The sequence below is a fragment of the Apus apus genome, chromosome 2 (assembly GCF_020740795.1).
Source record: "Apus apus isolate bApuApu2 chromosome 2, bApuApu2.pri.cur, whole genome shotgun sequence".
Classification (NCBI taxonomy): domain Eukaryota; kingdom Metazoa; phylum Chordata; class Aves; order Apodiformes; family Apodidae; genus Apus; species Apus apus.
In genome coordinates, this window is record NC_067283.1 from 155,503,317 (window position 1) to 155,574,462 (window position 71,146).

General features: G+C 45.7%; 3 protein-coding genes across 3 annotated transcripts in view; 2 read left to right on the forward strand and 1 right to left on the reverse strand.

The window, feature by feature from the left end:
- Positions 1 to 18,671: 18,671 nt before the first annotated feature.
- Positions 18,672 to 22,767, forward strand: PSCA (prostate stem cell antigen). The gene is made up of 3 exons (XM_051612495.1): positions 18,672 to 18,723; positions 20,535 to 20,648; positions 22,559 to 22,767. The coding sequence occupies exons 1-3, from the start codon at positions 18,672 to 18,674 to the stop codon at positions 22,765 to 22,767; spliced, it is 375 nt and encodes a 124-aa protein (XP_051468455.1).
- Positions 22,768 to 45,099: 22,332 nt separating this feature from the next.
- LOC127381767 (ly6/PLAUR domain-containing protein 2-like) lies at positions 45,100 to 51,198 on the forward strand. The gene is made up of 3 exons (XM_051612493.1): positions 45,100 to 45,151; positions 48,277 to 48,396; positions 50,987 to 51,198. Exons 1-3 carry the CDS (start codon positions 45,100 to 45,102, stop codon positions 51,196 to 51,198), a joined length of 384 nt encoding a protein of 127 aa, XP_051468453.1.
- Positions 51,199 to 66,745: 15,547 nt separating this feature from the next.
- Positions 66,746 to 71,146, reverse strand: part of LOC127381765 (ly6/PLAUR domain-containing protein 2-like) — a 7,788-nt gene continuing 3,387 nt past the window's right edge. Inside the window, exons 2-3 of the mRNA XM_051612491.1 lie at positions 68,977 to 69,096; positions 66,746 to 67,361 (exon numbers count right to left, since the gene is read on the reverse strand). Coding sequence (XP_051468451.1) covers positions 67,150 to 67,361; positions 68,977 to 69,096 — 332 coding nt within the window. The 3' untranslated portion in view covers positions 66,746 to 67,149. The remainder of the gene's footprint in view (positions 67,362 to 68,976; positions 69,097 to 71,146) is intronic.

Genomic DNA, 71,146 nt, shown 5'->3' on the forward strand with positions numbered 1-71,146 from the left:
TGTGCCAGGGATGCTGGTCACACTAGGACGTGAGTGGACTGGTCAGAATCCTGAATGTGAAGGAGTGAGCACCACATTGAATAACAAAAATAAAAAGAAGCCCCAGATCCAGGTCCTCATCCCCAGCTCAGGACATTTCCAACCAGTCTTATGTTAGAGTTAGGAAACTGGTCCCACTCCAAAAGCATCAGGCCAAAAGAGCTGTCCTAGAGAACAACATTCCCTGCTGCAACCCTGAGAGTCTTGTATGACCCAATGTCCCCTGCCAAGAGCTCTTTCTGTTCCTTACACTGATGGTGACTGTGCTACAAGCATTCCAGGGAAATCCCAGAAGCCCTGGATTCAGCTTCAAGACTCTCAGTTATACTCTCAGCTTTGCTACCACCAGTGGGGTGACCTTAGGCAATTTTTTTTACTGCTCTGTTCCTCAATTTCCCAATGTGTATAATCAAGAATAATAACATTAGATTTGCTTCTTTTCATTCTGTCCTACAGTGTAATGACCTTATCACTTTCCAGCCCTACAAACACCTGCTTGCTCCACAAGTGCAAGATGCCTTCCCTCTCAAATTACCTCACCAATTAACACCATGAAGATAACTTAGATCAGTTTTGCTCTCAGCTATACTTCTGTTCAAGTCTGCTGCTTTGGTTTCATACCTGATGAGGGGTTCCTGTGCCTGAGATCTCAGCAGTGTTTTCCAGATGCATCTGTCAGTCTTGTAAACAATATTCCTTGCCTTGTCTCCTTACTAAAATGCTTTGAGATAAGTTATTGAGGAATGTTAAATAAACCCAACTATGATCTCATGATCCTGTGCAGATGACCCATACTTAATATGCCCATCAACATATTTTTCAGACGGATCATTTGAGTAGCCAAGGTCACAAAGAATGAGAGAGGGTCCCAGACCACTTTATTAATGATCCCTTTTCATTCTTGATTCCACTCTGCATATCCTGACCCTGCTAAAGGTATTCCAGAATGATTTCTATATATGTGTCCCCACAGGCTTTTTTTTCCCCACTTTTTATTTGTTCTTTCAGTCTTTCTTCAGTGGGTTTGAATGAGTCTTGGCTTGTCCCCACCATGTGTTTGGCTCAGCTTATAGAAGAAAAATTCAAGATTTCCACTTCTGAGTAACATATCAAGTCTGTTTTTATTGTACAAGTTTCAAGTCCGTTAATTTTGTGTATTTGGGAACTTCAGAAGCATTTTATCCCAGGATGATACATATCTGGTAGATTTTGCTCAGCTGTGAAGTAGGCTGACCCCAAGTTTTCCACCTTTTTGCTCTTAGAGGTTTGCAAATATTCCGATTTAAAGATCTTCCTGTTGTCAGGGGGTCTTTTCACTTTTTGAACACTTCTATTGAGTGTCTTCAACTTCAGGAGCATTAGCAGGAGCAGCTCTGTTAAATATTTCTAGGGGAACACTTCCCAACAAGTGAACTGCCTGGATTTACCTTGGAGACTCTCTCAAAGGAGTCACACTTACCCAACCAACAAGAAGAAACAACGTTGGTGGAGCAAGAGGGGTAATTCTGCAATAAGCCCAGCATCCATTCCACACAGCTCAGCTGTGCACTCAAGGAACTGGAAGCTGAATTCCTTCTGGATATTTAAATTGATTTATTATTTTTTGGTACATCAGGAGAAAATGCAATAATTGCTCAGTGTTTGTGTTAATTTGCTTGCTAGCTCTCCTCCCCTCTTGGGCACCAATAGCTTCCTGCCTGACCTCTAGAAATATGTCCTATATGTTGCCCCAGACTGACAATAATTGCAGTGCAAAGTGAGAGAGCACAGGATGCTCAGTACAAAAAAGAAAGGGAGCAGCAGGAAACTGAGTTACATTTCATGCAAAGCTGTTGGCTGCTTTCTTCTGTTGTCACTAGGCCAAAACCAAGTTCTACCATAAGTCAAAAATGTTCTCAGCTATATTATGAACCTCTGACTACTACTAGTTAGCTCTCTGAGCCCACTGCTTGGGATCTGGTGGGAAATTGTTTCTCAGTTTCTGCTCAGCTCTTGCTCCTTTTTTTTCCAGACTCATCAGCACCCCTGCAAACACCAAGGGTGAGAAACAGGTACTGACCCCTGAGGGACACCACTCAACACCTGCCTCCATTTGGACATTGAGCCATTGACCACAACTCTCTGGATGTGGCCTTCCAGCCAATTTCTTATGGCCATGCCCTTGTACTCAGCCTTGGTGAGGCCACACCTCAAGCACTGGGTGCAGTTTTGGGCACTGCAGTATTGGAAGGACATCGAGGTGCTGGAGAGGGTGCAGAGAAGGGCAACTAAGATGAATAGGGGTCTGGAGAACAGGTCCTACAAAGAGAGGCTGAGACATCTGAGGCTGTTCAGGCTGGAGAAGAGGAGGCTGAGGGGAGACCTCATTGCTCTCTACAACTACCTGAGAGGAGGTTATGGTGAGGCAGGTGTTAGTCTCTTCTCCCTAGTGACTGGCAACAGAACAAGAGGAATGAGGGTTAAGTTGTGCTGGGGGAGGTTCAGACTGGATATCAGGAAAAATGTCTTCACTGAAGAAGTGGTGAGGCATTGGAACAGGCTGCCCAGGGAGGTGGTGGAGGCATCACCCCTGGAGGTGGTCAAAAAAAGGATGGACATGGTGTTTCAGGAGATGCTTTAGAGGCTTTGGGTTATAGGGCAGATAGTTGGACTTGATGATCTTGAAGGTCTTTTCCAACCTTGATGATTCTATGTTTTCCCAAGGGAAACCAAACAGGTCTGCCACTTCTTTTCAGGGGGCTGGGCTTACACACACTACTGTGGTGTTTAATAAACCTGAGGTGGTTCTATGGAAAAGGGATCAGAGGAACAAAAATAAAAATGGGGACAAAATATATTGCCAAGAGAAAATATATAAAGCCAGGAGGCAAGATACAGAATCCTGCTAAAGAAAGTAGCCATATTCATTAAAGAAATAAAAGATCTAAGCTAATCCCCATTCTTAATACCTTGCCAAAAATAAAACTGTGAATTTACTTCCTGTTCCCCTTTCTTCTACAGAGAAGAGGGAAAGCAAAGGCTGCACAAGCCTTTATGATAAATTGCACCTAGTTAGAGCAGCCAAGGTATTTACAAGTTGTGGTTAATAGAAATGTTTATCAAAGGCAGTGTAATTACCAGCCAGTTTGGATGCCTGTAAACAGAGTTGTTATAAAAGGATGGGGAAAAAAAAAAAAAAAGAGGAGAAACTAAAAGAGAAACTCACAGGGACACATGTAAAAGTGAGTGGTTTTCAATCCAAACTGGTGCCTCAGCTCTCTTTATACAGCGTGTTATGACAGGACAGTATGACCTGTCATAAGAAATACATAAGAAATACCTGTATTAGTGGGAAGAATTAACAGCAATAAAAGGCCAGGGGGGTGGAGGATGTATTTACCCATTGTTTAAGGGCATGGTTATTGAGTAAGACACTGAGTTGCATGTTCAACCAAGCCAAATAGGACTTATATACACATAAAGTTAAGTACATCCTTAAGTGTTTTGTCAGTTTTAATCCCTAGGTAATTTAAAACCTGCCTTTGAGATGCCATTTCAGAGCAGTGCTGGGGGCTGCTTTATCAGAGATGCCAGCTGCAGGTAAGATGTACCATGGTGGGGTTTCCCCATGAGCCGTAATTGCAGAAGTAGTCAACCATGTTCCTTGGCCAAGCTCCAGGCCAGACAAACACCTCCTTCAACCCTGAATCCCATAATGATTATCACGGGCATGATACACCTCCTGCTGCCTGTCCTGAGCTGCCAGGCAGCATTGCCATGCACTGTTAAGCAGCCCTCCCATTTCACCCCCTGAAGTGGCTGCATTTCAGCACACAGGGAAAGTAATCACTGCTTATTTTGTACCTTGTTAAGTCTGGTGGCAAGGCAGAGGCTGCAGCCAGCACCAGTGTTCCTGAGCACCAGTAATTCTCCTTCTGATAAGCTCATTCATTCAGCCAATGGAGTTCCACTAGACAAATTAACAAGTAATGCCTTTATGTCATGTTCACATGGATTTTTCCTTAAAACTGTGGCCCACCTGTGCAGATTCATTTGATTCAGAGACTATCTGACTCTTTTATTCCCTTCCCACTGGGTGCCTTTTGAAGGCTGACTTGTTTTTTTAAAGCTGCACTATTTTGTGGATGTTGTGCAAATCATTAACTCTTGCCTTTCTTTGCAAATGGGTTCAATACTCACCTCGTCTGAAGCACCCTGGTGTGAAGATTTGCAAAATGCTTTAAAAGCCCTCAAATACAAATGCAGGGCCTTCTTCTTAGGTAAACCACAGAGCAAAGCTGGGCAAAAAAGCCTGGCTACTGCTACTGCAGCCAGGTCCAACACGGAAGCTGAATCCACCCAGTTACTGGATTGTAATCCATGCTTTCATGGTCAAAACCCAGATGTTTTCATATGTTCTAGAGTGTGTCCAAAGAAGGGCAACAAAGGTGGGGAAGGGTCTGGAGTACAAGTTTATGAGGAGCATCTGAAGGAACTGAGGTTGTTTAGCCTGAAGAAAAGGAGGCTGAGGGGAGACCTTCTTGCTCTGTGCAACTGCCTGAAAGGAGGTTGGAGTGAGGTGGGGGTCAGACTCTTTTCCCAAGTAACAAGGGACAGGATAAGAGGAAAAGGCTGCAAGTTGAACAAGCAAAGGTTTAGACTGGATATTAGAAACAGTTTATTTACTGAAAAGTTGTTGGTCCCTGAAACAAGCTGCCCAGGTCAGTGGTGGAGTCACTATTTGTAGAGGTATTTAAAGATATGTAGGTATGATGGTTAGTGACATGGTTTGGTGGACTTGAAAATGCTGGGTTAATGGTTGGACTGGATGATCTCAGAGGTCTTTTCCAAGCAAAACAATTCTTTATGATTCATTTCACTTCAAAAGCAACCTCCCTGTGGCCAGCACTGACTGTTTCTGTGTTTGTAAATTAAACAAAGCCTGGGGATGTTCCCTACACTGGAACACCATCATCTTTTCTGGCCCTGGAAAGGTTTTAGTCCAGGTCAACTAATATCTTCCAGGTTTGAGAAAAAAACAAATGGAGAATTATAAATAAATTACATTTAAAGTTTCTTACAGAAAAACTTGAAGGCAAACAAATCAAAACAAGGCTAAGGAATAATGTTTGGGAAAATGCTATGAATAGTCTAAACTTGCAAGTAGCAATTTTATAAACACAGGAAAAAGAAGAACCTTTTCCTGGTGAAAGTCTGTGGGTTTAAATATGCTAAGAAGCACTAACAGGATTCAGATGGTTTAGGTTAAATAATGTTAAAGCTGCTGGTGTTGAAACTGAAGAAAGAGTGAGTCAATGTGTCTGCAACCCTTAATATGAAGTTGCATTATTTCAAATACACAACTGCATATGCTTCATTTACAACCTTATTTCCAGACAAACTCTATGAAATACTTAATTCAATTTTTATATTCAGTGGATGGTTACATCAGCCTGATTTTGTACTGTTTGTGCTGGCTGTTCAGATGGAAAATTCCTTCTTTCTGCCCTTCTCACCTGTGCCCATTTCTTTTGATCTCCCTTCTCTTGATGTCTCTTTTTTAATTATCTCAAGCTAAAAACCTTACTTAGATAACACTGCACAACTTCCTCAATCCTTCTACATCCCTGTCAGCACCACTTGCCACTACCTTGCTATTTATTCTTTATATTTAAGAGCAGTCTTTTGACTCAACACTCATGCAGCACCGAGCTTAATAAATGCAGCTAAATATCTACCATTGACCAAAAAAATATAAATTATAATCTTTACAGTTAGAATTTAGTGTGGGCCAGGGAATATTTCCAACAGCTTTGATAAAGTCCTCCTACTTTAGAGGGAAAGAGAATCTGTAGCATTTGTACAGTCATTTCTTGCCCATTGTCTCAGTGGCAAAAACTGTATCACAGAATAACAGGATATTAGGAGCTGGAAGGGACCTCCAAAGATCATCAAGTCCAACCCCCCTGCCAGAACAGGACCAAAACCAACCAAAACAAAACTAGGGCAGACCACTCAGAAAGGCATCCAGGCAGGTCTTGAAAGTTTCCAGAGAAGGAGGCTTCACAACCTCTCTGGGCAGCCTGTCCCAGGGCTCTGTCACCCTCCCAGTAAAGAAGTTCTTCTTCATGTTGAGGTGAAATTTCCTGTGCTTGAGTTTGATCTGAATGTCACCTCCTGTTCCTCAAGCCACAAAGTCACAGGTAGCCAAAATTCAGGGGATATCGTGGGAGAAAGCTGCATTTTCTGTTTATTTTTTACTCTTACAATCTTCTAATATTCCCTTGTGCAATCACTGAAGGGACAATGTCAGAGGCAGCACATGAGGCAGATGGATGCTTTGGTCCAACTGGGGACTTGCTGTTCTCCCCTTCTTGAGCAGCAGGAGCCTGTCAACTTCCCTGAGTAGCTCTCTCTGATGCCTAATCAGTCCTGCTGCTAAAAATAGCCATTGCTTATTCATGCTAAAATCATTCCAGTAATTAACAGAAAATTAATTCACCCCAGACTGCTATGCCCCTGGGAGTGTGTGACCTTGCTTTGTGCAGAGAGGAAGAGTTAGTCAAGGTCCAGCCAATGTGAACCATCAAAATGGGAGAAACAGATTGTCTCAAAACTTCGGATTCTGCTTCAGCCATGCCAACTTTGTGGACCACAAGGAAGGAATGACACCTATTACCTTTCCTATGGCCTCTTTATCTATTCCCTGGCCAGCAATTATTTTGTATCATCCTTTATATGTTCTTGAAAACTTTGACGTTTTCTTTAGTGGTTTTATCCTTTTTTTTTTTTTTTTCCCTCCTTGTTCTTTTTTCCCCTGTTTGTTTGGTCTTGTTTCTTGGTTTGTTTGTTTTGCTCACCTCTGGGTGTTCTTCTTATGGTTCCATAAGTTGTAACCTCATCTATGGTAATATGGCTTATCCAGTTGCATTGTTTGTTCATCCTTCTATCCATCCACCTGGCTGCCCATGCATCGGGCTGGCACCTGGCATCCCTGTCCCAGCTCACAGAATCACAGAGTTGCTGGAGTTGGAAGGGACCTCTAGAGATCATCTAGTCCAACTCTCCCACTGCAGTAGGATCACCTGGAGCACTTTACACAGGGCTGCATCCAGGTGGGTTTTGAATATCTCCAGAGATGGAGACTCCACACCCTCCCTGGCAGCCTGTCCCAGGGCTCTGGCACCCTCACTGTAAAGAAGTTTTTCCTCATATTTAAATGGAACTTCCCATGTTCCAACTTGTACCTGTTGCCCCTTGTTCTGACACTGGGAGCTACTGAGAAGAGCCTGTCTCCATCTTCCTTGCACCTACCCCCTTATATACATTATATACATTGATATGGTCTCCCCTCAGCTTTCTCATCTCCATACTAAAGAGTCCCAAGTTTTTCAGCCTTTCCTCACAAGGGAGATGCTCCAATCCCCCAGTCATCTTTGTCACCCTCCTCTGGACTCTCTCCAGTAGTTCCTTGTCTCTCTTGAACTGGGGAGCCCAGAACTGGATGCAGTTCTCCAGCTGTGGCCTCACCAGGGCAGAGTAGAGGGGGAGAAGGAACTCATTTGACCGACTGGCCACACTCTTCCTTATGCAACCCAGGATTCCGTTGGCTTTCTTGGCAGCAAGGACACATTGCTGGCTCATGGATAATTCGCTATCAGGACTCCAAGATTCTTCATCTCTGAACTGCTTCCAACTGATCCACCCCTAACCTATATTGGTGCTTGGGGTTCTTTCTTCCCAGGTGCAGGAATCTACACAAAATCAAAAAAAAGAATCCAATGAGGAGAAAGGTCTCAGAGGTCTAGACATTCTCCATTTTGTGAAAACTGGTCAAACAGAAGAGAAAATGAGCACTCACCAAAACAAGTGCTTTCATCAAAGGAATCTCAGTTCTTCAACCACTCTTAGTTGACCAGTCAGAAAATCCATGACCTAAACATAATGTATTTTGCTCAGCCAAAGAGGAAACAACCATGGGACAGAGCTAAAAGACAAGTAACAATACATAAATGGAGAATTGAGACCTTAGAGGACAGAAGGTACATGTACATGTGCCATGGTTTAACCCCTACCCACAGCTAGGCAGCACACAGCCACTTGCTCACTCTTCCCTGGTGGGATGGAGGAATCAGAAGGGTAAAAGTGACAAAACTCACTGATTGAGATAAAAACAGGTTAAAAAAATAGGTAAAGCAAAAGCTGCACATGAAAGCAAAGCAAAAAAACCAAGCAAACAACAAAGGAGCTGTCGCAAGCCGGTACCGGGGGGCTACCGGCTGTCAGGATACTTTTGCGACTCCCCCTCTCAATGTGGAGGGGTTTGTGAATGAGCCCGAGGGTCACACGCGGCGCTGCCTCTCACGGAGGAACGGCCACCACGGGACCGTATTTCCGGGTGGTAGCTAGAAAGCCCCCCCCAACCCACCACGCTCAGAGATTGCCTCTAAAGCCAAGATTTACTCCACAAACTAATAGGTTTATTAAGGGTTAACACAAACCGAGGGATGATGTTCGGGGACAATACAGGTGTAAATGGCTACCAGGGATATCAATATGTATGTAATGAGCAAGTGTCCTTTAGGGAGGCAATGCAAAGGTGCTTTTAAGGGAGAGGATTAAGGATCAAAGAGAGGAGGGAGGAGGGAAGGAAACCCGACGCCGGTCCTCCTTAAGAGGTCGCGCTGTGTGTGCAAGTATGAGGAAAGGAATATGTGTGTGTGGGTATGTGTGTGTGTGTGTGTGTGTGAGGTGATGTTACCCTCCGGCGGCTTGTCCAGCGTCGGTCGGTGGCCGGAAGGCAGGACGGCAGGTCCGTGGTGTCGGAGGGGCAGCCTCTCGGCAGCGGGTGCAGCTCCCGTCGGTTTCCTCTCCAGCAGCAGCAACACGGGGAGGGGGCTCCGGCCCCGACCCCAGGGCTCGGGACCCCGGCACGCTCGGCGCTGAGGCTCAGGCTGGACCCGGGGCAGGCAGGCAGGCAGGGTCCCAGCACCAGTGTCCGCAGCAGGGGGGTGTCCCAGGCAGGAAGCGTCCAAACGGGCCTCAGGGAGGAGGGAAGGGCCCACCTGCTGCCCTCGCCACCTTTTGTACCCCCTGACCCACCTGTCCAGTCAGTGTCACTGTCCAGAGCCAATGAGCATCCGTGAGCCCCACTTTAAGGCGGTGACTGCCAGGGGCACAGGATGGCTTGTTGTCCATCCTTTCTGTCCCGGGCCACATCTGTTGTTTTGGGTTCAGTTGTCCTTGAGAAGCAAGTCTGTTTTAGTTCGTTAGCTGGGGATAATCAGGAGAGGCCTTCGCTGGCTTAAAAGACATTTTGTTTAGACTTATGTGGGGAAGAAAAGGACAGTTTCCCACAGGAGCTCATTCACTACTTCCCATCAGCAGGAAGGTGTCCAGTCATTACATGTAACTGGTACTTGGGAAGACAAAAAGCCATCACTTCAAACCTTATTCCTCTTCTTCCCCCAACTTTATATGCTGGCTGTGGTGTCATATGGTCTGGAACATCTCCTTGGTCACTTGGCATCAACTGTCCCAGCTGTGTCCCCTCCCAGTTTCTCATGCATCCCCAGCCTACTTTCTGGTGTGATGGTGTGAAAAGCAGAAAAGGCCTTGACTCTGTTTAAGCACCATTCAACAATAACAAAAACATCCCTGTGTTATCAGCACTGTTTTCAGCACAAAACCAAAATATGCCATGAAGAAATTCAGCTCTGTCCCAACCAAAATCAGCACAACTAGGAAACTCAGGAAACTAAACTTCACTAACTTTGCTGTTCCTCAGAGAACTTCCTTCATGAAAACTGCACCTTTTGGCTGTGCCCACACTTCAGAGCCTTAAGTCTGTTTCCTCCTTTTGGGTCCTGTCAGATCTCTGATTTCATCCCAGGCACATTCCCATCTCGATCTTTTGGCATCACAGGTTTTGCTGAAGAGCCTGAGGAGGCAGTTGTTAAGTCACGTGCTCAGTGCAGGGCTGGGGGATCGATGGCAAAAAATCTATGCTTAGGTTCTGTGGCACCTCTGAAAAGGTCACTGCAAAGCAGGCTGGGCAACTTGCAAAGGTCAAGTAGAGAAAAGGATCTCTGGCTCCTGCCTGGGAAAGTGTGAAGGATGATTTCAGTCCAGTGACAAAACCAAAAAAATATAACTGCCGGGAACAACTTTGAGTCACAAGGTATGAACCCTTTTTTCCTTTTATGTGTGCATTTATTGTTGAGAATCTGACAAAATACAAACATCTGTGGAGTAGAGATCTATTTAGGCCTGAGTATCCAAGATCCCATGGTACTAAGTAGAGATACAGCCAAGAAAATGCAGCTGAGTGGGACAATTTGTCTGACCAAATTCAGATGTTAGCTTTAAGATAAGTTGGACATCACCTCAACTTGTCCTGACCAGATCTCCCCTGAGTATAGAGAATGGCCAGGGTGGTATGGTTGGATGCCACACTCCAATTGCATCAGATGCCTACATGAAAGATGGGGAGAAGCCGTTCACTAGAGAATGTAGTGAAAGGACAGAGGGTAATGGGTTTAAACGGAAAGATGATGGGTTTAGATCAGATGTTAGGAAACAACTCTTCACCATGAGGGTAATAAGGTGCTGGAATAGTTTGCCCAGGGAGATTGTGGGTGTCACCCCCCCTGGAGGTGTTCAAGGCCAGGTTGGATGAGGCTTGTGCAGCCTGGTCTGGTGGGAGGTGTCCCTGCTTGTAGCAGAGAGGTTGGAACCTGATGACCTTTAAGGTCCCTTCCAAGCTTCACCATTCTTTGATCCTATAATTCTAAGATCATTCGTGGCTGATGAGAGAACAAACTCAGAGAATCACTGAATCATAGTGTGATACAAGCAGTTAAAAACTGCTAATCTAAAGATACACCAAATAAACTTTGAGAATACAGCAAGGAAAAGGTGAGGTAATGATATTTTTTTCTAATCTGTATTGATTACTTTGGCTACTTAGATACTGTCAGGATAGGAAGACAATGCTTGGAGTTAGAAACAATTTCATTCCCCTGCTGCTACTTGCCAAAAAGCCTCCTGGCCAGTACTTAAAATAGGATATAAAGCCCTCTCTTTAGACTAATCCATACACATCCTACTGAACAAAAAGCCCTCTTTTTTCATAATGACTCCAAGAAACTGTGGCTTGATTTTTCAAATCGATTTTCCAGCTAAACAGTTACAACCAGAGGAAATGACAGATATTAATCAGAATTCCCATTATCTCTCCTGGTTTGTACCAAGCATCTTCTGCTGTCCTAAGCATTAGAGCATTTGATAAAGCAGCCAGGAAAAAAATAAATAAGTCATGAAACAGTTTCTGTAAGAAAAATGCTAATTCATCAAAATCAAATTCCTTCACGACATTGCATCTCCCTGGCCCAATTAGTTTGTAATTAGTTAACACAAAGTGGAACAGCTCTAAGAAGAGGGACAAAGACAAGTACAACCTGCATTCCAATATCTGTGGATAGGGCATCTGCTCAAGCAAAAGGAAACATGACTTAAAAGAACTAATCCTCTATCTCCAGCATCTTAATTGCATGTCTCTAACTAGTGGAGATTGACTATTCTACATTGATCTTGTGTCTTCTACTTGGGTTTGATTGCAAAATCCATCCTTGACTTTGAACAGCTTTATTATTTCTGCAGAACATTTCTTTGTCAACAACATGGTCTTTTCCAATGCCAAACCCACTGTCAACAAATTCACAAGCAAGTCACAAAACAGCCCTGACAAAAATGTTCCTTCAAGAAAATGCTTTCCCTGGATGTCAGACCACAGAGCAGAGCTCCTGTGCCAACATTTCTTCCTTAAGCTGTGTTCAAGTGGGGTAAGCAGTACCAGCCATGAAGTCTGGCCTCAAAATGAGGACAAGAAGAACAAAGGAGAGACCACAGAAGTCCATGCACTGAGTTCATCCACTACCACATGAAGAGCAGCTGTCCCTGCTGATCCTATATGAGGCTTGGTGTGTCCATCTATCAGGTCTACCCTTTTCTACCTGCAGCAGCTGGACTGGAAATCTCAGGTTCTTCCCCACTGATCTTCTGTGGTTTCCTGTAAGGGCCAGAGCAGTTAAATCATTTTCCTGATGGAAGGAAAAGGGCATAAACTAGGAAGCACCTGGGGTGCTTGAGTGTCCTGGTGTGATGGTGCCCTGTTCTGTGATCTCAGAAAAGTCATCTTTTCTGTCTGTATTCAAACTACCTTTTGCTACACCTGTCCAGAGGAAGCTGCAATGCCTGGTATGTGAGGTGGTAAGAAAGTGCTTTGAAGAGGGCAGAGCGAGCACAGAACTGTTCTGTGATCATAGCACAGGCGACTCTTCACCCCAGCTCCAAAGCACAGGCACAGAAACGTGCACTCCTTTTCTCCTGCAAACAACTCGGGGATGTGCAAAGCACTGGCAGCAGAAGCTGGCAGGGATCCCACACCCCGAGCCTTTTTACAACCAAAAGAGCTCAGCAATTAGCAAAATAACAAAAAAAAAAAAAAAAAAGAGAAAAAAAAAAAATCTAATGCATTTTTGAGTCTCTGAAGTTGCTGAGATTTTAAACGCTCTGGGCTGCTCCTGCACACCAAGAGCATCAGCAACGTAACAACAGCACCACCCTATGGGGGTGCCCAGCCCCTGCAACCCTCAGAATCCTGTCCATCCTCAGTTTGCTCTGCAGACAAGAATAAACACCGTGGCGGGATTAATTTGCAGCAATGCATTGATTTCATGGTTGTCAGCAAGACTGTGTGTTATGTGAAGGTGAACTTCTTTTCTGCAGGCTGGTCAGGCTGGCTTCTGAAATCCTGGATGGGAATAACTGGGTGTTTCAGTCTCTGCCTGGACCCTTGTAGAAATACCCAAGGTCAAACAAGATCTTTGCTTATTAAACCTTCACAATGATTGCTGGTTGTACTTGTTTGCACCCACAAATCTCAAAACACTTTTCTTATGGTGTAAGAACCGTGAGCCTTGTTTGACATTAGAGGAAGAAGAGGCACAAAGAAGGGAAACTTCATGCCAAAGATCCCTCAGCAACCCAGAAACAGAGACCCCAAGACCCTGCTGTCTTTGCTCAATATTCTGCTCTTAATGACAGCTCCAGTCTCCGTTTCTGGACTCTGGAAGATGTCTAAGGCAGCTTAGCCTTGCCTCCAGGTTCTCTGAAGCTTACTAGAAAAATAAACATAGAAGTGAATACTGACAGTGTGAGATGGACCACGACATGAAACAATGTTAAACACCTACCAGTGTAGCAAGTGGAGCAGCAGCAATTGTGTTTCTTGCTGCTGGGCCAGCATCCTGCCTGTCCATCCCACGCCATGTGCTCAGGAAGGTGGAAGATATCTGGGAGCTTGGTGAGCAATACTTCAAGCTGAGATAGGGGACATACTGTGGCCTTTTGTCACAAGCAAAGCAAATCCTGCTTGTACGTTTTCATGTACAGGCTGTAGAAGAGGGTGCACAGGACCAGCTACTCTGGCTCCTGCTGGCTGCTGGCTATCCCACCATCCCTGTGGACATCACTATATCTACTAATTTTTAAATCTTATCTCTCCATCTGACTTCATGACTATCCAATCACATGCTTCAGTTAGGACCAATGCTTCTCTCCCTACAGACAGGGCACTCATGTCATCTGCCTCACTGTCATCCAGCCACTCAGTCTCTTTTATTTCCTGCCCCTTCTAATTTGGGACAGCTCAATGCTCCTTAGGCTGCTTGCATTCCCAGGAACATGGAAACATGGAATTGTCAGACTTGGAAGGGACCTCTGGAGATCACCTAGTCCAAATCCCCTGCTAAAGCAGGATCCCTTAAAGCACATTGCTCAGGGCTGCATCCAGGTGGGTTTTGAATATCTCCAGGGATGGAGACTCTACAGCCTCCCTGGGCAGCCTGTCCCAGGGCTCTGGCACCCTCACAGTAAAAAGTTTTTCCTCATATTTAACTGAAACTTACTTTGTTCCAGCTTGTGCCCATTGCCCCTTGTCCTGTCACTGGGAACGACTGAGCAGAGTCTTGCTCCATCCTCTTTGCACCCACCCTTGACATACTTACAGGCATTAAAAATAAGGTCTCCCCTCAGCCTTCTCTTCTCCAGGCCAAAGAGTCTCAGCTCTCTCAACCTTTTCTCATAAAGGAGATGCTCCAATCCCCCAGTCATCTTTGTTGCCCTCCACTGGATACTCTCTAGTAGCTCCCTGCCTCTCTTGAACTGGGGAGCCCAGAACTGGACACAGTCATTCCAGCTGTGGCCTCACCCGGGCAGAATAGAGGGGGAGAATTTGGAGATGTTAGAAATTCTTACTTCGATGCCTAAAGCTGACCACTAAAATTCCTCTATCATGCACCCAACATCCCCAGAACTAGCTTAGATCTGCAGACATCACTGCAGACAGAACCAGCTCATTCACTGCACGCATATTAAACACCTTCCAGGAGTGGAAAAGTCCCTCTGCAGCCCATTGCCACCTCCACACTTCAAAACATCCTGGAAAGGAGCTGCAAGCCACGCTCCTGCTGAGAAAGCAACTGAATGACCTCTCTTCAGGGCCAGGGAGCCTTGGACAGCAGTTCCTCTTGTTCTTGCACTCAAATCTGTCTTGAATTAAGACATCCAAGAAGGTGTTACACTTCTGAGTTCAGAGGCTCGAGACTCTGCAGGTTGCCCTGATGATCCAACTCTTTCAAGAACTACAGTTTATTCAGGAGCTTGGATGAGTGTGTGGAACTTCATCTTACTTTGCTGGGTTCTGGGTTTTGTTTTGTTTTGTTTTGCCCTCCTGCACTTAAAAGATAACCCAGTGAGAAAGGCAGTCTGCAACTCAAGGCTTAATACATTATCTCTGTCATCTTGCAGGCTTCCCTCCAGGCTCTTCAGAGCACTTACCCAAAGGGTTGTCACAGCCCAGGAAATCGGAGCAACTTGCTTTTGCCCTCAGAGATGCTTGGTACTTCTGTCCCTGTTTCTCAGGCAGCACTCAGCTATTGCCCTTCTTTGCCCTCAGATTTCCAGCTCAGGAATACCACTGTTACTCAGTCCCTTAGTGTGAACGGTGACACCATGCTCTGTCCCATGACCCATTACCACTTTCCCAGCCTGACACCAGGCAGGAAACCCAGGACAGAGCAAATAATCAAACCTGCTTTTCCTCCCTCCTCAACAGAAAGCTCCAGATCTGTATCTAACAGGAATCTGCAGTGACAACATAAAATGGTATTAAAAAAACCCAACAAACCCAAGAGAATTGTAGACAACCTTAGACCTACAGGGATCCTGATGGTCTTTCTCAAGCATCTGGGGATTTTATAACATTGAGAAAATAAAAAATACCATGAAAATAATATCCCATGGACAGCTACATGGCAATGGACCTGTAATAATTATAACAGGGCACGTTTGCCATCTTCAGGAGCTGAGCAGGAACTGCACACAAATGTTCCAAAGTGAAACCCCCAACCAAACCAAACCAAAACGAAAACCAAGAGTGAGAAGCAACAATTGATGGAAGGAGATGGGCATTCCTGGGTTCTCACACAGCCTCAGGCTGCAGCCAAGCAGGACTGCAGCATGGCCAGGCTCTTGGCTGCCTGCACCTCTATCACAGCAGCTGGAGTCCTGATCTTTGTTGCCAGTCCTGGTGCTCTTAGGAAAATAATAAAAAGAAGTAACAATACTAGAAGAGTTTGACAAACAACAAGTCAAGCTGCTGAGCACAACCTTTTGCTTATCAGTTGTTTGAAGGAAAGAATACTTAATTCAAGGTCTGGGTGGATTTGATGGCATGATCAGGTTGTGTTTCCCTTGGCCTTATTCTTTAACACAAGGAGATAAACCCTACAGGAATGATCAAAAGGGATTCAAAAAGAAAATTAGCCTTAAATATCTCTGAATAAGGAACACCAGACCATGAAAAAAATATTGCTGCTTTTTTTTAATCCAGCTATTCCGTAAAAGTTGACTGTAAATGAGATGATCAGAAAAAAAGATGGCTAAGCAAAAGTCATTAGACACAGAAAGAAGGTGTTGGGTTGAGGTTTCTTTACTTTTTAAACAGAGGTTCAAGAGGCCAAGGGGAAGCAGTTAATAATAAATAATAAAGTTGTGACTGGAAAAGACCTCTGAGATCATCAAGTCCAGCCATTGACCCAGCACTGCCAACTCCACAACTAAACCATGTCCTCTAGCACCACATCTACATGTCTTTTAAATACCTCCAGGGATGGAGGGTTGTCATGGTTTGGGTCCCACAGGACAACAAAGGAACAGCCCCAAAGCCACTCACTCAACTCCCCACACACACACACACTCTGGAAAGTCTGTAGGTACGAATTAAGGGGCAGGCTAGCATGGGTGATACAGTTTTGGGGTCTATTACAGACCTCCTGATCAGGATGAGGGAGTTGATGAGGCTTTCTACAGGCAGCTGAAAGCAGCCTCACAACTACAAGCTTTAGTCCTCCTGGGGGATTTTAACTGCTATTTGCTGGAATGCCTACCCAGCCACTCACAGTCTAGGAGGTTCTTCCAGTGCATCGATGATAACTTCTTGATACAAATGGTGGACAAACCAACTAGGAGAGGAGCACTGCTGGATCTTGTGCTCCCCAACAAGGAGGGTCTGGTTGAAGTGGTGACGGTCAATGGCAGCCTTGGCTGCAGTGATCACAAGATGGTGGATGCTGTGTGGGAGGAACAGAATACCTAGCAGGACCACAACCCTGGACTTCTGCAGGGCCAACTTCAGCTTCTTCAATCAATTGTTAAGTCCCATGGGACAGGATACTTGATGATAAAGGGGCTCAAGATAGTTGGTCAGCATTCAAGGACCACTTCTCCCAAGCTCAGGATCAGAGTGTCCCAATGGGTAGGAAACCAAGTAAGGGAGCCGGGAGACCCACATGGTTAAACAAGGAGCTGCTGGGCAAACTCAAGTGGAAAAAGAGAATCTATGAACCATGGAAGGAGGGGCTGGCTGCTTGGGAGGAATATAGGACAGTTGTCAGAGGATGTAGGGAGGCAATTAGGAAAGCTAAGGCCTCCTTGGAACTAAATGTTGCCAGGGAGGTCAAAGACAATAGAAAGGGCTTTTTCAAATGCATTGCAGATAGAACTAACACTAGAGGCAATATAGGCTCCTTCCTCCTCAGGAAGAAGGATTCCTTACAGTCCTTCCTTGCTTCCCCAAAGGAGGAGTCCTCCACAAACCTCTCCTTTATGAGTCCTTCCCACGAGGTCCAAAGCTGCTCCAACCTGGGCTGCCCACAGACTCCACCATTTCCCTGGGCAGCCCATTCCAGTGACTGACAACTCATCAGGTGAAGAAATTTTTCCTAATATCCAATCTAAACCCTCCCTGGCACAACATGAGACCATTTCCTCTTGCTCTATCACTTGTTACATGTTACATCCCCACCGAGGACACAGGATTTCCAAAATCATTCCCTGCACCACATTCTCCACTGGTGTAAAACAGGGCAGTGTCATTAATTTCAGCAGACTCAGTCCAGCTGACCTTCTGTCACTCATCCCACAGCCCCTGATCAAGAGCAATGATCCACCAACACACCTTCCTTTCCATTTGAAGTGCCTAGTGTCCTAAAAGCTAAGTTGTGTGAGGGCAAGTCCCTTCGGGGTGTTACTACAAAGCTCTAAACTCCTGAGATTGAAGAAAAACCCTAAAGTGAGAAACCACACCAAACAGAACTTTGCAGAAAAGCCTGCTTTCTTTTATGCCTGCATGTGCTGAGAAGTGGTCAAAGGAAGGGAGGAATGGGACTTTGTGCCTCTAATCAAAGCTAATCTTCACACTTCAGATTGGAATGTGACTGAGATCACCCTCATCTGTGATGAGAAGTGGCATTTTTTGACAAGCTGGAATTGTTTACAGTACATGTTGATATGAGTTTAAGTGTCAGAACTGCACTCAACCTACACCAAACAGAGCCTGGCAGACAGAGAAGAATGCCACAGTGTAGATGTGGCAGATAAAAACAATACCAAAGCCATCACAAAGTGCCTTTGGTTTCAACAAACACAAGAAATCTGAATTGGCCATTGTCCTCTACTAGAGTACAGGGAATACACATGAATAAGGGCAAGTGGTCACCTGGACACCTGGAAGAGGCCAAGGCACTGCAATTTGCCCAAATACCTTGCTACCACGTGCCAGGGGTGTCACAGACACAGTCATATGTGCAAATAAATAGCTGGAGATGTTTATTAAAACAACATTTTGTCCTTGATTTGAGCACAAAAGCTCCACTCAGGTTAGCAGTGGGGGTGGAGAGCCTTGTCCCCAGGGTATAACCTCAGCTTCACTGACTCTGACCAGCCTTATTCTAAAGAATTTGGTTTTTTTCCACTCGTGTGAACACTTTGCTCAAGAGTAGGAGGAAAGGCGGGGTGGTAGTGGTGGAGAGGAACTGCTGGTAACTCCAAGAGTCACAGTTAGATAGGAGAGGCACCTAAGTCAAATACCACCACCACAAACCAGCCCCTCCCTTGATTCAGGAAGCAGCCTTGCTCAGTTGCCTTCACAGGGTAACCTTCCAGGCATGCCCAGTCCTTGTCTCCCCTGGTATATAAACTGCCCCACAAGGAAACAATCCATCTTCAGCACCAAGACAGGCTAACCCAAAATGAAGGTTCTCCTTGTCCTCCTGCTGGGAACCATCCTGTGCTTGGACTCAGGTAAGACAGCATGGAGAGGCCACCCCAGCTCCCCTACACCAGATTTTCAGCTAGGAGGAAAAAAACTTGTGATGGGGTGTGGAAGTGAGGGAAGAAATGCTGTTGCAGTTGTCTTAGGAAAACATTTGCTTTTTGATGGAATGTCTTGGGGGTTGCATGGAAAAAAAAATGCATGGTCCCATTGTGCTGGTGGTGTGATCCTAGTGGTGGGTAGAGCAGCTTCCAGGAAAGATGAATCCTGTACAAAACTGAATTTAACTGGAATCAAAGTTATTCAAGTCAGGTCATATAGTCATGTGTGTGTGTGTGTAGGGATTTTTTTTTAAGAGGCATGGGAGGTTGCTTTTCTTCTTCCCAGGCTACCAAAACTGCAACATTTATGCAAAAGAGTGTTTTATTCCAAATTATTTTCTGATTCTGCATTTCAGAAGTGGCCTCTGATGCTGCACAGATTGTCAGAATGTTAATAGAGCAGAAAAAGGGAGAATGCCATTATAGACTGAAGAGCTGGGATTCAAACACTGTCAGATCTGAGCTGAACTGTTTCTTAATCATCAGGGGATGCTTAAGGAATAGACTAAGGAGGTTCCTGTACAGTCTGGACAACTCACTCTCCTCTGCCAGCTACCATCAGGGTGCTCTGAAATTTTGCTTCCATTGCATGAAAAGTCATAAATGTGAGAGTGGAGTGCAGTACTGCAAACCAACTGGGCTTGGGCTCCTTGCCTCCAAGACTACATCTGTCATTCACACCAGAATAGCTTGGTCAGAGGGACACCAAGCACTTCAAGTCTCTCCTTGCTTCTGCACTGAATAACACTTCTAGAAACTAGATTCTAAGCTCTTTTGTGTCCTAAAAGACTGTTTCAGGCATTTGGCTTAAGGAAAGAGTGACACAAACCTGGTGGTCATGGGGATAAAATACAAATATATGCATGAACTCTCATGCTCTGAAGCTGAGGCTCCAGTGATGCCCTGGGGCATGGGTAGGTAATAGGAACAGATAATTGCACCATGTTCTCACTCCTCTGAGCATTATTTTTCATCAGGGCTACCCACTTGTAAGCTGCAATACTTATTCAGCCTTTGTCTGATAGCATAACAGCACAGCAGATGCTAACTATGCTGACTTTCATCCCCCACAGACTGGCATGTCCATGGGGGGGTGGAAACATGTGGTGACCTGCTCTTCAGAGGAAGGAGAAAGTCTTGTTTGCACTTTGTTTTCTAAAAGAAGTTGATGGAGAGTACATGTCACAAGTTGGTCAAAATGAGGCAAGGAGCTAGAAGAGTCTTTTGGAAATCTCCTGCTCCATCCCTCCCTCACCTATTCTTCTTCTTTTCTTCTGGCAATACCTCAGCTAAGGCTCACAAGCCCACCTGTTGAAACACTAATGTCTGTAAATGTAGATCAATAATACCAGTCTGTCCTTCTGGGCACTTCAACCCTTCATCCCAGCTCAGGAGGTGGGAATATCACAATAAGCCTGTTCCAGACAGGAACTAGATGAAGCTTCCCAAACGCTGAGGAAGAAGCTTTTGGAGAGCACTTCTCTTTGACTGATGAGACCAGCCAAAAGGATCAGCTATCCACCTGATCTCCTTTTGCTCCCTAACTGCACTAATGAGATGTGAAACAGCTTCAACACCTGCAAAACTTGACTCTCACCCCCAGAAAGTGTAATAACCTCACAAAAATTTGAAAATACACTGTTTTCTCCACAGCAGAGGTGTTATCTCTGTTCCCCAGTGTGAGTTCCCTGGAGAGCTTCAGATGGATGTGTCTTATAATGCTTCTTGGTCTCTTGCAGGTTCTTCTTTGCAGTGTTACAGCTGCTCATTACAGGTCAGCAACTCCAAATGTAACACGAAGGACAAGATCGTGAACTGCAAAAATAATGAGACGTGCAAGACAGATGTGATCAGTAAGACAAAGTGGGGGTGGGCAATGTCTTAGATGTGGTGTTGGAGCCAAACATGGTCTCAATCTCAGGTGTCCAAGCCAGCCTCATCTACTCTAGATACAGCAGCAAAGCTCAGTTGGCAGCAGGAAGAGAAAAAATATTTGGGAGGGGAGAAAAGTGATTAAAAAAAAAAAACATTCTAACTACTTTCATGTTGAGTAGAAATGGCAGAAAAATATTTGCCTCTTTGTGATGTGTCTCTTTGTGGTGTCTCTTTGTGATGCCAGCACTGTCTCATGGTAGTGGTGCTGACCATGACTAAGTGCTCTCACTTCACTGACCACAAGAGTGTGGTTACAGAGTCATGTTAGTAGGTGCCTGCTCTGACCCATCAATTCTTCAATGCTTGTCAATAGGTCATGCAGAAATTGAGCAGTATGGTCAGTGCAGTGCCAGGGCCTGGAACAGACCTCAGGAGGCCACAGCTGCTCAACAAGGCACCAGTTGTTGAACATTTGACACTGCAAATACCCAGCAATATCTCTCACCTGTACTAAATTAAGTTTATTGCACTTTCATGACACCACAAGTGATTTGATCACAGGGACAATGGTTAAGTTTACACCTTTGGAAAGTTTGAAACACAGATCAAAATATCAGAGGCTGAGCCTGGTGAAACCTAGTCATGAAGTTGGGAGACCCATTCAGTTACAGAGCTGACTTCAGGTAAATTTCATTAAAAGAATAGCATTTTATCCAGGCCCATCTGCAGCCAGCTCTGAATGCCACCATCTGTGTGTCTCTGGGTAAACTCCTTTAGTGGATTATGATTTAATTCTCCCATTCTAGATCTGGAAAAAAAATGTTTCCCCTGTCCAGATCAGTGGTGACAGCTCAGTTGCTCTTAGACCTGGGGCACAAAACACACCAGCACCAAGTTCAAACTCAGGTTTGTCAGGCAATAAATGTAATACCTCAAGCAGGTCCTGTCCTTCCTGGAAATGTGCAAATCCATGGCTGTGCATTCACATGCAGGAGAGCCAAGACCTTGTCTAACCCACTGGCCCTATACACTAAATTTGGGTGTGTCTAAGATTTCATGTCCAGAATAAATTGTAAAAGATCAGGAGATCTCATGCAGTTTCCTGATAACCAGCACTTACCAAATATTACCTGGCCACAGAAAAATAGGTTGTGACTCTCAGAAACAAATCAAAGAACAGCTCTGTCATCTGTGAGATGGGGATAGCCATAGCAGGAAAGCTGGGGAGGAACCTTTTACAAGGGCTTGTAGTGAGATAACAAGGGGGAATCAATTAAAACTGGAAAAGGGAAGATTTAGATTAGACATTTGGAGGAAATTCTTGAGTGTGAGGGTGGTGAGACACTGGTCCAGGTTACCCAGGGAAGTTATGGAAGCCCCATCCCTGGAAGTGTTCAAGGGCAGGTTGGATGGGGCTCTGAGCAACCTGATCTAGTGGGAGGTGTCCCTGTACATGCAAGGTGGTTGGATCTAGGTGATCTTTAAGGTCCCTTCCAACCCAAATGATTCTACGATTCTATGTTTCTGTAACTTCTCTGGGTGTTGAAAGGCTCTGTGCAACAAAGTCATGTGGGATACAAGCAAAGATAACTCCACATACTTGCTTCTCATCCATTCACTAGTTAAGCAAACGCTTGGGGATTGAAACCCTTCCTTCCCTCCTGACAGACACCCCAAAAAAACAACCTGCTACAGTCAAACATGCGGCTACTTGGAAACATTCTCTTTGGTCTTTTTTTTTGTATTTTTTTGGTCTTTTTTCTTTCTTTTTTTTTTTTTCCTCCCAAGAAGTGAGCTCAGATAAGAACAGGATCCCATTTTTCAGTTCCATGAGGCTTGGCTTGGCGTGCATTGAGTCCTTGTAGTAATGGTCCTGCTTTCCTTTCAGAGGTTGGGTTCCTGAAGCTCATCAGCAAAAGTTGTGACGCGTCATGCTCACCATCCTATCATGACAACAGCGTAAGCTCAAGGAATGTCACCTGCTGCAGAAGTGACAACTGCAATGTCAATGCAGCAGGCAGTGTGAGGTCCAGCTACGGGATGGCAGCAGGGTTAGTTGCCAGCATCCTCTGGTCCTTCTTGAACAACAGACTGTGAGGAGTGAAGAGGACTCCCATGACCACAAAAAGGTTTGAAGCACCCATGACAGTGTTTGTGACCAGGAGCAAGGTGGTGTGTTGGGCATGCAGCATCCTTGGAGCTGATGGCAGATCTTTGCTGTATGACAGCTTCTTCATTGCTGTTAATGTATTGCTGTAGTGCTACCGGCTAAGAAAATGTTTGTGTGCTATCTACATAATATCCAAAATATACTTATTTCTGAATCAAGTGTGAGTTTCTTTCCTGTACATCACTCAGTCATGCATTTCTCTACCCAACAGCAAGTGCAGGTGGGTGTATTGAAGTTCTGGCCAGTGTTCAGTCTAGGTCACTGCTGTGGAATGATGACGTGTGTCAAGAGGTTCCAACGCAGAGCAGAACAGAGGTGGCAACTGTACTTCCAAAGTCTGAGGGACTCTGGCTTATGACAAACCCTAGAGGGTATATCCCCAAGGAAACCCATGAATCATAGGATGGTTTGGGTTTGAAGGGACCCTAAAGACCATCTAGTTCCAAACCCCTGCCATAGCCAGGGGCACCTCCCACTAAAACAGGTTGCTCCAAGCTCCATCCAACCTCGCCTTGAACATTTCCAGAGAGGAGGCAACCACAACTTCTCCAGGCAACCCATGTCAGTGTCCCTCCACTCTACTAGGAAAGAATTTCTTCCTAATACCCAATTTAAATCTACCCTCTTTCTTTGAAGCTGTTGCCCCTCCTCTTATCACTACAGGCCCTTGTAAAAGAGCAGTCACATCTGAAGGGGAACTTGCTTGTGACCTGAAGACCCTGGGACCCTGCACTTTGTTAGCTACCATAAGAGGCAGAAGCAGTGCTCACTTATCCTGCTACCTGTGCACACAACCTTTCATCTGCCTTCCCATAGCTGTGTTATCCTTGGCATTATGGGCAGGACTGCATATCGAGATACCTGGTGGGCAGTAACCATTGCAGTGAAGTGGAAAGGGTGTCTTCGTGTTGTCCTGGTCAACCGATCCAATCCTGGGAATTCCAACCTCCATCCTGGCCATAGTGACATCCCCTGAAGGTTCCCATCTCCCACAGGCAGGTTCTCAAGCTTTCTATTTCAAGTTTCTCTTTATTCTATTCCTCATGCCTCAGCCTGTGACACAGGTCCTGACACAAGGCTGATAACATGTTTTTCTTGAAGGTCCTGTGGGGTTGGCTAGCAGAGCAGGGAGAGGGAAGAAAGTGAACCTCAGAGTTTGTTTCTTCCCCTCTGGGTACCTTGGTCATGGAGGTGATCACACACATATGAAAACACAACCACTTCCACCCCATGAAATCCAGTCAATGAAACATGAGGTGGCAAGCGTAGGGAAAAGATGAAGGAAAACAAGAGCAGAGGAGCTTGGGGAAGGTATAGAGCTGACTTGTCTCCTCCTGTCCTCAGGTGAGGACAGATGAATACAGTGTGGCTGGTGTTTTCTGAAGACTTGCTGACTCATGAGGATATCCACAGATCCCTTTATTCCCTTCCTTATAATAGGAATTTCCCTTCCTCACAGAATGATCCTTCCTCCTTCCTGGTATTCCTTGCTGAAGCCAGAGTGGCTTTCTCCACTCATCACATGTAGAAGACTTAATTGACATCTGATGAAGGAGCAGCTTAGGGCAGCCTCTGGCCCTAATACAACCATGATGCTTTGCCCACCTTTACTGGTGTCATGGTTGTGGTAACCATGTAAGCCTCAAAAATGTGGAAAACCATCTCAAGGCCTCTCTTTTGCTGATACCAACGGGGTGTCTACAGGCAAGACAGACACTATAGTTTTAAGATCTCTCCTATAGTTACAGCCCCTCTATATAGTTATAGATTCTAAATTATATCCTTTTCCTTCTCCAGATAGTTTATTTTATGGATATAAACTTGAGTGTTTCCTTGCACTGGGACATCCTGTGCAGTGTTTGGCCAAGGCAGCAGAGAAAGTACCATGCAAAGCTGCCTGAAAGAAACCCTCAGATAAGACCTCCAAGCTACACACATGGGAATAGATCTAAAAAGCAAGGTAGAAAACATTCTGGAGAAGGTGACTGTGTCACATGTGCCTCCTGCCAATATACAAGGCTGGTATCAGCAGAGTGTACAGGATGGGCCCAGGAGAGTCTCAGGAAGGAGGGACAAGACAGGTTGGATGCATGAAATCAAGGAGCTGTGAAGTCAGGACAACAGTGGGTGGAGGACTAAGAGGGGAGGGAGATTGGCCAAGAGTCCTGTTTTCCTCTCACAGGCTAAGAACTATCTGAGCTGCAAAAGATGTACAGAGCCACAGGCTGCAATAGTGGAGGAGCAGTTACTGGGTGGAGGTGAGTCATCTGGAAGACCCATAGTCATGGGACAAGAGCCAGCATCCAATTTTGGATTAAGTCAATGGGATGTCAGAAGATAATGACATTGTCAGGAGATAATGACACAGTGTCTGCCATTGTGAAAGAGAAAATACATCAGTCCTTGGAATGGAAGGCATTAACAAGGTGCTAATTGTAGGAAGCCAGGAAGGGGTTTTCCCAAAGGAAAATCCAGAATGGGAGTTGAGTAGGGTTACTGGCAGAGGCAGGATAGGGGACATGTGGGGTGATTTATTCTGGCTTTTGCAAGCCTCATGAGTCTGAGTCACAGAAATATGGGCTCAACCAGCTGTACATCTCCCAGCAAGGCTGTTTTCGTCATGGGTGACCAGCTCCATGACCTCTCCAGGCCAGGGGCTTATCTTCTTGCACTGTAAGAACATCCCTGACACACTACTGCCCTGTGCCCACTTTCTGAAACAATTCCCAGGCAGTTAGACATGTCCACATGCAGTGGTCTTTTTCAACAAGAAATTTGGCTGCAATGACCATTTCTGGAGAACAGGAGTTTAGCTGTATGGAAACTGCCAAATCATGTTAGCCAGCATCAGAACCATCTTAGTCCTCAAGGATGTCAGGTGAGAAACAGCCTCTTCCAGCTTCTGGAGAGGTCAAACATATTCAGCCCTGAAAATAAAAGAGGTTACAAAAGTTGTTGGCATGAATGGGAGCTGTTTGCCCATCTTATAGCATATTGGTCACATGTGGCAATGACATCTACTTGTTGGAGCACAGCTCTTTGGAGTTTCTTGCTGGATCTAAAAGGGGACATTCCCATTTTCTGAAGGCTTAGACCTGAAGTCTTGAATCACATCATAGAATCATATAATGGTTTGAGTTCAAAGGAACCTTGAAGATCATATACTCCCAATTCCCCTGCATGGGCAGGGGCATCTCCCACTAGATCAGGTTGCTCAGAGCCTCATCTAACCTGCTCTTGAACACTTCCAGGGATAGGGCTTCCACAGCTTTCCTGAGCAACCTGTGCCAGTGTCTCCCCACCCTCACACTACAGAATTTCCTCCTAATGTCTCACCTAAATCTCCCCTTCTCCCATTTTAATTGATTCCCCCTTGTCCTCTCACTACAAGCCCTTGTAAAAAGCCCCTCACCATCTTTCCTGTAGGCCCTTCAGGTACTGGATGGCCACTATGAGGTCACTCTGGAGCTTTCTCTTCTCCAGGCTGAACAACCCCAACTATCCCAGCCTGCCTTCATAGGAGAGCTGCTCCAGCCCTTGGATCATCTTTGTGGCCTCCTCTGGACTCGCTCTAGGAGCTTCAAGTCTTTCTTAGATTGGGGGCTCCAGAATTGGACACAGTACTCCAGTCCTAGACCCTTACATGCTGAAGGGATTGATTCATCCTCCCAGTTTCTAGGAGTCCACAATCTACCACGGAGTAATTTTCCTCTGGCTATATCTGGAGATACATCCTCTAATTGCATACATCTGGAGTCTTTGTATGCAGTGATGGACATGGGGGGGATTAGATAGTTTAGAAAAGGGGAAACTGTGAGACTTCATGACTGGGATAAACATAGTAAAGAGCAGGGTAGGAAGCCCCTGCAGCCCCAGTGTGGTGCTCACCACTGGAACTCTGTGCTCTGTGATGGGTGCCTGGCACAGCACTTGCAACAGCACGACTCTGCACTCCCCATTCAGGTCACCAAGAGACAGCCTCAGAAACAACCCTCTACATTCTGGGAAGGCTTAGGAGGTGACAAACTGCATCAGTGACTCAGTGGTGGGTCAGAACCTGGGCTTGGCCAGGGCAGGACCGTGAAGAGGACTGATTTCCCAGGTTCTGTGACTGCACCTTGACAGAAAGGCTGGTCATCCCTCCTGCCTTGTAAACACCTGAAAACATAGACAGGACTCGATTCCTCCTGCTCTGTTCTTCACTCTCCATCATCAGCATGTTCATTTGATTCAGATGATCTGGCATCACTCAGCTGTGACAGACCTGGCTGGAGGTCTGTTCATCCTCTGGGTCTTAAGAAAAAGGGCTGAGAGCTCTTCTTCTGGGTGAGGCACAAGCACAACATTTGTTTGAGAAACAAGGTGGTTTGTTGTTGGTTTGGTTTTGTTTTGCCTAAGCAAGTTGTTTCTTGCCATTGCTGACTGAGCAGTTTTATCAGTTCTCCTCTTTCCCAGTTATCAAGAGGCCTAAAATCAAGGACAGTCTCTTTAAACAACTCAATCCATCATGGATGCAAGAGATTTCTATTCCTCCAGGATCAAGTTGCAGTTCATTTATTTAAATAATAAATAGTTGGTCAATAAAATGGATGGTTTCTATTTTTCAAGGACAGCAGCTGCACTTTTCCAAGTACTTCACTGACTGTAAAGATAGAATTCTCCAGCAAGATTACCTCTTAGACACAGGAAAAATAAAGCAACTGGTATGATTTTTATGGTTGAATACTTTCCAGACATGTTCAGAATAAAATAGAAGTGTTGCATACACTATTGCTATGGTGCTGTGTTTGCTTCTGGTAATATTAATTAGTATTAATGATCCCTGTGGGTAGGGACTGGGGTATTCAGTGTTTCCTATGGCCCAGAACAAGCTGCAACCAGTGTCTGTACCTGGTCTGAAAAATGTCACCCAGGTCCCCTGAATTGAGCCCATTTTGTGGCATCTGGTTAAAAATATTTGATCACACTGGAGAAAGTCTCTGGGGCACAGAGGCCAGAGGAGCTGGCATTTAAGGACCAGCTCTTCCTTGCTGTGCTCCACATCTCCTTCGTGGCCTGGGGCAAGTTACACCAGTGTCTCCATACCTCTGCCTTGTACAGATGTTATCAGGTTCAATATATAAAAAAGAGGGTCAGACAGTGACTCTAACAGAGCCAGGGGAGACTCTTAGGCTAAAAATAAGCTGGAATAGAGTCAGCTAGAATAACAGAGCTTGGGAAGGATTACTCAGAACCAACCCCTCCTGCACAGCTACATTCCTTCTCCCAATTATGCACACACTGTTGTGCAATGAGGTTTTTTGTGATCCAAATTGACCAAGAGAGAACCTGCAGTTAGCTCTGTTCTGCCTGCTATTAAGCCACTGAACAGTCACTAAAAGGAACCAAAAAACTCTACCCTTTGATTGCAGAACATCCCTAAAGTAACTGTAATCCTTAAAGCAAAGCAACACTGGAGGTAAAGCTGGCTGGACAAGGCTGGTGAAGCCAAGCTCATCCCATGGCATCTTGACTATTCCCACTACCATCCTGCCACTTCATAATTCTGTGTGGGAGATAGATCCTTCACTAGCTCATTTCTGACCTTACCTTGAGCTTTATTCATGCCTTTCTAAGCTAAATCACAAAACTCCTTACTAACCAGATGCTGCACCCATGACAGCTCTGTTGATGCTCTCAATCTCCAACTCCTGTTGCAGCCCCGACCTCCTCCCTTTAAGACTTCTCTGATTTCTCATACGTAAGCCCATATTATGGGAGCATCACCTTATAAAGCCACCAGCTCATTAAAATACATCTTGCCCACTAAGAGACACCATGACCCAGCCCTGAGCCCTTTCACAGCTCGGCTGGTGGCTCCCCATGCCTGGAGTAGTTTAAGTGACAAACAGTAGATTAGATATTAGGAAGAAATTCTTTAGTATGAGGGTGGTGAGACACTGACCTAGGTTGTCCAGAGAAGCTGTAGATGCTCCAAGAAGGGAAGTGTTGAAGGACAGATTATATGGAGCTTGGAGCCACCTAGTCTAGTGGGACGTGTCCCTGTCCATGGCAGAAGGGTTGGAATTGGATGCTTTTTAAGGTCCCTTCCAACCCAAACATTTCTGTGATTCTATGACTGTCTCCATGCACCTCCCCTGCAGCAGAGGTGACAGGTATGGGGATGAATCAAGAGAAGAAAATTTTTTTTGTCCTTCCCTTCTTATTATTTTCATCAAAAGATTCAATCTGGCCTCAGGGGAATTCATGGAATGACAGCTTCACCCAGGGCAGGTAAGTGAAAGTGGAGTGGTGGACAGGAAGGACACTTGTCTTTATCAGGGGTCAGTACACATGGAGTTATTTGCAGGAACCCACCTCTCTTCTTGGGTGACTTTGTGGTGTCACACACAAGTGCCTTCTGTCCAAATTAGTTGTGTCTTCTGCTTTGGATTTGCACTCAGCTGGTCCTTTAATCTTGTTTTCTCTGACAATAGTAAGGGTAACATCACAGACAAATCAAAGAGAAAATTGTCATCTCTCTCTGTAACATACAATGTTTCAGCAGTGAAGAGAAGAGTGTTCTGCTTAAAATATTGATGTTTGGGGACAGATAAGTTTTTTGACATCTATGTAGTAATTAAAAGGAGAGGAAGGTGTGGCTAACTTCTCAAATAATCAGTTGAGCTGTGTTGATTTGAATATATCTGACCTGTTCTCTTCCTTTTCATGTGAAACGAGCTTTAGAAAAATAAAGGAAATTTAGAATTGCCATTAGAATTTGACCATTCAAGGTTTGAATGGGAACAATTGAAGGAAATCATTTCAGAAAACAGCCTTCTCTGCTCTTCCTCTTGTTTGCTATAGAGGCAGAGCATAGCAATCCTTTGCCATGAGTGTAGTGCTCATGTGCCATCCTCACATTTGGACCATCTCCAGTTGCTTTGTGGTAAATAACAGAGCATTTCTCAACAGTTCTCACACCCAGGTACTATCAAAGACAGCTGTTTCCCCACCCTTCATAATCCTATGCAATTATTTGATCTTTGCTGTTTCTGCAGCAAAGGCTCTGCTGTCAGGTACATTTCAAATGCAGCAGCTCTACCTTGCTTCTCCTCGAGGACCCCCAGGAGGATGGAGAAAAGAAGCCATTGCCTTGGCCAGGGAGATCTATGAATGTGAGATCTTCCATTGTCCATGGGAAGCAAGGAGTCTGAAACCTGTTCCATGCACATCCATGCCAGAAGTGCTACATTAGATACTCCTCAACCTTGAATCTACTCAAGAAGCAATGAGCTGAAGAGCTAATGACACTCATTTCATGCAAAGACAACGAGAGAGGACAATCCTGGCATGAAGCAACACCCAGCATCTCCAGAGAGCAGGGGCACTCCTGAGGTGAATGGGAAATGGACTCAAATTCCCCCTTTGGGAAGTTTGAGGACAATCCTTACTCATCTTGCTAATGAAGAAAGTTGCTGTCCCAAAGGTCAGGGAAGTTGTGAAGGTCCAAATGAAGAGCCTGAGAGGACCTCAAAGAAGCCAACAAAGAAACCTCATTGCTGTCCTTGGCAACTGTGAATACAGAGGCTGCAAGCAGGACAGCTGGAGGTAAGGGTGAGCGTTTGTGGGCACAAGAGATCTGGCATTTGTTTTGTTGCCTGGCACCAGGCATTGGCATTCAAGGCAGAAAAAACAGACATCTTTCTGAGTCTTACTGTCATTCCCTCCCTCTACTCAGAATGGCCTCTGAGGACAACAACAAAAATACTCCTTATCCCTCTTATCTCCTCCTCCTTCCTGATCCACCCAATGCCCACATCCATCACAAGCACCAGGCCAACTGCAACTAAACCTTCTTCCCTCTCCCTGCCCATGCCCTGCTCCTACCTCCCTCACATTTCATCCTTGTTCCAACCACATCATTTCAACAACTGCTTCCATGACCTGGTGTTTGGAGAGCTGCCTCATCTGTTTTTTCCCTTAACATCTATGGGACCTCAGGACACCATGTGACCTTTTGTACAGGCAGCTTAAGTCTCTGGTTCAAAAGTTCTTGGAGACATTCAAATGGACAGAAAGGGTACATGTACTTATGTCTACAGTGTGACAGCTAAAGGTTGAGAGTAAAAAAAGTGTTTCATTCACGTAGATACATATTTATTGAGACCTGAGACTTTATTAGAAAGCACCCAAGTAACTTCTGATGGAAGGTTAATCACAAGGCACTAAAGCTACTCCAGGAAATCTTGCCTAGCTACTATAAAAACCTCTGCAGTTTCATTTTGTCTTCTTAATAAGAAGACATTAAGTCTATGCTAAGAAAAAACGTAAGTTCTTTTAGGGCTTTTATCAGCGACATCTGTATCCATAATTCTTTCTTGTGATGGTGGTGAGACACAGGCCCAGGTTGCCCAGGGAAGCTGTGGCTGCTCCATCCCTGGAAGTGTTCAAGGGCACGTTGGATGGGGCTTGGAGGAACTTGGGCTGGTGGGAGGTGTCCCTGCCCAAAGCAGGGAGGATAAAACTGGATGATCTTTAATGACCCTTCTAACCCAAACCATTCTGTGATCCCGTGATTCTGTGAGAGTCAAGAATTCACTGAAACTTGGACTATCAGAAAAAAATTCAAATGCAGTCATTGTCTGGGCCTAAACATATTGTTACCTTGTGATGCTCTTTTAACATTATTCTGTATGTTCTAAGGCCCATTTAGGATAAATCAAGCCCAACAGAAAGTCACCATGCCACCCATTCTATTACCTGCTAGGACCCTGCCTAACAAGCACTGGAGGTGGGATATACCTACGTGGGCCTCAGCAATGCAGAAATGAGAAAAATGTTTTCTTCAAAATTGCAGAAACCAAAATACAAACAACTTACTACTTTTCTACCCTTCCGGGGACAGGACCAGCACGTTCCAGGCCCAGAAGTTATTGTTATATGTGCAGATCAAGCCAGACCAGTGGACACTTCTGGTCCTTGAAGTTTAGTTATTCTCACTGTCACCAGCACGGGTTGGGCCCAAGGATCTCCCAGACAATTCCTGGCAGTGTCAGAGGAGTTAACACAAGACAGTGACCAACCCCAGGAGGCAGTTTGGGTGCAACTAGTCTGTTTTGGCAGGAAAAAGAGTCATAGACCATTCTTTCCTAGTCATCCTCAGTGCCAGGGACTGGTCCTCAGCATCTTTAATTTTCCAGGTACTCTGTGACAACAGGTTGGAACAACAAGCAGCATCTCTTGCTGTTGAGATATGCAGCCCAAGACAGTAGAGGAGCAGGTCTGTAGAGACTGAAGGGTATGTATAAAAGGTGACATGATGCTATCATTGATCTGTGGGATTTCTGGGGCAGGAGATACAACAGCCACTGATGGAGGATGGTTCATCTGACTCAACAGTTTGTGTAAATCTCTATTGCTACAGGGAAAATCTGTAAAAGGGAATTAGTTTGTCATTAATTAATAGCAGCTGCTAGGTGCTGATTATTCTGATGAAGGGAGTCCCTCTTCCAAATGGATCCAGGGGTTCTCAGATTGAACCTTTCCCTCCCAGCATAGATTTGTTCCAGACCCTTGGTAAAATGCCTTCAGCCAATCACTACCTCAGTCCCAGTCAAGGTCTACATAGTAGTCGTTGCTGTTGCTTGTCAGTTCAAGGTCCTAAGATACAGAACTGCACCTTTGTGTTCTCCTTCCTCAGCAGACATAGTTACTATCTAGGCTGGACCAGTTTGCTTACCTGTAAAAGAAGGTTTCCAAAGTTGTGTGACTCTTGTGATGAGGGAGGCTGGGGGGCAACCACAGATGACATTGTATCCCCTTGTTTTCCAATAACTGTCTTCTGGAGGACTGTCTCATCCCCAGAGAACTTTGTGTAGACAGTGGAAAAGATGCAAAGAGCAGAAATAGAGGACATGGAGTTTGAGATAGCTGTTTATTCCCCAGATGTGAAATAGAAAGGGATTAATGATTAATGAGATTAAATTTAATAAATCCAAATGCCAGAGTCTGCACTTAGGATGGAGTAACTCTGGGCACAAGTATAAACTGGAAGGATGGCTGGAGAGCAGCCCTGCATAAAGGGATCTGGAGATGGTGGTTGACAGCAGGTTCAGCATAAGTCACAGTGTGCTCTGAGAGCCCAGAGGGTAAACCCCATCCTGAGGTGCATCCCACACAGCATAACCAGCCAGTCAAAAGAGGTGATTATTCTACTCTATTCAGTGTTGGTGTGGCCACATCTTGAGTTCTCTGTGCAAGTTCTGGGCCCTACCACCTGAGAAGGATGTGAAGGTCCTTGAATATGTCCAGAGGAAAGCAACAAAGCTGGTGGCAGGGCTGGAAGCGTGTCCTCTGAGGAGAGTTGAAGGACCTTAGGTTTGTGTAGTTAGAGGAAGAGGATTCTGAGGGGTGACCTCATTGGTCTCCGAAGCTTTCTGAGGAAGGGAAGAAGAAAGTGCTGAGCTCTTATATCTGGGATGCAGTGATAGGACAGGACACATGGGAATGATTCAAAGCTGCATCAGGGGAGGCGTAGATTGGACATCAGAAAACATTTCTTTACTGAGAGGGTGATCAAACAGTGGAACAGGCTTTCTAGAGAGGTGGTTGATGCCCCAAACCTGTCACTGTTTAAGACACTTTTGGATAATGCCCTTAACAACATACTTAAGCTTTTGATCAGCCCTGAATTGGTCAGACAGTTGGATTAGATGATCCTTCTACATCCCTTTCAGTGGAAAGAGACACTCCATGCTCTAGTGGCTGAGGTTGTGGGGACGGGTTATGGGTGTTTTTTGGTGGAGTGTGTGATTGTGTTTGTTGGGGGATTTTTTGTGTTGATGGTTGGACTGGGTGAACTCAGAGGTGGTGATCTCAGAGGTCTTTTCCAACTATGACAATTCTGTGATTCTGTGAAATATTCTAGACTAGTCTAGTCTAGTCTAGTCTATTCCATTCCATTCCATCCCATCCTGTCCTATCCCATCCCATCCCATCCCATCCCATCCCATCCCATCCCATCCCATCCCATCCCATCCCATTCCATCTAGAACAGCTGGCTGTTTTCCTGCACATACTTTGCCATGCTTTCCATAAAGAATGTGCAAAGGGTGGAGCAGAAATACAGGAAACAAACTACAACACTGTGTGGATACATCAGGGTAAATTTCCTGCTATCACCACTGGCGTGATTCATCATGGAAAAGGAAAAAAACCAAAACAACAACCAGTGGACAAAAATGACTTTGAAACAATTGCTTCCACATTTCTGGCTTTAGAATTAAGATGTTGATGTAAACAAGCCCAAAGTCCTCAGGCTAAAGTAGAATAAACATCTCCCTCTTTTTGATTGACCAGTGGGATCAGAAGCAAACACCATCCTAAAGACAACCAAGGATGTAGGAAGCAACGTGACTGCGTGGTCAGTTCTTCCTTCATCACCCATTTCTACCACTCCCCAAACCCTTTGACTTACCCAAACACAGGTTGCCAAGGCACTGGCACAGACAAAATAGACCTTGACATATGGAGAAGCTGGTTTCATCAGTGCCCAGAGCTGAGCATTGTTCTTCTCCCTGAATTCTTATTTCTAGCTATGGGAATTATTTGCACACCTAGGATCCCAAATGATGCATCTACCCAACATCTTTTTATGACAGGGCAGTGCCATTAGGCTCACTGAGTAGATGGGTACTGAAGGCTGAGGAGACTAAGGCTTTGCATGAAGGTACTGCTTAGAAGGACATAGAGCCCTTCTGCTCTAGTGTCTGGCCAGAATGCTTCTTGTAGGAGTCCAAACAAGCCTTTGCTTCTGTGTCTCCATGCCAGTTTGCCAGTCACATGCAGTGTAGTGTTGATCTGACCTTGAACAACTCCCAGGCTGAAACTAAACTTGGTAATGGAGAAGTAAAGGACCTGCCTAGTCCAGCTTTTCTCTGATCTAGAGCCAGGTCATGCTGACTGGGCCACCCATCCCTCCACCATGCACAGCAGAAGCAGAGACCACATCTTCTGACAGCACAAAGCAAGACAACATTGAGTGACTTAAAAAGGAGAGAGATACTCCTGGATTGCTGAAGTTATTTCTGTGCCACACCAAATTTATCATCCTGACAATACATTGATCAATAGATCATACTCTGATCAAACCCTATCTTAAAATTTAGATGTTTGTTCTTTTCCCCATCTGTAGAAGACTAATTCATTGCTTGGGCACACATCTCTAATTTCCAGCCTTGATTTGTTTCATGGCCAGATCTCCATTATTTTTCTCAGCTCAGACAGGTCTTCCCTTCCAAGTTAACTGCTGTTGAGTACCATAGTACCATAGTATCAGTCTGGTTGGAAAAGACCTTCAAGATCATAAAGACCAACCACTACCCTATCTCTGCCCCATCAACCACTAAATCCTGTCCCTTGGCACCACATATGTCTTTTTTTAGATGTTTCCAGGGATGGTGGCTCAACCACCTCCTCAGACAGCCTAGATCACCAAGTCCAACTCTGGCCCCAGAACATGACAACCCCAAAGTTCACCCCGTGTCCCTGAGGGTGTTGTCCAAATGTTTCTTGAATATTGTCAGGTCGTGTGCCATTACTGCTTCCCTGGGGAGCCTATTCCAGTGCTCCCCCACCCTCTGGGTGAAGAATCTCTTCTTATGTCCAACCTAAACCTCCCGCTGCACATCTTCTCACCATTCCCTCGGGTCCTATCCTTGGTCACCAGAGAGAAGAGGTCAGTATGTCCATATCTGGGAATCCTCTCTCCTTCTGCTAAGAATCCCAACCCTTTTAGCTTGATGTACTTAGCCCATGAATGGAATTTCAGCACCATTGGACAGAGACAGGGAGAAATACACTTAGTCTTGCAAGTGGGGTCTTGTTGGTGCCTTACACAATGACCTTAACCCTACACTGTCCTCACTGACACAGCCCCCAGTCATGACAGCTTTCTTCATGCTTCACCAGATGTCTGACACACAGTCAGCCTGGGATTAACTGGCACTCTCATGTCTTTCATCTCTCCAGTCATTTCAAGGTGACCTCCTAGTTTACCGTGTAACTTGCTTATGACACTGGATGATCTTATTAGTAGATGACTGGCATCCAAGCCACCTGGTTGTTTATGATATCCTGATTCTTCTCAGCAATGTGGAAGCTTCCCAAATTCGTATCATCAGTAAATTTCATTAAAGCCATCCCATTTAGCATTTTTTAAGGTATTTACAGAAAATATTAAACTAGAGTACTCCCAGGGCAGTTCCTGAGGAACTTCACTGCTGGTGTCCCTCATGCTCATATGTCCCTCCCACACTTAAAAAAACCCTCTCAACCCACCCACTTCTAATCCTTTAAAAAGTCCTCACACAGCTTATATTGACTTAATTTCCATCCATGCCATCTTAATAAACATTCCTGTATTATAATGTTCTATTATTTTGATGAGCTCTGGAAAATTGGACTTTATTAGTATGAGATCAAGACCATTATCTTGGTTTATAAGCCTTTTCATGTTTTTATTTACTATCTCTTTTTTAAATTGTTCTTAATCCTCACAGGCTGTCAAGGTCAGACAAATTACTTTTACCTTTCCTCTCTTTAATTTAGGTGGTGAATTCTAACCATGTGATACTGTCTTGAACTTGATCAATTTATGAAAAATTGAGCTGGAGCTCAACAGCTGGAGCTGTTGTTCTGTATGTCAGTTTTCTAAGAGGTCCTGGCTGGGAAATATCTTGTCCTGCTTTGTCCCAGTTTCAATGCTTTAACTTTTTTTATTCCACCCAGATGTAGTTATTTCTATTTCTGGACACCTGTCTCCATTCTGTCTCTACCCCTCAAATCAAAAACACTTTCTATATTGAGTAACTAAGTGCTTTAGTTTCATATTCAGTTTTCAATTCTCACACCTTCACTGCTTTATTTGTCTCTCAATATAAAGGCTGAATAAATGTAACGTTTCATGTCTTTCCTGAGATTTAAGTAATTTTGACTATTGCACATTTTAACTTTCTGTATTTCTTAACCTCTGTCATGTAATTTTATCTGCTGCTCAGTTTTCCCTTCCATTCCTTTAGGCTTCCCTCTGATTCCTAGCATAATCTTTGAAATGATTATTCACTCATTTCACACCACAGTTATTCTTCTGTAGATATTTTTTCTGCACTTTTCTTGTTTGTCACAGAAACAGATTTCTGGATCTTGGATTTTAGGGAACTACAGGTTCATGCCTGGAATCCACACCCTTGAACTCACAGTTCACTCACCCTTTCTCTAGCCACCATCAATCAACATTAAAATTTGGTATCTGTTTAGCTTAAATTGAATCAATCCAGCACTCAGCTGGAACAGGGCAGAATACTGTTTCAAGTGTATTAGACTCCTGAGCCCAGCCATCAGCAGATGCCACCTCAAAAACATCTCTGCAAGGAGGGGAGATATGGGAGAGGAAAGGAAGAAACAACTGGTCTGTGCTGCAGGCAGCTACATGGAGATGAAAACAGATTAGATCGAAATTAATCTGAACAACTAAACTCTGAGCAGGCTTCTGAGCTCTGGAAACATGTAGGATGCCCAGAAGAAACACACCTAGAGAAAACAAATTAAGAAAACATTGGCTGTGGTCATTTCACACTTACTCTGTAACCACATTCACTCACTGTTATTAATGGAGGAGTAGCTTCAAAATGTCCCTGTATTTCTATCTTTAGCAACTGTTTTTTCTTCCAAATTAGCCATGGAAGTATCTTCATCAGAAAGATATCCATCAGGTATCAGACAGATTTACAGCCAATCATGCATTCAGCTCCATTGAGCAACTTACTGATACTAGGCAAAAGGAGGACATCTACTGGGAACACAGCCAGGAAGTCCCTAAGATAATGTCACATGAAAGAAAAGGTGTTTGCTAACGAGCAAATCTTCCTAGTGGAAGATTCCCACACCTGTAGCCTAAGTGTCTGCAAAAGCTTCCCCATCAGAGCCCAGAACAAGCTTCTTCTGGCAGCCATTTACCTGCTGCAGCTCCACCCAACAGCAATGCTGAGAACGTTGATAGAAAGAGGCCGGTGGGATTTTTCCATCACCATGACATGAGCTTTACCTCATGTTTTACCTGCTTTACCTGCAAAGTAATTTTCTAGTCCCACAAACTAGAGTTCTCATCTATGAGCTAAAAATATTCATACCTAACCACATCCTCAGGTGCTTATCTGTTCTCAAAAACTGCAGACACTTGGAGGGAAGCAGCCTCCAGAAACCCCTGCAGTCCATCAAAAATGTCTGAGCTGTTGTAGTGCCCAGTCAACATCCTAGGTGTAATCTCAAAGACATTTGGAATGAGTTGCTCTTCTGAGACCTTCTCCCCCATCTCGTTTTAAAACCCATTCCTAGAGACTCATACAAGGATATGTTTTCCTCTTCCACTGGCCACTCAGCTCCTATTCAGAGGTTGTTACATTTTGTGGGGACTTTTGACTTTCTATCTTCCAAGCCAACACAGGCTGGAGAGGGATGTGCTTGAAAAAACAGGCACATTTATGAGGGGAAGGTCTCCAGGTGACCTAGTCCTCACCTTTGGAAGGTACTTTCCAAAGTTAGTGAAAGAGGAAATTCAGAGTGTCATTCATTTTGTGATGAGGCTTTTGTCTAAACAGTTCTGATGAATTGTGCATGTTTCTGCCTGGCTGCAAAAAGAAAGACCTGTTGTGATTCACTCCAGAAACATCAGTGTTATACAAGGAAGGTTGTACTGAAGTCAGATGACTCCCACTTAAGATTTTGTGTCCTGCTTCAATCTGTTTGTGACTGTTAAAGCTTATTTTCTTCTGATTTTTCTGTTGAGTGTTGCTCACTCAACTTTTGGCCCTGGCCACTAGATCCCAATGACAGGGACTGGTTTCTTTATGTTATCCTTTTTTATTGTGCTGGAAACCCACAACAACACACACCATAAGCTACTCTTAATATTTAACAAGGTTTACTGTTTAGGTTAGTAAGGCATCTGTGTCTGGTGACAGGCATTGGTGCCAACATAGGACATGAAGCAGTAGTGTGAGAGTCAGGCTTCCTGGTACACTTCTCAGACCTGCCAATCAAAGGCATTGGTAGTGAAAGGTTGACAAAGAGATGTCAATCACATGAGTGCTTGGTCACAGATTCAGTCACAGTCCCTTATCCTGACAAAAGTAAGTGATAACTGGAGTTAATGGAGAGAAGTCAATTTCTTTTCTCCTGTCCTCTACACAAGTGAAGCCCAGTTGGTAAGGAGGACAAATCTCCCTGTGAAGGGAAGGGATGTACCAGACCCTGTAACTGGCTGGTCATTGCATGTTATCCACACCTGCACTATTGCAGAAGGTAGCCCAGAGATTGACAGTGCCATCAGCTGGTCAAAGTGTGGACTAAGACATGAGAAACTCCCAACCAAGAGCAGGCCCCATGAGTACTCCCAGCACCATTCAACTTTGGCTCTTAATCATCCCACCTCCAGGTGGAAAATTGTCATCTCACACCCTAGAGCATGCACTTATGGGCTGTCATGCAAAAACCTTCACACATGGTTTGCAGCAGCTACCAGCAGGACAGAAAGGAGAATCAAACATAACCATCCATGCAAGAGGCTTTCATCTGAGGACACATCCAGCCTGTGCCTACACTGGGCTTTACAAGGGACCAGGACTGATTCTCTGATCCTGACAACTGTCACTGTTCATGCCTGCATAACTGAACTTTCTCATCCCTCCTACCAGAATGTCCTCATTGGAAACTCAACTGGCCCATGCTTCAGAACATGCCTGGACCACTGAAATGCCTGACTTGTGGATATCCATCCCTCTGGGGTGCAGTCCAGAACCACAAGTTGGATGTTTGCATGTCTTCTGCAAATGCTTGGGGGTCCTGTGTTCCCAGGGTTGACAAACACAACCAGTTTGAAAGGATTGTCCTCAACCTTGATGCTAGAAGAAGAACCTGCACATGTAGAGTCCCTGTTCCTATACTCCCCTTTCTTCTCTTAGAGCACTTAACAGACCTCACTTTTTTTTTTTTTTAAATGTTGGGTGGAAGATTTCCTCCCATGGGAAGAAGTGCACCTGCTTTTTAGCCCAGAGGTTAGTGTGCTTAAGCCAGAATTTGGGAGATGTGAATATAGTTTTCTCCTCTGCTTGGAGATGTTTAATTTGGTGAAACACTGGCCAGGTTGCCCAGGTTGCCCAGGAAGGTGGTAGAAGCACCATCCCTGGAAACATTCAAAGTCAGGCTGGACAGGGCTCTGAGTAACCTCATCTCATTGAAGATGTCCCTGCTCACTGCGCAGGGGTTGGACTAGCTGACCTTGAAAGGTTCCTTCCAATCCAAACCACTTGAAGATTTTATGATAGTTTCCCACCTCACCTCTTCAGCTTGGGTATAGAAATCACCAAAATGAAGCACAGACAAAGGAAGAAAGGGGTAAAATCTCTTTAATGGATTAACTGAGTCAACGCTTGGACTCTGGATTTCTCTTTGATACTCCCCTATGTGGAGACACGTGTTTGGTATCACACAGCCCCTGGAAGAAAGACCTGCAGAGCTCCTGGGGAAGGGATGCTCACCAGGTCGTGCTCACGCTTTCACCCTTCTCCTGCCTAATGAAACCTGCATTCCTTTCTGCCCAGTGGAAGGCTTTCATCAGGAGGGTGGAGAGCATCTCCACCCAAACAAGCCTATAGTCCTGTTATTAGCACACACCCTTGAGAGGTGGGAGCTTCGATTAGCTGAACACATCATCAAGCATCACTGTAACCATGGTCACGAGCGACATGGTTTCCCGCTACTGAGTCACAGATGAAGATGGTAGAGCCAACAGACACAGTCATCACATGGTCCCCAGCAAAAATCTACCTTCCCTGAATCCCAGGCACCAGACTCAAGTTGGCTGAATATGCTGAGCCATAGTCTCTCTATTTTCCTACACTCCAGCCACCAACATGATATCTGGAAACCTGATGACAGGTTCCATCCTGAGAAACAGCTCCCAAGAAAGACATTGACATCTGGTAGATTGATTTCATGGCTGCAAGACCATAGCCACAATGTCAGACACAGTTGTTTGATGCTTATCTCATGCCAGAAGATTCTGCTTATATCTGGGGCTGGAGTGGCTGTTGCTACAAGACAAATCTAGTTCTGGGTTGGGCAATGCAGAAGAGAAGGGGGTAAATCAGAGGTGGTTTGGAGAAGGACCACAGAAAGCATTGAAGTTCTGGAGGACAGATCTTCCAAAGAAGGAGTCAAAGAGCCCACCAAAGTCTGTCAAAGGGGTATTATAGAGAAACTACATCTCCATGGAGGAGAAAGAAGTTGCAACAGTGAGAAATTGGGAGCTGGTTGAAACACCATCCATGGAGGTATTTAAAAGGCTTATAGACGTGGTGCTTAGGAGCATGGTTTAGGCACTGGACTTGGTAGAATTAGGTTAATGGGTGGTAGACTTAGGTTATGGTTGGACTTGATGATCTTAAAGGTCTTTCCCAACCAGAATGGTTCTGTGATTCTATGAAATGAAGTTTAGTGGAAAGGTGAAATGAAAGCCCCTGGCTGTAGAAGCTGTATAAAACTGAGCAGAAATATTTTACACAGGGGTTATTTTACACATGGCTGATAACTGACCACTGGAAGTGCTTATTAAGCTTTGGCATAGACTCTGTGCCACAGAACATCACTACAAAATTTGGTTTCTTTTTCATTCAAGCAAGAATTAGCTCTAAGAGAAGGTAGATCAGATATTGAGCACATTGCATTCCTGCCTGTGAACACTGAGTTTACATCATCTGCCTTTTCTTGCATGTGTGATAAACAGAGAGAGATTATATCTACCTAGATTACCTTATAAATAAGGGCAGCCTCAAAAGGACAGGATGGTAGTGGTTTTTTGGATAGATACCACTGAAAATTCAGTGAGGCTTTTGGCATACAAGCTTTTCTCCCTGCACACCACATCTCCTTTATATTCTCACATCTTCAGACCTGAAATAACATTTCAACTGGAGTCTCTTGTGGCTTCTGTCAGTCAGTGCTCAAAACCTTGCTAGGGATTTATTCCACCCCTGACAAAGACAGATGGGAATTTAGGTCCTCCTGAGTCCTCAGGTATGTCTAAGGCTGTCCTAACTGCTACATCAAACCATTTCTTTCACATATTTATCATGCTCCAGCTTAAACCAGGTGGGATTGCTCCTCTGGCTTTGCTTTTAGAAGTGACCCAAATTTTCCTGGTGTGTAAGACCCTACCTCTGGCTGCCAGTCTGATTTAACTGATGCTAATCTTAGTTCTAGTCCAGTGGGACATTTTAGCTTAAGGAGTTTTTCTTTGTCTAGCTCTGTTTTCAATGCTTTCAATGTATTTCTGGAGGAAAAATGTATCTCCACTCAGCTTCTGTTCTGCCCAACTAAAAGGACCTAGTGTTCTCCAGTGTCGTCTTTTGTGCTGGATCCAGTTCTCAAAGTCTTCCCATTAGTTTCCATCTTGTTTGGTTTTGTTTTTCCATCAGGATCCCAGTTTTTCTTGGCAGCAGCAATGATATTCCAGGCAAAGAGCCACCAGGGCTTCATGCCAGGGTGCTAGTGCTTCCATAATCACCCCACTAACAGCCTTCCTTACACCCCAACACACAACTTGACATCACTTGTGTTTGCTTGTGTTTGGTTCTGGTTTTGTTCTCAGGGCTTCGTGTCACCTGAGACTCCTTGTTATCAGATCATCTAATACCTGTGGGCATTCCTCCTCCTTCACAGTTTTACTGGCACGATCCCAAATTCTCTCTCACTGAAGCGTTCAAGGCCAGGTTGGATGGGGCTCTGAACAACCTGATCCAGCAGGAGGTGTCCCTGCCCACGCAGAGGGGTTGGAACTAAATGGTCTTTAAGGTCCCTTCCAACCCAAAACATTCTATGATTCTATGAAGTCTGGAAGTCCTGCACACCCAGCCACCCTGCAGAGCTTTAACAACCCCAGCTCTGGTGCTTTCCTGGTGGCCAGATCTCAAATCTTTTCAAGCCATCAGACAGAACTAAGTGTCTTTGACACAAACAATCTTCCCATGCTCGTGCATCCTGTGTCCAGACACAGATTCTACCAAGCTGGACAGACTCATTTAGTTTCCTATTTGTACCATGATTCCTTCAACCACACTGATTTATTCCAAGGATTTCTCAGTGGACAGCACCTCCCAAGTATGGACAGGCCATTCCAACACTCCCGTGTGGACACCTCCATTTCAGCAAGCTACACACAGCCTGCCATGCCTTCTGATGCTGTGAACACCAGAGTGCCAACCCTGCTGTGCTTCCCTGTAGTGGCATAACCACCTGGAATGCTTCAAGCACTGGATCTTTTCCAGTTTCATGGCTGTTACTTAAGTTATTATTTGAATGTCCCTTGAACTGCCCAGTTACAAGAAAGGATCTGGATGTAACCAGGTCTGCTGGCTTTCAGAGAGCATATTTTTCTCTCTACCCGGGGAGGTATGTTTGATCTCTGACAGCAGAGCAAGAGAAAATAAAGATAAATTATGGTTTTCACCCTCCCAGCTAAACAAGTGTTCAGGTGCACATCTTTCCCTCCCTTTCCCATGGCAGGTTTTGATGCTGCTGCCCCAGCTTGATTGGTTTTGTGTCATCCATGACAACAGAAATATTCATTAGCAATGCTTCTCAACCCTTCAAGGAGAAGCACTTTCCCTTAAAGCCCCAGCCTCAAACTGGGAAAAAGGATGGGCTGCTGGGAATGGTAATAATGCCCACATTTATCATCACAATGAGCCTGTGACAAGCAAAGCTTCAGTTATTACATCAGCTCGTGCACCTTGTCTCTCTTCCTAAAGTCTCCAAGTGCTTCACAGTGATTCACAAACTTTTATTTGGTGGCTTATTCAGCTTTTTTATGGGACATACTGCTGGGGTTTCCCACCCTGGATCACAACAAAACCAGCAAAAAGTCTATCAGTTTTTCCTCTGGAATACAAAATGCCACTGGTTCAGTCAACAGGAAAAACACTTCTTCCTTACTGGAAGCTTTTTAAGCTACTTCTACAATTATTGTTTGAGACACATTAAAAAAGTCATGTTTGAATGGGTTTCCTTGAAATGCATAAAGGGAAACTTTCGGTCAAGAAGGAACTGCAGTGGGGCATTGGATCCATTTCCTGGGTTTATTTCCCAGCTTTAGAATCAAATTTGGTAAACAGGACACAGAGAATCACAGAATCACAACATCACAGGATCACAGAATCGTGGAATCACAGGCTCACAGACTGGTCAAGGTTGGAAGGGACTTCTGGAGATCATCTAGTCCAACCCTTTTTTCAGAGCAGGATCCCCTAAAGCAGATCCCACAGGAACATATCCAGGCAGGTTTTGAATGTCTTCAGGGATGAAGACTCCACAGCCTCCCTGGGCAGCCTGTTCCAGTGCTGTTACCCTCAGAGTAAATAAATATTTTCTTATATTTAGGTGTAGATCTCCTGTGTACCAGTTTGTGACCATTGGCCCTTGTTCTGACACCTTGGCAAAAGAAGGCAGTGCCCTTCTCTGCCAGCATAGCCCCTGAAACAAAACAATTCCAAACCCCAGGCTTGGAGGCACCATTTCCCATGCTCACCTCCACTGGTCTTCCAGTGACTCCCATGCCCAGCAGCTCTTTACTACAGCTCAGTGTATAACTAAGCCCCTGGGAGACCAAAACCAAGACTGATTCACATTGGACTTGGGAAAACAGACATGCTTTGGGCAAACCCAGGCAGGTGAGCTTTCTGCCTGCCAGCCTGGAGGGCTGTAGGCATGAAAACATGGCACAGGCTTTGGTGAGGCTAAGGCAGTGTGTGTGGAAACCCAGCCTGCTGCTGCACCTGGGCTGTTGTTGCCCAATGCAACATGCATGACACAACTCAGCTCTCAGCTTGTGGAACAAACATACCTTGTGACATTCCTCATCCAAGAGCCAGCGTGGGGCCACCCCTGGCAGTACAAGCTGTTTTTCCTTTTCCATGGGACTAGCCCCAAGGACATAAACCTGAAGAAAGAGGACTATGAAGGGAGTCTGCTCGTTGTGGTGATGTCAGCTCCTTGGGGAACCTGTTCCTCTACAGATCCCAATCCAGGCTGGAGCTGAGCTCTCCCCCATCACCCTGAAAGAATCCACCCAGAGCATCAACAGGAGGTGGAGGGTGGGAAAACATATAAAGCTCCCTGGGAGCAGCTCTCTTTTACTGCCCTGGCTGTACAGTTCTGCTCTCAGCATGAAGACACTTCTTGTTGGACTCCTGCTTGGTCTGGTGTACATGGACTTGGGTAAGACACAGCATTCCCAACAATGCAGGGACCCCCTGGGAAATGCCTGGAAGGGGAGAGAAAAGACATCAAAGCAGTGAGACCTGGTAATCCCTAGGGAGGGGCTATAATGTCTTTTTTATATTTAAGAAGATCAATGAAGAGGGTGAACAGAGAAAGGGAATGTGCATTCCTGGTGGGCAGAGCTGTGACACCTGATGGAAAGCAGTGCCTATTGTTCAGACCCATAGGTGGTCACTTGTCACCTGTCCCTTCCTATACTGCACCCCAGGATGGAGGGGACAGGCACTGCTTAGTGAGACTAAGGTGTGAATGAAAGACACGTGGCACAGGGCAGTACAGGCACAGGCAAGGATTTGAACCAACAGCCTCTACTTAAGCTGCAAACCTGTCCCCTCAGGGATGGGATACGTCCATCCTGAGCTCCTGCCATCCCTAAAACTTTCTGAATGGCTGCTGGAAGCTTGAAACCAGAGGCTGAGGCTTCAGTAGATATATGGGTGAGAATATGAGAAAAAACTCCTAAGATTTTGGAAACATTCGTTCAGCCACCATCTCCAGAGTTTTCAACAATTTTTAGAGATTAGGATAAAAGCAGAGATAGGCAATTCTCCTGGGTCTGTTTAGGTTTGCTCTCTGATGGGTCTGGGTCTTGGGTAATCTGGTAGCATGGTCTGGTGATCACTATGTTCTGACTCCATCTATTTGTGACCCACTGCCAATACATCCTTGGCCTTGGACAGAGTCATCCTTCAGGTGATTCCAACCCAGTGGGTTTTAACCTACAACCCATGGGCCCCAGAGACCCTCAAGTTGCTTTCACAGGACTCTGAAAGATCTCAAAGGACAAGCAGCCTTGGCAGGGGTTGAACATCTCCACCTGGAGGTATGGCTGCATGTAGATCGTTCAAAGGGTTGCAGATAGAAGGCTGGAAAGCTTACTCCTTGTAGTTCTTTATGCATGGAAGTGTTGGGGGTCTCTTCTTCAGGCTGCATTGCTTTTTTTTAACCCCCATAGCCTCATTACTCCTTCTACTTGTCTCTAAAGGAAACCCAACTGCTGGCTGAAGGACACTCTTTGGGTCAAAACCACTTCAGGGCTGCACCAGGACAGGTGCAGTTACTTCTATACAGCTATTGCTTTTTTTTTTTTTTACATTTCAGTACCTGCTGGGTTTGGCTTAGGTTTTTTCCCTTTGTTTCAAGATATTTCACAGGCAACATATTATGTGTTTCTTTTCCTCCTTCTGGGTCTAGTCCTGTTCTGGATTTACTGGGCTTTCTGAGGAATTGACAGAGGTTTTCTCACAGGTATCAGAGCCCACCATGGAAACAGAGAGGCATTATAATTGTTTTTAGTTGAGATGGAGGCAGAAATGCCTTTTCTGGGAGGATCTGGTGGGAGGCATCTCGTCTAGGCACAGCTAAGGAATGTATCTGTGATCATCCATCTTCCAGAGATTTGATATCAAAGAGTAGAAACTGCTGTGGGACAGTGATGAATGGTGAATGACCTCACATCAGGACACAGCACCATTCTCTATATTTAGTTTTTCTCTTCTTGGTCCTTTTGGTTTTGGGTTTTCTTTCCACTGCAGCCTTCCTACAAAACCAGTGTCCTCTTAGTGACCCACCTAGACTCAGTGAAAGACGAGGGGGCCGAGGATTTTCTTCCTTAAACCTGCTCTTAACTGGAAGTAACTCCCTGGAAGCCCATGGCACTGCCCTGCTCAACCACGGCCACGGTGAGGTTTGGAAACCAGCTCAACCCAAGGGCTGCAGATCAGTTTCTCAGATGCTTTAAGCTAGCACTGCTCCTTCATGCATTTAGCCAGACACACACTCACTAACATCCATGTTTCTCACATTGACAATGTGATGTTTTCTCTCTCAGTGGGCACGAGATGTTGAAATGCAAACCAACCTCTTCAGGGGCATTTGGAAGGGACCTAATTAGGTCCTCAGCTTGGGTAAACAGGGAGGACTGCACTGCATCTGTTTACAGAGGATATGGCCACAAAACCACCACCACTGCTCACATTAACAAGTCCTTTCTACCTCAGCAAAAAGGAGAAAGGCTTTTGCATCGTGTAGCCTTTACAGCTCAGCTGATTCTTCCAAAAGAGGTGCTAAGAGGAGATGCCCTGAAAAAATTATTCCAGAGTGAGTTGCTCAAACAGCTAGCTCCAAAAATGTTCATCCTTATTACGAAGTCCCAGAAGTTTCTCTCTTAACAGCAGATGCTGAGGAGCTGGAACATGAAAACATCGTCTCTCTGCAATGTGACCAATAGATGGCAGTGGACACACGTGGGTGGCTCTTTAGCTGCCGTGTGTTGGTAGGAGGCTCAGAGAACAGGAAATATCAAACCCGGCTGGTTTCTGTCATCAAGCCACACAAGCAAGACTCCAAAACTAATGCATACTCAGTATCTGCTGGCTGAGGATGCTCAGGTCTCATGCCGAGACTTTTGAGCAGCTGCTGTGATCAATGCTTGGATATGTAAAGGTGTCCCTGTGTCAGCAGGCACCCAGCAACAGCTTCGTTGCATCATGTCTCTTAAAAAGCAGCAGTACCCCCTGCTGAAAGTGGGTTTTGGGCCATATTCAGCCCGCAGGATCTCTGAAAGCTCTGAAATTTCAATTCTACTCTTAGTTACGAAGTTCTGCAGAAATGCCTCCAAACGAGCACAATGGAACTGTCACTGTGCATGGAGGGATGGGGGAACTTCAGTTTCCTGGTGCTGGTGAATGCTGCTCTCCACAGAAGGAGCTATTTTGCCCTTGGTTACAGCATCTCTTACAGAAGATGCAAAGATCCTCCCAAAAGTGCTCAAGCAATAGGTCCCTCTAGATCCCAACAATTTTTGGGCTGCTGAACCCCCCAAGGTAGTGATCACTTTCAATGCCCACAGCACCATCCTTGTCCTTTGGTGCTGGGGTTTGGTCTTTCCCCCTGACATAGCCAAGCTTTGCCACTGCCTCTAGTTGTGCTTAGTTTCTTGGTCAACGGAGGATGAAACACTGACCATCACTTAATCCTCACCAGACTGCAAAGAAGCTGCAGCCTTGCTCTCTGTCTTTGATGTTGCAACCACCTCAAATACATTTTGTTCCCCTCTGCAGCCCAGTCCTTACGATGCTACACGTGCAAGGAACCAACAGACATTGCTGAGTGCACAAAAGTCACCCTGTGCCCCCCAAAAGCCACCGTGTGCACAACAACTCTGCACTCTGTAGACACAGGTAAGTTTCTTTGCTTGCTGTGAGGGTTTGTGAAGGAAGGTGCATCCTTTCTGGGCCAGATTCCCTCATGAACTTAAAATCATAGATTCAAAATCACAGCATCATAGAATCGCAGAATGATAGAACCATAGAGTCATAGAATGGTTTGGGTTGGAAGGGAGCTTTGAAGGTCATCCAGACCAACCTTCAACTAGATCAGGCTGCTCAGAGCTTTGTCCAACCTGGCCTTCAACACTTCCAGGGATGGGGCATCTACCACTTATCTGGGAATCCTGTTCCTGTGTTTCACCACCTCAGCCTAAAAACTATGTTTCTAATATCTAGTTTGAATTTACCCTTCTTTTATTTAAAACCATCACCTTGTCCTATCACCACAGGCCCTGCTAAAAACTCCCTCCTCATCTTTCTTATGAGCCCGTTTTAAGTACTGAAAGACCACAAAGTCTGCCTGAAGTCTTCTACAGGTTCAACAACCCCAGCCCTCTCAGCCTGTCTCCATAGCAGAGGAGCTTCAGCCCTCCGACCATCTTCATGTCCCTCCTCTGGACCCCCACTGACATCTACATGTCTTTCATATTCTAAGCACTCCAGAGTGGATTAGAAAACCAGAATTACCTCTCTCAACCCACATATCTTCTCTCTCCTTATAGAATCATAGAATCATAGGGGTTGGAAGGGACCTCGAAAGATCATCTAGTCCAACCCCCCTGCCAGAGCAGGGTCACCTAGAGTACATCACACAGGAAGGCATCCAGGCGGGTTTTGAATGTCTCCAGAGAAGGAGACTCCACAACCTCTCTGGGCAGCCTGTTCCAGTGCTCTGTCACTCTTACAGTAAAAAAAATTTTTCCTGATGTTCATCTTAAACCTCCTATGCTCCAACTTGTATCCATTACCCCTTGTCCTATCACTGGTCTTCACTGAAAAAAGCTTAACTCCATCGTCTTGACACTCACCCTTTACATATTTGTAAACATTGATGAGGTCCCCCCCTCAGTCTCCTTTTCTCCAAACTAAAGAGACCCAGCTCCCTCAGCCTTTCCTCATAAGGGAGATGTTCCACTCCCTTAATCATCCTTGTGGCTCTGCGCTGGACTCTTTCAAGCACTTCCCTGTCCTTCTTGAACTGAGGGGTCCTTCTTCCAGTCCCAGCTTGGTTTATTTTTTCTCCCTTCACTTTAAGAATCCAGGTGGAGTTACCCACCTTTAGAGCAGGGAGGAGAGAAATGCATCAGATTCCAAGATTCATAGTGAAGCATACAGCACTCATCCTGCTTGCTTCATCTGTTTTCCCTCTCATACCCCTATGCCCTTGTTAAGACCTGAGTAGGGCAACCCAGGGAGATTCAGATCAGACCCCTTTGCTTTCTAAATTCCTTCTCAGAGAGGAGCCCAGGTGTGGCTGGATCCAAACTTTGTCTCAGACCTGGCCCTTCCAGGGAGAGTGATTAAAATGTCATGGCCCAAGGAAAGGCTCAACCATCCAATACCCCCTGATCAGATGAAGGTGAAACGACCCTCAAGGTCTGTATTTGAATATTAGGTTTACTTAAAGCTATAGAAGGAATGTGGATACTTCCATTATTATCTTGGGCTGCACGATCATAAAGGCTGACAAGTAGATCACCAGAGCACAAGACAGATAGGATTAAGCTGTACAACCTGAGAAAAAAATCGTGGTTAGGCCTTGCATTGTTAATGATGGTAGGAAGGGAGAGAGAGGGAAAGCAGGAGAAGAAAAGTTTAGAGAGATAGATAATAGAAAGTCATCAGTCCTGGCTCCAGCCTTGGGCCAACGGGGGAGAGTTGGTGTCAGTGAGGCTCCCCAAGCCCACCAGTGCAGCCCCCTGTTTGATAGGCCTAGTTTCCTTGTTTCACAAGGGTGAGCAGAAGTGTTTGAGTCATAAGGCTGAGCAGCTGGAGTGGACCTGCCCCCTCTGCCCCTCCATCCTTATCTCAATGGCTGTCCATGCAGCCTCAGGCCACATGCAGACCATCAGTGCAGTCTCCAACCTCTCAGGCAGGCCTGTTGGGAGGCAAAGGAGACTTTGTTTAGGGGTTACAATGGGGTTTCAACACCAATTCCAGCAAGTATAGGTCCTGAGGGCTGGTCCCTCACAGCCCTTATGGACCCTGAACCTATACATACAAATCTGTCACAGAAACACAGAGGATCTCTCCCTGTTTGCAGATGCTTCCACTTAGCATCAACTGTCTCACTGGTGCCCATGCCAGCATTACACGAGTGCTTCTTGGTTCTGCCACCTTCTGTGCAGAGCCATTGCAGGAAGAACCCACCTGAACAAAATATAAAGGGACTTTTGCCCTTTGTCCACACTGAAATACATTAAGAAGGAGCAGAAAGGAGAGAAGAAGGCAGCAGAAAGAAGAAGCAGACCTGTAATCTGGATTGCAGGCACCTGTGGATTAGTGATGCCCAACCCCTTATTGGCCTTTATTTACCTGTAGGCACTTTATTTGTAATTCCCCTTCACTACACAAAGTGTTTCTCAATGCCAGCTGTCTGCACCTTCCTTTACCATGTCCTTCTCTCTTTTCCTTCCCCCTCTCTCCAATCTGTGTGTTTCAGGTTACCCCTTTTTTGGCAACATCACTGTGACCAGAAGCTGTGAGGAGGAATGCATCTCCTATAATGGGATAGGGGCATCTAAACCCAAGTCATGCTGCTACACTGACCTCTGCACTGAGGACGCCAGGAGCAGAAATGGGGTGGGAAGAAGCTCTGCAGCTCTGGGTCTGATGACCATGGTTGTTGGCACATTCCTCCATTGCACTCTGTAGTGCCACACCTGCCCGTGTCCCTGCCAAAACATCTCCACTCCTCTCTCTGCCAAGCTGCCTCATGAACTCTTAGATGCCTTGGAATTAACCTTCTTCACTGATGTGTGGCTTCACCCACCTTCAGTGCTGTGAATTCAAATGGATTCAAGACAAGAGTTTGGACATCGGGATCTAAAACTCTCCCATTTCCAGCTTTCACCCATTAAACAGGTGTCCCTCATTCAGCTGCTTCTGTCCCTCAGGACCCACATCTCTCCCTACAGCTTTCCTCTGTGGGGAGCAGGAGTGAATGAAGTGCTGTGACATCAGGCAGCAGGAGGGCCTGGGCTGTGCCATCAAGGCTGGCTTCACCCTCAACTCAACAAGAGCAAGGACTGTGTGCACACTGGAAGCAGACAATGCTTTTTTTTTCCCCATGTCTCCTCAAGCTCCCACTCAACCCTTGTCTGTGGGTTTCTATTAGATTCCTGTGCACAACTCAAAAAATCCTACAACCTTCCATTAGGGATGTGGTTCATTTTCTTTCCATTTTCAGTGTCATCTCCTGAGTCAGGGCAGCAGATGGATGTTGGTCACTACTCACTACCTGATCAGCAGTGTGGTTTGCAGTTGCAGAGAGCTGGCACTTCATTCTGTCTAGAATAATCCATGGAATGAGTTCAGAAGGGCTCAGCCTTCATGTGTTGAGATGGGATGTATGTCTATCAAGCTCAAAATATACCCTGGACTAACAAACCAGGCCAGGTTAGACCTGCAAAAGCAAATTTGGGGGTTTGGCTGGTCAAAACAATCAGCAGCCCGTTGCCTGAGCTCGGGATTTCCCTTCCCAGATGTTTTACAGACTATTTCAAACAACTTCTGTTGTTCTGTCCTCCCTCTGCCCTTCACAGCAGGGAATGCAGGAAAGGGAAAGTGATGATTATCCCAGCCCCTCAACTCTGAGAAATGCCAAGGGCTTCACTCACCCACATAGCACTACTGGGGCCCAGCTGGGGATTTGCTGCTTTCTCCCTGGGAGCAGCTGGAAGACTGGTTTTGTTGCCCTGTCTGCAGTAAATCCAGATGGAGTGAAAACAGATACAAACGTGCTCAGCTCACAGCTCTCTCTGGTGTGCAAGAGCTAGGGAGCCTGGCATTTCCTCAGTTCCCATTGCCAGGGGGACAACCTGCAAGAGCAAGGGCAGAGCAGAGCATGGGTACCTCCCGTGCACCATCCTCTTGGCAAAGTCATTTTTTTTCTCTGTTTCCATAACACATTAGATAGGAAAATAAAGGAATAAGCAGGGGGACACTTTCTCTTCATTACACAGAAGTAATTGTTTCTCAGGGTCTGTGTCAGAACCATTACAAGAAAACTTGGAGAAGCCATTGCATTCCTTGGCAGAGGGGCCCATGCCAGCCTGCAGCTCAGGAAGCTGATGAGCCCCTTTGCTTTTTGGTTTTTTCTGGAAGTTAAATGCTCTGTGCTTCACTAAAACAGCCACAGCTTCTCTGAGACACCCTCTCAGTGCTGAGGTCTACAGGAGGAAGAAAATACCATCGAGAGGATAATGATTTGGAACAACTCAAATACTGATATTACACCCACCCCTGCAGACACAGGGCACCAGCCTCTGCCTCCTGCTCCTTTGTTCTCTTCCTGCACTTCTGCACTTCCCTGCTTCAAAACCAGTCTGATGTGTCGGGCCAGAAGCAAAGCACCATCTCTGCCATCCTTAGGTCAGATGGTCTTTTCCATCCTGGATTCAAGCTCTGGAGTAAGTCACCATTCCCAGTGGCATTTCCACCCTGACTGCAGGTTCCTGTGCTGTCCTAACAGGGGCTGAACTTTCCTCCATCTATTGCAGATGCAGATGGGGCAGGGACTGGATACAGAGGGACTGGGAGGTGAGGGTTCCCTTCTGGGTGAGAGTCAAGCAAATAAAGTTGGATCCTCCAGTTTTCAGCTTGCATCCTCTTTCTTGTGAGCTCAGCCTCAGCCCAGAGAGCGTGGAGCACCACAGGCTGCAGGGAGGATATGTCTCTTGCTGGCTTTCTGCAGCTCCCAAACTGTCTTGTGCCAGAGGGGAAAACTGACTGAAGGGGGCAAGCAAGGAAGAGCAAAAAAACCTCCTTGGAAGAGCTAGATTTAAGGGTACCCCCACTGGAAAAGGAGGGGGTGAAGGGCAGCAGAAGGGTAAACTACTGCCCAGAGGTTAGAGGAGGCTCATCTAGGGCATGAAGAGAGAGAACTGAGGGTTTTCTTAGGGCAGCTTCTCTTGCAGCAGGCAAAGAGAAAAGCAGCTGAGCTCAGCACAGCAAGGCAAGCAGACAACTAGGAGAATCATTTGGGTCTGCTCTGTGCTGCAAAGTTGCTGCAGGTAGGGACCACTGACCTTGTGTCACCAGTGCTGGCTGTGAAGATTCCTCATCACCCTGTGCTGCAGGGCTCCTGTCACCTGGGAATTGCCTGTTAATTTGGCTCCAGGGCCAGAGCAGTGAATTTCTGTTGTAGCCAAAACAGAGTCAAAGGAAGGGTTTATCTTCAAAGCACTTGTAATATGTTCCTCATCAGGTGAGGAGAAAAGCTCTTCACACAGAGCATCAGGGGTACAAAAAGTCCTTCTGCTTTAATGTTCATCTCTTCACATTGTGTCAATCAGCCAGTGGCTGAAGAGCTGTCAGTGGGAGCCCTTGCAAAGTTAGATTTGCTGCTGTTTTGGGTATTGCTGTTATTTATTTTTGCTATTTGGTCCCTAGAAATGAAAAGCCAGCAAGCACCACTGCCCCAGTAAATGCAGGACACTGCCAGGGGATTCAAAGGACCTGGCAGCCCTATACGTCACCAGGTCAAGTGGACATACTGAGGGAGAAGTTTAAATTTAGGCTGAATAAAATAGAACAGAGAGAGATGTGTCTCCAAAGGGCCATAAAAATTCTTGCAGCCTCTCAACCCTGCAAGATTAGGCTTCACAGCAGGCAGCATCCAGTGCTGCTGCTGCTGTGTTGAAGGATTTGACCTGCCCCTCTCAGGGCTTGTTTTTTCCAGCAGTCATTCCGTGCATGTCCAGAGAATTTTTCTCCAAACTTGAGGGCACTCCTTGGTGTCTTATGCTTTATCTGGTCAAGAAGTTGCCTTTTCCATCACCTTCTAGCCCTTCTGTAAATGTAGGGCAGCTCTACAGATGTGCAGCCCTGCAGATGTGCAGTCCTGATGTGCATCACCTGCTTTCAGTTGCAAATCTGCAAATGCTTTTGTCCATCTAGAAATTAAAGAGTAAAGCATGACAGAGACTAAACTCCTGGGGAGGTGTTTACAGATATTCAAACTGTTGAGTCCCACCTCCAGCCAACCAGCAGTGTGTTGTATCTGCCTTGCATGACCTTTCCTCACGGGCCCCAGAAGTCTTGAAGGTGGAGTTGATATTTCAAAGGACAGTTCCTCCACTGGAAACACCACGATCCACCTCGATCAGGACCCAAATTCAATCATGCTGCTTTGACTTGGGCAAGATTCCCACAAAATCATCACTGGTGCTGTGGGAAAGCAAAGTTACAAGAACAGCATGATTAGAAAACTGAGGTTTCCAGTAGGAATCATTTGTAGCTGCTTTTCACAACAAGATACTTGTAACATCACATGTAGCCATGAGTGATGGCAGTTACCCTGGCATGCCCTGACCCCAGGCTGCCTCAAGCTGTAAGGTGGGAAACACCAGGAGCTGGTTTGCTGCTTGATTTCTTTTAATTATATATATATAAGGTCATCTTTGGGAGGGAGAGGGGAAAAAAAACCCATACAGGTCTCTTAGAAGGTTCATTAATCCAGCTGGGCCTGAACGAGAAGCAGAGGAGACTAGGACAGAAATTATTGCACAACTCCAAGAGAAGAAAAAGGAAGAGGATATTTTTGCAGTCCAGACATTTAATGTAAAACAGAGCTCTGCTGTAATCACATGCAGAAAGAGCTTGTAGTTCTTGCTAAAAATACCTATCTAGAATATAAATATACATGTAGCTGCAAGGCTTATGGAGATAGCTGCCACAGTCTTGTATTTACAGATAGGGATTTAAATGTTTAATACTGCACATTCAAAAGAAAGTCACTTCATCTGAAGTAGTTATTAATTATAGAATGTGCTTGGCAGGACTGAAGTGCAGCAGGAGGGATATCATTTTCAATATCACTCTCAAATCATTTCTCCTCTCAAACCTATCATGAGCAATAATTTTTTTTCCTTCTTAAAATAGATCTATTTTTCCATATTAGGCCATAGATGACTTGGAATGGCTGCTTCTGACACACCTACACATCCTCCCTCAGATGTCTTCACTGCTCCCCTGAACAACTCTCACATTCCTAATTCCAGGGGAATATAAATATGAAGCCTCTTTATTCAGTATGGCCTGAGGTCTGAGAACAAGTCATATCCCTTAAAAACGAAGTGAAAGGAAATTTTGGGTTGTCTGAAGTGGGTAAGTTGAGGGGGCAGGGAGACAAGCTCAGCATCATGGTTGGTATCTCAATTTAGCAAAGTCATTTAAGGTCACTTGAACTCAAGAGGGATGCTCAGAGTATTGGAAAAGGATGAGGCAGATGGTCTGTGTGAGCATGAACTGTCTTCCAGGCATGATTTCATCCCTGATCCCTGGGGCTACAGTTTGCCACGAGGTTTTAAAAAACCAGAAAACTTGTCAATTAATCATTCTGTGCCCTATTTGTGACTGGTCTGGATCCCCAGCCCCTTTCCCAGTCAGCCCCCATTAAACATCCAGGGATTGTCACATTATTCTGGGCATGGTCCTGCAACACACCTTCAGTGCTGCCTGAGCTTTAGGTTTCTGGAAACACTTCATGAAAGTAGATAAGGACATTGTGCCTTGGGGTGAACCAATTTTGCCCTAGTCCTTGGTGGACAAACTGCTGAAATCTGTGTTGATACACGATGCTAAAGGCAACCAGAAGCCATGGCACGTGAAATCCGTGGGTCAGGGCTCCAAAAGTCTAACCCAGTCATCTGGACAGGAACATCACATGCTCCCTTTGGTCAGCAGGTCTCTGAATACAAGATGTGAACATATTTTTCAGGTCTTCAGACCATTCCTCCCCATGGCAAGGGCAATTTGATGTGCTCTCAGTCACATCAGCAGCAGCACAATGACATTGAAGCTTTGTCCAACTCCTGCTTTTACACAAAGCCTTACCCAGGACCAGTCTTTTGAGCAGAAAACCTCCCTCCTGCCTTATTGTCATCCGTGGTTGGGACTGGAATGACCATTTCTTCATCTCCTTGCAAAATAATTTGCTTTTTCCCAATAATCTGGGAATTAGATGCAAAAAGACTGTGTGGAAATGGAGATGGAGAGATGTGAAGGTGCTGATGTTGATGCATTTGCTTCTGCAGCACCTTTGGACTTCTGAGGAGGGGAGTGAGGAGCACCTCAATGCTTGGGGAAAATTTTGCAGCTTCTTTAAGCCCTGCTGCAGTGCATGGATCTTCACTGCTCAGCTGGTTCTCCAGACAAGGCACAAACACAGGCTGTGGCAACAACACTTTCTCACTTGCCTGAGTGAAATCCCGGCGTGGGTGGAACTTTGCCAGTCGAAACTCTTCCCCAGGCAGTGGCAGGGTTTCAGAAGGTGGCTGTGAGGCAGCAGTGATAGCAGATGCTTGAAGAGGGATGTGCCACCACTCCCAGCAAGGAGAGGAGCACCAACCCATAGCAGGCAGCAGGCTCCGGGTTCCCAGTTGCACCAGGACACTCCCCATGGGCTGTGAGTGGCAGAGCAGCAAAACCTCCTTATCACAGAATCAAAGAAGGGGTTGGGTTGGAAGGACCTTAAAGATCATAAAATCATAGAAGCATAGAATGGTTCAGGTTGGAAGGGACCTTAAAGATCACCAGGTTCCACCCTCCCTGCTATGAGCAGACCCCACTAAACCAGATTGCACAAGGTTACACATCCAACCTGGTCCGAGCACCTCCAGGGAGGTGATGTTCCACAACCTCCCTGGGCAACATATTCCAGTGCTTTACTATTTTCATACTGAAGAATTTCTTCCTGATGTCTAACCTAAATCTCACCTCCTTCAGTTTAAAACCATTACCCCTTGTCCTATCAACCACACCCTTGCAGAAAGTCCCTCTCCATCTTTCCCATAGTCCCTCCAATAATGGAAGGTGCTCTAAGGTCTCCCTGAAACCTTGTCTTCTCCAAGGTTGAACACCAACTCTCCCAGCCTGACTCCATAGGGGAGGTGCTCCAGCCCTCTTATCATCTCTTCTGCACTCACTCCAACAGTTCCATGTCCCTCTTGAGCCATGGACCCCAGAACTGGACATAGCACTGCAGGGGAGTCTCAGAAGACTCAAGTAGAGGGAGAATTCCTTCCCTCAATATGCTTTGATATAGCTCTTCATCATGGATCCTTTGAAGACTTAAAAGGGGCTGAGCTGTCTTGAGTCCCAGTGAAGACTGAATATTTGCTTTTCTGAATCCCACAAGGACTTCATAAACTCCTGCCATGCAGTGAATTCAAACCAGCAACTGTATCTTTTTACCTGTAGAAACCCATGGTCACACGAGCCGTGTCCTTACAAAGACAGGACCAACATTTGCCAGAATTTGTGTTTCATGGTTCCTGACTGTTGCTCATCTCCTGGCTCTGAGCAGAAAGCACACAGGGGACGAGATGGTTTTAATTTGAAGATGACATCCAAAGCTGAAAGAGAAACAAGCACTCAGGAGATAGTGACAGACTCTGATGCACTTCCAGCACAGGAGGGAAGTCATGCTGGTGCTCCTCACCAGCTACCTAGCTGAGCTAACAGCAAGACATCTGACTTCTGCCCCAGAAAATAAGGGGCAGAAAATAAGGGTGACCACTACCGGTCACCAGCCATGGCCACCTTGGCAAAGGGATCTAGTTTATTTTTGCCTTTGGGGAATGCAACTCAGAGGTGTTTTTTTTTTAACTGCTGATGCCCTCAAATCATGATAGGGTTTTCTGCAAGCTCCTTTGTTCTTGTGCAACTCTGTGTGAACTTTCAGGTGTCTCAGAGGGTTTTTATTGCTAACTTCAAGGAGCACATGTAAAGGGGTCTCCTAAGCTTTTAAGACTCAACCCATGTCCTTATTCTTCTTATCACTCCTTTGAAGAAGAAAAATTATTCAGAAATATGCATGTGTTTGTGGTTCTGCTGGTGGCAGGGAAGGGAAAGATAACTTCAGTTGAAATAGACCTACAATGATCATATGGTCCAACTGTTGGAATAATTCAGGGCTAATCAAAAGTTAAACCATATTATTAGATACATTGTCTAGTTGTTTCTTAAACTTCAAGGGGTTTGAGGCACTGACCACCTATCTAGGAAGCTTGGTCCACTGTTTGACCACTGTCTCTTTAAAGAAATACTTCTTAATGTCAATCTAGTCTGAGATGTTCAGCTCCTCTTGGTTATTTTATTCAGGTCTTCCATTCAGACTTGCTCTTTTCTCCACTTGTCCTGGCCCCATGAATGTTTCTGTGCAGCCCACCACCTGTAGATCTCAACCATCTTCCAGCTCACCAGCAAGGAGTTGGATCCCCCACCCTGCATTGCTTGGGGAGGACAGGAATGACCTCTTCAAGCTGAGAAGTCATAGAATCATAAAATCATGGAATGGTTTGGGTTGGAAGGGACCTTAAAGATCATCTAGCTCCAAACCCCTCTGCCATGGCCACAGACACCTTCTATTAGACAAGCTTGCTCAAAGCCCCATCCAGTCACAGAGACATGAGCCAGGGTGGTGGAATCAATCACCCCTCAGAGGGCACAGCCATCTCCTTACCTCTGAGCAGTGGTGCAAGCAGTGTTTAGGCTACAAGCTATGAGGAGATGGTTGTGTGTTCTGGAAAGGCCCAAGCAGCAGGAGCAGATGCATGTGAGACTCTATGCATGGGTGGCTGGATGTGTCTGTGTTACTGTTTCTCTCTAGTTGCTCAACAATCTCACTTGTTTACTTTGGCAAGATCTTGACAGCCCTGGAGGCCAAGGGAGAGTTCATGGATTTCATGGTGTCCTGTAATCCTGCAAACTTTGAAATAACATTTGACAACATGATTGTTTTAAGCAGGAGTAGGTGCATCTAAGATTAATGAGGGGTTTAGGAGTTTGTAGCCAGGCACCAGGTAACTGTCAAGTGCTAATTGCAGCCCCCTTGAAGTTTGCAGCTGATTGTCTCCAAGATCCTCATGCTTGGTTTTTAAGAAGTGACATAATCACCTCCCCCCAGCCCCAGCACTCAGGCAGAAAGAGACCTGGGAAATGTCTTTCCCATGTCCTGGGTGCACCCAGTCCCAAGGGACTGACCATGCCACAGGGGTCAGTGGCAGCAGGTTGCTGCACAGGCTGCACTAACCCTTTCTGCAGTCCAGGCAGGTCCACCTCAGGGTGGGAACATCTTTTTCCTGATCACAGGAGCAGACATAGAGCCAAAGTTTTCCTGTTCCTTATTTCATTGCATCATTTCTCTCCTTGAAACTCTTATCTACCCAAGTCCTGGGCCAAATCCTGCCATGACCATGGAAAGATGCAGCAGTTAGTCACCACTGAAGTAAACAGATTTTAAAGCAAACCAGGTCCATGACATACCTGAAATGCAGTGCTGTGATTTCTAATGTTTTTTTAATTCCTCACGAGGTTTTATTCTACTCTATTTTTGGTACTGAGATGTAGGTTTCCTTTATAAATAGCTGCATGTTCTAATTTGGGCTGATAACTAGGACAAGGATGCACTGAGCATCCAGACCTTGATTTTGGGGGATCAAGACTGCAGAGCTCAAACCATGTTCCTAAGCACCACATCTGTAAGTCTTTTAAACACCTCCAGGGATGGTGTTTCAACCACCTCCCTGAATCTCCTATTCCAGTGTTTAATTACCCTTTCAGTGAATAAATTTATTCTAGTGTCTAATCTAAAACTTGCCTGGCACAATTTGAGGCCTTTTCTTCTTGCCCTGTTGCTTGTTACTGAGGAAAAGAGACCAAACCTACCCCCTCACCCCCCAACACCCACTAAAAAACTCCTTTCAGGTTGCTGTAGAGAGCAATAAGGTCTCCTCTCAGCCACCTTTGCTCCAGGCTGAACAACACCAGTTCCTTCAACAGCTCCTCAGAAGGCTTGTGCTCTAGACCCTTCACCAGCTCTGTTGTCCCTCTCTGGATGTGCTCCAGCATTTCAATGTGTTTCTTATAGTGAGGGACCCAAAACTGACCCCAAGATTCAAGGTGCTGCCTCACCAGTGCTGAGTACAGGGGCACAATCACTGCCCTACTCCTGCTGGACACTATTTCTGATATAAGCCAGATACCATCGGCCTTCTTGGCCACCTGGGCATATGCTGAATATTCAGACACTCTTGACTAACACCCCCAGGTCCATTTCTGCCAAGTAGCTTTTCAGCCACCCTTCCTCAAGCCTGCAGCATTGCCTGGGGTTGTTGTGGGCCAAGTGCAGGACCCAGCACTTGGCTTTGTTGAACCTCATCGACTGGACAAGGGAGAATGGTTTCCAGCTGAAAGGGGGGAGATTTGGATGAGATATTAGGAAGAAATTCTTTACTGTGAGGGTGAGGAGAGCCTGGCCCAGGTTGCCCAAAGAAGCTGTGGCTGCCCCATCCCTGGCAGTGTTGAAGGGCAGGTTGGATGGGGCTTGGAGCAGCCTGGTCTTGTGGAAGGTGTCCCTGCCCTTTTCAGAGGTTTAGAACTAGATAATGTCCCTTCCAACCCAAACCATCCTATGATTATATGATACACCAGTTGCTGTCACTGGCAGCTTGATATCTTTTCAAATGTCAGCAACAGTGTCAATTCTCCATCTTCAGAAGACTGTACATCAGTGGTTGTGCTGTGCCCAACTCCTTCACAGCCTGTGTGTGTAGGAGAAGGTGAAGTTGCCACCACGGGAGCACAGATCTGCAACTGCAAAACCATTGACTAATGACAAAGCCCTACCCTTAGGGGCATGAATTATATTTACATAGCCATTAAGTGAAAGACAATCTTCTCCTTACATAACCCGGGGCATTCTTGTCTGCTTGAAAGAAGCCATCTAGATTTGTTTGAAAAATAAGTTTTCAAAAGAAGTTCCTGGATTTTAGAAGTGTACACAACTACTTCCCTGTTTGCACACACAGAAGTGTGTTTGCAAACTGTGACACTCACCCTGGGTACAATCTCTAGGTTTTGGTTTGTTGGGGGTTTTTTGTTTTGGTTTTGGTTTGGTTTTTTGTTTGTTTGTGTTGTTTTTTTTTCCTAGGGGTTGGAAGGGACCTGGAAAGATCACCCAGTCCAAACCCCCTGCCACATCAAACACCCAGAGCACATCACACAGGAACATGTCCAGGCAGGTTTGGAATGTCCCCAGAGAAAGAGACTCCACAGCCTCTCTGGGCAGCCTGTCCCAGGGCTCTGTCGCTCTCATGGGAAAGAAGTTCTTCCTGATATTCACATGGAACCTCCTGTGCTCCAGTTTGCACCCACTGCCCCTTGTCCTATCACTGGACATCACTGAACAAAGCCTGGCTCTGTCCTCCTGACACTGCCCTTACATGTTTGTAAACACTGATGAGGTCGCCCCTCAGTCTCCTCTTCTCCAAGCTCAACAGACCCAGCTCCCTCAGCCTTTCCTCATCAGGGAGATGTTCCACTCCCTTCACCATCTTTGTGGCTCTGCCCTGGGCTCTCTCAAGCAGTTCCCTGCCCTTCTTGAACTGTGGAAAACAGAACTGGACACAATATACCAGATGTGGCCTCACCAGGGGAGAATAGAGGGGGAGGAGAACCTCCCTTGACCTACTAACCACCCCCCTTCTAACGCACCCCAGGATGCCATTGGCCTTCTTGGCTACAAGGGCACATTGCTGGCTCATGGTCATCCTCCTGTCCACCAGGACCCCCAAGAGGGTAACTACCACTGCATGGCTGCAAGCGGGTCTCTCCAGGCCTGATTAGAAAGTTGCACAGAGAAATGCAGCAAATGAGAACAGCTGTGAATAATAAATAAGCAGTAAATGAGTTGAGGTTGTGCTTTCAACTCTGTGGACTGCAGGGAATTAGGGTGATGCCTTTCCTGAGGGGACAGCACAAGCATGCCTTGAACTTGAGACTGTGGTTCATGTTGTCAGCTGGAGCAGAATGAGTGTTTATGCAGGAATAATAAAGGAAACCTCCCTGCCTGTCCTACAGACATTGTTGAATGGCTCTGCAGTCTCAGCAGGAGGTCACAAATACCTTGGCCTCCTGAAATGCTGCTTCTAAAGAAGAAGAAGCAATTATAATAGATTGATATTACTTTGTGAGGACTGAAGGCATGACAAAGATCCATGCTTCTCATGCCTTTCAGAGGCCAGGTCTCAAATCCGGAGCATTCTGGCAGGGGAGTTTGTTGCCTCCCAGTTGCCTTGCATGTGCTGTATCATGCAGCCACAAAGCTGGATTTTACCTGGAGGGTTTTCACAGTGTTCACCTGCCCAACCAACTCATTCCCTCTGCTGTGCCCGTGGGGAAGGGGAGAATACACCATGTATTAAGATAAATGTGTTATAGGAAGCTTAGCTCTACCTACAATGATGTTGTGTTTCTCAAGAGTCCTGGCTGATGCTGGCTGCTCCCTGGGGAAACCTGTCTTAGACAGCTCCAAGGTCCAGAGGAAGGGCTCTCGGGCTGGTAGTCGAAGCAACAAGCTACATTCAGATAGATCTGCAACAATTCAGATCAATCTACAACAGTGCTGGAATAGGTTGCCCAGGGAGGTTTTGATGTCCCCTCCTTGGAGGTGTTCAAGGCCAGGTTGGATGAGGTCTTGTGCAACCTGGTCTAGTGCTCATAGCAGGGAGGTTGGAACCCGGTGATCTTTAAGGTCCCTTCCAACTTTAACCAGTCTATGATTCTATAAATTCATTGTCAAGCTGACAGAATCACAGAATCTTAGGGGTTGGAAGGGACCTCGAAAGATCATCTAGTCCAACCCCCCTGCCAGAGCAGGATCACTTAGATTACCTAGAAAAAAACGCAAATCACCTGGGAGACATTCACATCAACAAAAAATTAGGCAGCAAATCATCACAGCTCCATATAACTGTTGTGAAGGGATGGGATGGATGTCTACTGCAAAGCCAGTCTGTCTCCACTGACCAAGAAAAGTCCTTCCTGGTTTCTTCAGGCAGCTTTTGGATGTGTCAAGTTATCCATTTCTCCCTGAAGCTCTCCTTGCCTTGCACCTGTGACATGAAAGATGGCACTTTCCCAGCACTTCAAAACATTGCTGGGATGCTTGAAAGCCAGAGAAGGGCTTCCTAGAGGTGCCTGTAGTGATAGGATGAGGGTAAAGGATTTAAGATGAAATAAGACATATTAGGAAAAAAATATTTCCTGTGAGGGTGGTGAGACCCTGGCCCAGGTTGCCTAGAGAAGCTGTTGCTGCCCCATCCCTGGAAGTGTTGAAGGCCAGGCTGGATGGGGCTTGGAGCAACCTGGGCTGGTGGGAGGTGTCCCTGCCCATGTAGGGGGGGTTGGAACTAGATGATCTTCAAGGTTCCAAACGATTTGATTATTCTATGCTTAAACAGATACCATTTCCCTGTGGTTTGAGAGTTCTGTTTTGGTTTGAGGGTGCAACTGTGAAGCAACAGTGCCTCACCCACACAAATTTTATGCTTTTCAGGCTAGATCTCATCCAGCAGCTCTGATCCCTGCTGTAAGAGCTGAAGTGCTGACAAACTGGCCAGACATCAAAGAGGTGAATCATCCACAACCAATGAAGGGAGGGGAAGATTTTGCTCCTTCACCTGTGCTTTGTCAAAGTGGTGACAGCTACAAAGATGCACAAATTAAAGTCATGGAGCATGAGCACTGTAATCAGCTGTGTCTAATGCTTTTTAGCTGGTAAGGATCTCAAACAATCTCCTTGATTCAAGTGCATCAGAAAAGGGAGGGCAGAAGCATGCAGCTGTATGAAGAATCCTCATCACTTACTTCTAATGAAATCACAGGGCAGCTGAGTTGTTTGGACTTCTGCCCAGGTGTCACCTTTGGTGCTCAGCCTGTGTCTGTGGCCTTGGCATAGCTGGAGAAACCCCCAACAAGGGCTGCTACACACTCACAGTTTCTTTCTTTCCCAGTGTATGCTCCTTGGTCTGGTTTGTGATGCCAGGCTTGGTACAAACATGAAATGACATTGAAGAGAGGGCCCTTCTCACCCAACTTTGGACATTTTAAAAATAGAAAGCTCCACCAAAACTGTTCTTTTAAGTTGCTTGAACAGGCAACACTAAGAAATGGCCATTTCCAGCCTACTCCATATCAAAATAGATGTTAACAACATGTCAGATCATAGCATCACATAATCATAAAATGGTTTGGATTGGAAGGGACATTGAAGATCATCTAGTTCCAACCCACTGCCATAGGCAGGGCCACCTCCCACTAGACCAGGTTGTTCCAAGCCCCATGGAATCTGGCCTTCAACACATCCAGCAAGGGGGCATCTACAACTTCCCTGGGCAACCTGTGCCACTCTCACCACACTCAGGGAAACTTGAGCCAGTCTCTCACCATATTCACAGGGAAGTATTTATTCCTAATACCTCATCTAAATCTCTCCTCTCTCAGATTGAAACCATTCCCCCTCATCTTATCACCCCATGCTCTATAAAAGTCTCTCCCCAGCTTTCCTGGAGCCCCTTCAGGCACTGGAAGGTGCTCTAAGGTCTCCCTGGAGCCTTCTCTTCTCTAAGCTGAACAGCCCCAACTCTCTCAGCTGTTCTCCACAGGTATTTCTTTACAGCAACATCATAAATAGCTCATTGGACACACAAGTCCTTGTTACAGCTAACTATGTAAACATACTGTTGCACCAAGATAACCAAAATAAACCCCAATTAGGCAGAGCCACATGGCTAATTAGAAAAACTGCTGTTACAGCTGAGCCAAGTGAAAACAAAGCTGAAAACAGGTCAAGACAAAGCAAGTCCAAGCCTCAGCCCTGAGGGTCTGCAAATCAAATAAAAACTTGGCCGCTTACAAACAATCCCAATGTTGTTTTTACTGGGTTACAGAATTATATCATCATCTTTTGCAACTGGGAGTCAAGACTTTTTCTTCTCTGCAGTTTTCTGGTGTCATGGCTTTAGCTCCACCCACCAGATATTCTCTGCTCACCTTCCCAAGCCCAGCAATGTCTTGACTTGAAGCATTTTCAGTACTTCTGCCCATGACTTACGTTCTCAGTGTCCATGACTGCATTGGTATTTTTAGTCTTGTTCCCTGTGATGATATAACCCAATAATCTGGCTCCTGATGATGTATTTGTTTTTTAAATGCTCTATGACATGATCATTTTGTGATGTTCTGGGCCATGACTGCTCTGCTTATCAACCAACACAGGGTAAGGACAGGGGAGTATGAGCACAGAAAGTCATGTCTGAGAAGCAGCAGTGCTGGGCACTGAAATTCTGTGAAGGTTGTATTTCCTTCTCAGTTTTCTGAGGACATAATTCATGTTGGTTCCATGTGCAGAGGTGCTGACACACACTTCTAGACAGGGAATAGGAAGTGCCTAATATTTCAACAAGTAGCCAGCTATTTTGACCATTCAGGCACAAATCCAGGCTGAGGGAGAATGGCTGGAGAGCAGCCCTGAGGAGAAGGACTTGGGGTGGTAGTTGATGAGAAGCTCAACGTGAGCCACCAGTGTGTGCTGGAGCCCAGAGAGCCAGTTGTGTCCTGGGCTGCATCCAAAGAAGTGTGGCCAGCAGGGCCAGGGAGGGGATTCTGCCCCTCTGCTCTGATCTGGGCAGACCCCACCTGGAATACTGTGTCCAGCTCTGGAGCCCTCAGCACAAAAAAGATGTGGACCTGTTGGAGAGGGTCCAGAGAAGGGCCACCAAGACGATCAGAGGGCTGGAGCAGCTCTGCTATGGAGACAGGCTGAGAGGGTTGAGGTGTTCAGCCTGGAGAAGAGAAGGCTCCAGGGAGACCTGAGAGCACCTTCCAGTACTTGAAAGGGGCTCCAGGAAAACTGGGGAGGGGCTTTTCACAGGGGCACAAGAGGTAATGGATTAAAATTGGAGGAGGGGAGATTTATGTAAGACACTAGAAAGAAATCCTTTGGTGTGAGGGTGGTGAGACCCTGGCCCAGGTTGCCCAGGGAAGCTGTGGCTGCCCCATCCCTGGAAGTGTTCCAGGCCAGGTTGGATGGGGCTTGGAGCAACCTGGGCTGGAGGGAGGTGTCTCTGCCCATGGCAAGGGAAGGGGATAAGTGCATTATAAATAACTTCAGTGATCACTACAGTTTTAACACAATGTTTATTCTAATTTAAAGGGTACAGGGAACATAGATTTTAGCCTCCTTGGATCAGATCATTGGCACGGGAAGTTTGGACTCTTGCCTCATATTTTGGACAGCTAAGTGTCTCCTTAATTTCTTGTGTGTAAAAAGAAGATCTAGACAGAAAAAAACCCCAAAAACACAGCACAGAACTGTGGGGTGGAGAGGACCTGTCACATAACTGAATTCCAGCTCAGAAAACTGGCCATTCCAGTTATTCTACTGGCTAACACCTGGGGAAAATGCTCTAAGGGGGTTTGGAAGACTCTTAGCACAGAGTTTTTTGCTTTAAATATACTTCATATACCAGAATTTTTAAGTTCAAAACCAACCAGACCAGCACAGCAATCAAACTCCATAGGTCGTTTTATGGGAGTTGTTCAAGAGTCAATTAAAAAAATTGTGTTGGGTCTTTCTGAGCTTTGCTTCCCTCTTGGTCCCAGAAAAAGGGTGGTGTGGGACAGGTGGGTACTAAAAAAGCAATTCCTGGAAGCTGTCAAGGGTTGATCACAGGGCACCCAACCAGGAAGCTGAGCTGGCAGGGGTTTATTCTCTTCTTCATTGGGTTCTTCAGCATGAAAGGCCTCCCCATCAACTCCTCACAGTCTAGTCCAGAAAAGGGCACAAAGGGAACCTGCTAGCATCCCAACTAGCACCAAGTTGATCCTCAAAGTAGCTGCACCATCAAAGTTGCACAAGTCAGAGTAGCAGCAGGAGACGGGGCGAGTCAGGCCGATCCCGTCCACGTCAGATGGGAGGCAGACAGAGGAGCACGTCTTGGTGAACGTCAAGACTCCCGTGAAGGGATAAACTACAAGGGGAGAAAGAAAGAATACTTAAGAATGGGAGGGATGGAGGAGAACTCTCCTTGTCTCCAGTAAAGCATTAGCTGCCTCCACTGCCGGAGTCCTCGCTGCAGCTCAAACACAATTTCTTTACTTCCTACCAGGAACACAGGAAACAGTTTCCACTGAGCCACAAGGTGAACAGTACCTTGTATCCTCTACATCCTGCCTGGATCAGCTTTGCCTTGCAAAAGGTCAATTAGGCATTTCTTCTGCCTGTGTTTTGACTGAACTCATTATCCTCTGCCTCTCCCACGTGCGAGCAGAATCTTGTCAACAGACCATGCAAAAGAGAGAGCCTCCATCTCCACAGTGTCTTTCTTTACTTGGACAGGTTACCAGCACCATAGGGTCACCAGTCAGATTGACAACACCTTCCTGAGAGCTCCAGAGAACTCAAAGGAATTTCTGTTTTGCTTCGGGATGGCCAGAAGTTGGTCATCCCACCTTACTCAGCCTGCCTCACCGTCTCTGGCCGCTCTGTTTCAAGCAGCTTTCTTAAACAGTTCCTGGGTGGGGAGAGCTCTGTTTCAGAGAATCACAGGATCATTGAGTGGCTTGGGTGGAACGGCCTTTAAAGTTCAACTAGTCCAATCTCCCTGCAGTGAGCAGGGACATCTTCAACTAGATCAGGTTGCTCAGAGCCCCATTCAACATGACCTTGAATGTTTCCAGGGATGGGACAACTACCACCTCTCTGGGCAACCTGGGCCAGTGCTTCACTGCAGGAGGCGAGGGGAGCGAGCAGTCCGGAATCAATGTGATTGATAAAGCAAGCTCCGATTTATTGAATACACAGTGTTACTTTTATACCCTTTTCCAAACCTACATGTAGTGAATTCATTGGATAGTAACCACTTGTAGTGATTTCACTGGACTGCAACTACTTGCAGTGATTTTACTGGATAGTAACACACATCTGAGTTCCAGGGTTCTTCCTTGTTTTCTATTATTCTACTTCTCTACCTTGTCCTTGAGTTAGTTTAAGCTAACAGAGATTGTTTATACTTGTGTTAGGCTAAAAAAAGAGATTGCTTGTACAGCTGCTATTTGTGTTACACTCTCAAGGCCTCTCGAGGAGATAGCAGGGGCCCATGGCCCTGCTGCTCAAGCCATTCTGCAACACTTCACCACCCTCATTTTAAAACCTTTCTTCTGTATATCTAGTCTGAGTCTTCCCTCTTTTAATTACCCCTTGTCCTATCATTACAGGCCCTGCTAAAAGGTCTGTCCCCATCTTTCTTATAGGACCTCTTTAAGTACTGAAGAGGTGTAGGAGGGTCTCCCAACACCCATTGTGCAATGATCTGGAGAGCCAGAACTCTTTAGCTCCATGTCTCAAGCTCAAGTCAACATGTTTTTTCCAACTATGCTCAGTGCTGAGCATTAACTGTGAGTTTGCATTCACTACTTATTCTCTCACATCAGGCAACAGCAGAAGACTGCTCTCTGCCTTGCAGAAGCTCTCTTCCAGGTTCATATACTTCAGTGAGAAAAGGTGCTCCTCTCCACACCAGCAATCTTCACCCCAGAAACACTAACTCATGTTTAAAAAAGGGATAAAGAAGTAATTGCCCTCACCATCCTCCAGGGAATACATTGTAGTCTTGCACATGGTTTCATTCGTTGTGCAGTTCTGGATCCTCAGGCAATTCTCAACAGGAGCAGGTTCATGGCAAGAGTAACATTGCAAGGTTTGCACTGCAAGGAGGAAAAACGTGAGGTTGGTCTTCGTGTGGACCACCAGATTCTATCCATGCCCCTCCAGGTGTCTCTGTGGAGGGTATCTTTCCACAATACTCATACTGAGAAGACAAGTGGAATAGTAAAAGGCATTTGAACCAGTGGAAATGAGAACTACAGAAGTCTGGTGGTCAAAGGACAGCTTCAGATGGGAGTTCAGACCCCCTACATCCAGCCAAGCAAAAAAAGAGACAAACACACAGGAGACCTCCTGATACAGGCAAGTCCTCTAAACACCAAGAGGCTGAATGTTTGGGGCACAAAGACGGTTGGTTATTCTGCTCTTGCTTTGTTTTGAGGGTTTGGTAGGTTGTGGTTTTTTGTTTGTGTTTGCTCTTTCATAACCCTTAAGTAGCCCATGAGCAATTTTAAGGATAAATGTATTTGATTTTTGGATTTGCACCCTAGAACATGCAGGAAATGTGGGCTGAAAGTGCTGGAACCTCCTAACTCCAACAAAAAATGATGAGGGTGACAGAATAAAAAAAAAAAAAAGCAGAAGTAAACTCATTACAATAGTGAGGAGGAGCTGCTTGGCCCAGCTGCTTCTGCCTTATCACTGTGGGGGTAACTGGGTAGCCTAAGATAGGGTGAACTATTCTGTGCAGTTGCTGGATGCCACGGAACTGTTGGAGAGGGTCCAGAGAAGGGCCACAAACATAATTAGAGGGCTGGAGCAGCTTTATTGTGGAGACAGGCTGAGAGAGTTTGGCTTGTTCAGCCTGGAGAGGAAAAGGCTCCAGGGAGACCTTGTAGGAGCCTTCCAGTGCCTGAAGGGGGTCTACAAGAAATCTAGGGAGGGACTGTTTACAAGGGTGTGTAAAGACAGGACAAGAGACAATGGCCTTACACTAGAGCAGGACAGATTTAGATGAGGCATTAGGAAGAAGTTCTTTACAATGAGGGTGGTGAAACACTTGAACAGGTTGCCCAGAGAGGTGGTGGAGGCCTCACCCCTAGACCCACTCAAGGTCAGGCTTCATAAGGCTCTGAGCAACCTGATCTAGTTGATGTCCCTGCTCACTGAAGAGGGATTGGACTAGGTGACCTTTAAATGGACCTTCCAACTCAACTCATTCAATGATTCTGTGAAAATAAATTATGTAACTTCATCCTAACCAGTAAGCCAGAAAAAGCCCTTTTATAAACATGCACAGCAATCCCTCTGCTTTTACTCAAAGCAAACCTGATTGTTCTGTTTTGCCCATTGTGGGCTGATGTTTTGTTCTCACTAACTCTACGCCTGAGAGCTACCCAATGCAGCTGTGGGGAGGGAGCGTCGGCATCAGGCTCAGATTTCATGACACTCATCAGTGGACAAGTCAAAGCCACAGAATCCATGTTCCTTTTGGGGCAAGAGAGAGAGGGAAAGAGAGAGAGAGAGAGAGAGAGAGAGAGAGAGGAAGGAAGGAAGAGAGGAAAAGAGGAAGGGAGGAAGGGAGGAAGGGAGGAAGGGAGGAAGGAAGGAAGGAAGGAAGGAAGGAAGGAAGGAAGGAGGAAGGAAGGAAGGAAGGAAGGAAGGAAGGAAGGAAGGAAGGAAGGAAAGGTGGGAAATGAGTGAGGAAGGCAAGGAGGGAGGAAGGAAGGAAGGAAGAAGGAAGGAAGGAAGGAAGGAAGAGAGAGAAAGAGAGAAAGAGAGAAGGAGAGAAGGAGAGAAAGAAAGAGAGAGAGAGAAAGAGAGAGAGAGAGAAAGAGAGAGAAAGAGAGAGAAAGAGAGAGAGAGAGAAAGAGAGAAAGAGAGAAAGAGAGAAAGAAAGGGAGAAAGAAAGAGAGAAAGAGAGAAAGAGAGAAAGAGAGAGAGAAAGAGAGAAAGAGAGAAAGAGAGAAAGAGAGAAAGAGAGAAAGAGAGAAAGAGAGAAGAGAGAAGAGAGAAAGAGAGAGAGAGAAAGAGAGAAAGAAGAAAGAAAGAAAGAAGAAAGAAGAAGAAAGAAGAAAGAAAGAAAGAAAGAAAGAAAGAAAGAAGAAAGAAAGAAAGAAAGAAAGAAAGAAAGAAAGAAAGAAGAAAGAA

Coding starts and splice junctions, on each gene's coding strand:
- PSCA (XM_051612495.1), top strand. CDS start 18,672: ATGAAGGTTCTCCTTGTCCTCCTGCTGGGAACCATCCTGTGCTTGGAC. Junction 18,724..20,534: donor CATCCTGTGCTTGGACTCAG/GTAAGACAGCAT, acceptor GGTCTCTTGCAG/GTTCTTCTTTGCAGTGTTAC. Junction 20,649..22,558: donor GTGCAAGACAGATGTGATCA/GTAAGACAAAGT, acceptor CTTTCCTTTCAG/AGGTTGGGTTCCTGAAGCTC.
- LOC127381767 (XM_051612493.1), top strand. CDS start 45,100: ATGAAGACACTTCTTGTTGGACTCCTGCTTGGTCTGGTGTACATGGAC. Junction 45,152..48,276: donor TCTGGTGTACATGGACTTGG/GTAAGACACAGC, acceptor TCCCCTCTGCAG/CCCAGTCCTTACGATGCTAC. Junction 48,397..50,986: donor TCTGCACTCTGTAGACACAG/GTAAGTTTCTTT, acceptor TGTGTGTTTCAG/GTTACCCCTTTTTTGGCAAC.